Here is a 53,950-nt window from a genome sequence, read left to right as displayed (position 1 = left end):
CCTCAGCCAGCCTTCTTGCACTTCCCTGCCACCTGTATGGCATTCTGTTCTAGCTGTGCATGTTCTCTTTGTTCTAGGAAGTAGAAGTTTACAGAAGATGGGACTTAGCTGAAGGAGGGTATTCCATCTGTGCAGCTACAGAGGAATCAACAACCAAGCAAATGTGAGGCTTTGGTGATGTGACTGCCTTGAAGTCACTCACATACCAGTACGCAACCCTTCATTTATGTTCCTGTAAGTATGTCCAATAAACTCACTGGGTCACCAAATCAAACTCTGGTAGAATCATTCTTTGGTCTGACATTGGTGATCTAAGGTGAGAGGCACAGATGTTTCTCAGTGTGCTGTGGTGGTCTGAATGAGAGTGGCTTCACAGGCTCACATATCTGAGCATTTATCCTCAGTTGGTGGCACTGTTTGAGATGGATAGAAGGTGTGGCCTTATTGGAGGAAGTGTTCCACTTGGGGTGGGCTTTGAGGCTTCAAAAGACTCGTGTCATTCACAGTTAGCTCTTTCTGTCTCCTGCTTGTGGATCATGATGTGAGGTTTCAGTTGTTTCTGCTACCATACCTTTTCTCTGCCATCATGGCCATAAGCTTATGGCTTAGTTTGGGTTTCGTTGCTGTGTAGAGACACAATGACCAAGGTAACTCTTAAAAAGAGAACATCTAATTGGGGCTGGCTTACAGTTCTAGAAGTTCAATCCATTATCATCATGGTGAGAAAAACAGCATCATGCAGGCAGACATGGTACTGGGAGAGCCAAGAGTTCTACATCTTCATCCAAAGGCAGCAGCAGGAGACTGGCTTCTGCAGGCAGCCAGGAAGAAGTTCTCTTTTCCACACTGAGTAGAGCTTGAGCACTAGGAGTCCTCAAAGCCCTTCTACACAGTGACACACTTCCTCCAACACGGCCACACCGATTCCAACAAGGCCACACTTCCCACACCATGGAAAGTACCACTTCCCATGGGTCAAGCATAATAGTCAAACCACCAGAGCTCAATTAAACACTTTTTTAAAAATTGTCATGGTCCTGGTATTTTGTCATAGCAATAGCAAAGTAACTAAGATGGTAGCCTTTTGATAGGCAGAACTATATTCTCAATGTTCTACAATTTCCCAAGCCAGTCTTGAAATGATTTGCACAACATAATAGTCTTCATGCTCTGGATCATGTAGAATCAATTTGAACAAGATATTGCCACAGTGTTTTCTCTCAAATTGGTCTCTAGCCAGACCTGATGACATTTGCCTGTACTTCCAGCACTCAGAGGGCTGAGGGAGGGAGATTGAAAGTTTTGGGCTAGCCTGAGTAACATAACAAGATATTCTTCTCAAAAGAACAAATGAACCAAATGAGCAAAAAGGTCTATAATCATCAAATTTTTTCCTAAGGGAGTGTAAACTTCCATGTGTTTTAAATAAAGACCAAATAATGGTTGGGTAGACTGAACAAACAAGGGTTTGATAGAGGTACCAGTCGAGATCACGCCACCACAAGGCAGTGTATTAAAAATACCCTTTATTTAAAAATAATCTGGACAACACTTGGTACAACACTTATGTTGTACAGCATCATGAAAATGTCTTTTACATTAATATTAAATATTTATATTGTGCTTGTGAAGTACAATGAAATGGTTTCTATTTATTCATGGCCTTAAGCCTAAGAACTTTCTATCTAAATTTAAATTTAAATTTACTGTAGCTACAGTAGGCTTAAGTAATACTATGAGCAAAATAAAATAGTTAAATAAAAACTATAAAATGAAGTCATGTGAAAACACCAGAGGACAGTGGTAGGACATTCCCACTATGCATCATGTGGCTTTCTTAAATATTTAGCCATCATTGTATCATTCACTAACACTATGGTGTTCCCAGAGTCAGTCTGGAAAGTGTTAAAACTCGTCATGGACAATCAAGTGTTGACTGTGTTCACTGTCACTGCCAATGGACAAGCTTATTGGCATATCCAATAAGGCAAGATCAGAAGGTTTTCCTTCTCTATCCCCCCAATATATTTTTCTTTAAAAATCATATGTAGTATGCACACTATGCAATGTGGGTCTTCAACCACACCCTTACAGCCAGTGATTTCACAGCTCGATCTCTCTCTCTCTCTCTGTGTGTGTGTGTGTGTGTGTGTGTGTGTGTGTGCACTCGTGAGCAAGCCAGAAGATATCCTCAAATGTCACTCATTCTCAGGAGCTTTCCACATTGCTGGTTTTTAGACAGAGTCTCTGGGGTGAAGCTCTGTAATTCACCTAGGCTGACTGGCCAGTAAGCTCTAGCTCTCCACCCGTCTCCACCTTGCCAGTGTTGGGATTGTAAGCACATGCCACCACACCTAGCTTTTTCCATGGCTTCTGAGGGCAGAACTTGGGTCCTCATGCCTATAAGTCAAATGCTGAACCAATGGAACCATCTTAGGCTCCTATTTTATGAATGTATTTGCTCACCTGAGTTATAGATTCGCATCTCCACTGCTCTGGAGGATATCTCTATCTGAACATTCTAAGTCCTTTGAAGTTATTCGAACCCAACTCAACTCTCAACTCTTTAGCTAAATCAACAGTGTTCTTCCACTGCCACTTCTCTGGCTCAGAACTTGGAAGTCACTTCCACTCAGTACTTTTCATCACTTTCACATCAGGGGACAGTTAGCTCTGCCAATTCTGTGACCCCTGCCATTGCCTCAGTAAATGCTTGCACCATGTCCCAGCTGACACTTGCAATCCTGCTGTCCTACATCCCCTGTCATTGGTCACCTTCCACACCAATCTATATTAAAATGGGGCATGTCTTATCTCAATGGGAGTTCTCTATTTGCTTATGTCTGTTTATGTGAGCTGGACTGGCTTGTTTTCCTGACATCTCTGCTTCCCTCGATGAATGTACTGAAGGTAAGTGCTCTATCTCATTTATTTCTGTGTCTCAATGAGTTTCTAACTGTTTACTGTATGCAATTGTTGACAAGGCTGTAGAGAGTGGCTAAGACCATAGGCATTGGAATTGAACAGATGTGTGTTGAGCTTCTGTCTCCTTTTCTATTTTATTGCCAAATGATGCTAGACTGTCTGCATTAGGGTTTCTTTAAGAGTGTATTAGGATTATACAAGAACTTTATTGAATGGGCCCAGGTCTGTCCTTCAGTGTAATTAAACTGGAATATGTACAGTATAGCTGGGGTCCTAGAAAGGTGTCAAACACAGGACATGAATTACTGTAATTTCACAGGTGGTCCTAATCTACAGTCATGCTGAGAACTACTCAGGTGTCGAATTCAGAGGGGTTAGGATGCATGATGTAAGAGTGAATTCAAGGGCTGCACAGATGGTTCAGTAGGTACAGTGCTTGCCATGGAAGAGTAAATGAATCAACCCTATGAAACCTGGGGATGGTAGCATGGACCTGTGATCCCAGTGCTGAGGCGGCAGAAACAGGAGGGTCCCTGAGGCTTGCTGGTCAGCCAGGAGAGCCAAGTTCACGAGCTTCGGGGTGAGTGAGAGACCTTGTCTCAAAAACTATGGTAGGGTGGGAATGAGAAAGACACCAAGTATCACTTCTTGGCACACACATGCACATACATACATGCACTAAACGTGTGCCTGTGTACACATGGGTGCCTCCCACCCCCCATGCACACCACAGTACCTGACACACAATACAGGGCCAATCATGATGCTAATATATAGCCTTCAGTTGTAGCTTTTTCCATCTTTGATTATTATCTTCCTCCCCTCTTCCCTCCACTCATCCTCGAGACTCAGCCTTTCTGCCAACTCTGGGAACATACTGAGTTTCCAGCTATTGTATCTTCAGAGTTATTCTTCAGCCTGCTCTCGGCAGATCCTTCACAGTTTTCAACTCTGACTTGAAATCACATTTAGTCTCCAAGTATCTCTGTTCATTCAAGGTACAGCTTGTTAACACTTGTGGTTTGAATATGCAGTATCTCCCCTAGGCTCATGTGTTTGGACACTGTTTCCAGCTCCTGGTGGTATTTAGGTAGTGGAGCCCTGCTGCAGAAAGTTGGTCACTGGGCTGAGCCTGGAGGCTTTGTAGTTAAGTCACATTTCCTGTCCATTCTCCAATACGATCAGCAGACTCATGCGCCTGTCCCCTTAGACTTTCCCACCATGACAGACTGCAGTCTTTCTTATGACATGATCTAAAATAAACTGCTCAAGTCATTTCTTGTCAGGTATTTAATCACAGCGATGAGAGAAATAACTAACATTGCTATTACATATAAATTTAACCATTTATTGTGGTTCTCTCACTAGACTGTAAGCAGCAAAAAAGAATTTGTCCATTTACTTTTTTCTTAAGGCCCAGTGCTTGATGTCTAGTAGCTGCTCAGGTTACAGTTGTAGAAGGGATGAATGAACTAAGAAATGATTCATCCTATAATCTTAAAGAGGCAAAATTTCTTTTTAGGCCCCTTAAGTTATGTATCTGTGTTAGTCTGTTTTGTTATGCTTGCGATAATAAACTATCTGGGACTGGGTCCTTTTTATGGAGATTTTTACTTAGCTCACAGTTTTGGAAGGTCAAAGTCTAAGACACTTGGCCAGGCTGGTTGAACCTGGGGAGGGCCTTTTACCTATGAGGCAACATGGTAGATAATATAGAGGAGACACGTGTAAGAGGGCAGGAACTTGCCGAGAGGCAAGAGGCTTGCTCTTCTTATAACAACCTGCTCTCTGATAATGAATTCACTCATACCAGTCTTTAATCACCCCATTCATGAGAGTGGAGCCCAGATTGCATAATTGCTGTTTATTAGGCCCTGCCTATATCTTAAAGGTTCTACTACAGTGGTTGATCTCCCCATACTAGGGCAGATTTCCATAAGCCTGGCATTAGAGAAGCTATGGCCAAACAAAAGCAGTATTTCACATTAAAACCTCCAGCTTTGGTGATACAGACACATGACCCCTGTGACCCCAGCACTTAGGAGGCAGAGGCTGAAGGATCTCTACAGGTTCAAGGCCAGCCTGGTCTGCATAGTGAGTTTCAGGTCAGCCCCTGCTACACAGTGAGATCTTGACTCAAATATGACCACAAACAAACAAACAAAAACTACCATAAAAAAAATAAGATAGTTTTTAGAATTTGGGGTTCCAGTTATTGAATAGAAAAACCTGCCATGTTCTTTGGTTTTACTGTCTGGATGCTTTTAATTTGGGTAAGATTTCCAAGTGCCAGGTTCTCAGAACCTTAACTGAAGTATCCGCCCACATCCAATAATTACCATTAAGTCTGAAGGTGTCTGCTAGCTGCTCAGGTTGAAGTTGTAGAAGAGATAAATGAAATTGTAAATGATTCATCTTATAATCTCAAAGAAGCAAAAGTTCTTTCTGCTTTTCTTGCTTTACAGAAGTAAATGAAGTAAATGAAGCTCTTAGGGAAGTGAAGGCATCCCAATGACTTCTGTGGATGTTTGCTTATATTAAGCAGCAGTGTTTATTCTTTCTAATTTGCCCAATGGTCTCTCTCACGGAAAGAACAATCAAGAAGTATTATTGGGGCAGGGCAACAGCAGAACTATCGAATCACTGATATTTCTAGTGGTTAAAAGGACTTTAAAAATTAGCAGGTTCACTATTTTACTTCATATCTATAAAAAGAAAAACTGAATTTCTAGTGGTTAAAAGGACTTTAAAAATTAGCAGGTTCACTATTTTACTTCGTATCTATAAAAAGAAAAACCTAGAAAAAAAAAAGGATCAATTGGGCCTGACTTCACATATGGAGTCAGTGCTGAGACACAACTGAGCTTTCAAAAAGTCTTCACCAGCAGTCCAATGGCACAGAACCAACTTCAAAGTAAGCCAAAATAAATATGATCTCACCGCCCTCTTAAGTCATACCCTGACATAAGTTTGCTTTGAATTTTCATGTTGCTGTGAAAAACAAATGCTTGGCAAAAGGACTTGAGGGAGGATGGGTTTATTTTGGCTCCCATTAAGGAAGGACACAGGCCATCACCATGGGTAAGGTACGGAGGCGAGCGTGAGGTCACACTGACTGAATAGGCAGGAAAGAAACAGAAAACTGAGAGGAGTGTTGATGCTCAGTGAGCTTTCTCTTTTTTATTCAACTCATGACCCTAATGGGGCTGTTCACATCCACGTGCTTCTTCCTTCCTTCTTTCCCAAAATGTTTCTAGAAACATCCCTCAGACATACAACCAGAGGTATTTCCATAGCGATTCTCAATCCTGCCAAGTTGACAATTAACCATCCCATGTGTATTTTTATTTCTCCTTATAAAACTCTTCATCTGTGCAGCAGAATTAGCCTAGGCTTTCAATTACTATGCATAAAAACCTGCAGGAATTAAATTTAAGATTAGCTAGACAAAAACCATTAGAAATACATGAAAAGCCATATTAGTTCATGCTGAGTCTTCTGGTCCAAGTTTAGTTTCTCTTACTTTTAAGAAATAAATGTGTTGATAAAATGATCAGAAACTGTTAAAGATGCATCTATCTGATTGTTTGTTAGTTCAAAGTAAATGAAAACAAAGGCATTTAACCAAATGACATTCTCTTGCTAAATTATAGCAATTACTTTAGGCCCATAGTTCCTACAAAACTCTCCTTAAGACCAATGCAATCAGACCACAACCATAATATATTTTTGATTAAGCTCCCTCAAAAGATATATTGAACAGCCCAGAGGAGGTAATCAAGCCACTTATTAGCCTTTAAAAACACTCTGTAGAGGAATGTAATGGTGGGCAGGGAAAATGATCAAAATATATTGTATATGTATGAAATTTTTCTTTAAAAAAAAAGAGTCCTTAAGGACTTCATGCAATGCATTTTCATATTTACTCCCCACTTCCCTGACACATCTCCCGGATTCACCCTCCACTTCCCCACTCGAACTTCAAGACCTTAAAATTTTCAAGGAATAAAGAAAACAAAACTTCTCTGTACCATTTTCTATCCAAAACAACAGCTCATCTGCACCATCTCCAAAGTGCACAATATCCACTCTCTAATTATGGGTTCCAGTTCTAAAAGGAAGGTCTTAGCTGGGCGTGGTGGCGCACACTTCTGATCCTAGTACCAAGGAAGCAGAGACAAGTAGCTCTCGGTGAGTTCTGCCTGGTCTACCTGGGTAGCGTCAGACCGGCTAAGGCTACACAGTGTGACCCTGTCTCAAGAAGGAAGCGCTTTAAGTCAAAGCAGATTTTGACAGTTAAGAGGTGATAAGGTTTTGTGTTGCTTGGTCTTTGACGCAAGTCTCTCGAGAGTCCGGCTGATGCAAAGTGCTGCCTTTAATCCGTATTCAGAAAGGATACTGAGGCACACTCCAAGGCGGGAAGAAGTTGCAGGCGACAACCGTGGAGCCTGTCACCGGGCTGGCAACTGCGGCCCACGCAGAGGGTGGAGTCTCGGGCTGCGCGCGCGTGCGTGCGTGCACGCACGAGTCCCTCACTCCGCCCACAGAGTCCAGGCGCCCGTCAGAACCTCTGACTCCCGAGGGCACCAACAACAGCTGATTTCGCAGCTCCCAGACAGGGTCCCCGCCTCCTTCCAGCCCGGAGCGCCCCGCACACCGGAAGTCCTTTTGCCCCGTCTCCGCAGAGCGGAGGCAGTGTGCGCAGAGGCAACCGGAAGCTCCTCTGCCCTTACCGTCTGCGTGAAGCGGCCGGGCCGCGCAGGCGCAGTGCGGCTCAGGCGGAGCTGTGGGAGGGGAGTAGGTCGGGGGCCGGTCCCTGAAGATGGCGGAGGCGGGGGTGAACTGGGGGTCTCCGGGCAGAGCTCAGGTGAGCTTATTTGGCCGGGAACGGCTCGAGGACGGCGGTGGCTTTTGGGAAGAGGAGCTGTTTATGTTTTAACGTTGCAGGCTGGCAACACTCCTAGCTGGTGTTAGGGGATCCAGGACCCGCAGGTGGGGCCTGCTGGGGCGAGGGGTCCCCGGCTTACCTGGAGAGAGGTCAGCGAGATCTAGGGAAAAAACAGCGGGCTCATGGAGGGACAGGCTTTGGGGGGTGCCGAGGTTCCTGGACAGTGGAGGACTGTCAGAGTGGAAGAAGGCTGGAGGACGGCGGAAAGGGCGACCCTGGAGGTCTGTTTGGGGACAGAGATGGGCCAGCTGTCTAGTGTACACCTGCCCGGACTCGGTGCCTTGTAGTCTGGGAGGAAGACTCAGGCTTGTATGGGAGATGGATGGAAATTAGGTACATAACCGTAGGAAGTTTAGAATCTACCGAAATAAGAGGACTCCTGAGTTGAAGAATAGGGGTTGTGAATCGGAAGTGAATACCTTTTAGGTATGTATCAGTGCGTGCTGCCAAGCAGTTGTTGCCAGGGCCTAGAAGTCGGTTGGTGATAGTAAATGGGGCTTTAGCGTCATTCTGTGGGGATGAGCCGGCTGGTAAAGGGAAACAGTGCTTTGCTGAGGATGGGGCTTGGGACACGAAAGGAGTTAAAACTTAAGTGAAAAGTTGTTTGCGGGTGGTGTTAACTATGTCGTTGGGTGAAATAGATACCCTGAAGTGTTTACTGTTTTGTAGGATTGGTGAGGAAATTCTTGGAGAAAGAGCAAATTGAGTTGACTGTTGGGACACTGATGTTGGCTGGTTTCAGTAACCACAGCAATGAAAGACAGTCTCCAGTTCTGGGTTAAAACAAAACAAAACAAAACAAACAAGGCTTCGATGCGGAGCTTCCTGAACTCTGCCCCCCCCCCCTTCCCCGCCCTAGCTTTGGGGTTTGGCCCAGATAGTGAACCACTGAACGAAAATGAATAAAGGGGTGTCCCCTGTTAATTAATGACCTGCGGGGGGGAAAACAATGACTGATGTTTTCTTCCTCCATCCTTTTTTCTGGATTTGTAACCGCTGATATTACTTGGTTTCGTAGTATTCAGCTCGCATCTCTTATGAAATGACCAATCTATGAGTCGTTTTGTATTCGGGGAAATTTGATGCTTTTAAAACTGATAATTGTGTTTTAGATAGAGATACTGAAAAGGAAAAAATAAAGGACAGTTCAGTAAAAACAGTGTTTTTATTGTTTGTGGAAAATTATCACCAAGCAGTAGATAACATTTTTTAAGGACTAAGCTTTCTGTGCTTTCTGTTTAAAGCAGTGCGCTGTGTGACTGTTGCTTGTTTAATCGTTTCTGTGTTTGGGTTTTAATGTGGGGAGAGAAGAGCGTCGGTGTCCTGAGGAAATGCACTTTTTCTTCCTAGAGCTTCTAAGCACCTTTTGAGAGTCATATCTGTGTGATTTTATTTAAGGAGGGTTAAAGCATGTCATGGAGTTGTGGTTTTGTCGTGCTGATGCGCATTCTGTTTTGTAATGAACACAGCATGTGTTAAAAAGGGGGGGGGTTGGTAGTAATTTAACATTTTTATTTGTTAATGTATCTAACCCAGTCTCAGAAGAGAGATTCATCTGAGAATGCAAACTTACCAATGTGACACTAGTCACTGAAAAATAAATAATCCTGTTTGCTTGCAACTAAATGGTTAAGTTACTCGATTTACCAGGTGTGGTGGTGCACGATGGATATCCTAGTGCTTGGGAAGTAGAGGCAGGAGAATCTTATCATAAGTTCACCATCATTCTTGACTATATATTGAGTTTGAGGTCAACGACCTAGACAAAAAAACAAACAAAAAACAAAAGAAGCCTAAATTCCAGCTAGTTCTTAAGTTACTATATTTCACTTCTATACATTTCTCAAATGCTTACCTGAAAGCATTATCTTGATGGTGAACATAAACATAAACATTGATTTACTTGTGCTCTAGAATTACTTAGGCCTCTCTTCTATCTAAAGGTAACGATATGAATCCATTATCATTATTAAGTCACATGGGGTAGTATTTTTTCAGCTTTGATAATTTGTCACTGATCTAGTAGCTAAACTATGCAAACTGTTTTTCTGTGTTCATTCATGCACTTTATGGAAACTGTAGATCAGGGCTCAAGGTAGAATACTTACTGCATGTCCTCTTGTCAAGTGTTCTCTTAAATTGTAGAAAGCATTGTTTTGGAATTAGTAGTTCATGAGGACATTAAAAATAGTTTCCTGCAGGGCGGTGGTGGTGCACACCTTTAATTCCAACTCTTGGGAGGCAGAGACAGGCGGATTTCTGAATTCGAGGCCAGCCTGGTCTACAAAGTGAGTTCCAGGACAGCCAGGGATATACAGAGAAACCCTGTCTCAGAAAAAACAAAAACAAAAACAAAAAGAAAAAAGTTTCCTATGTGATACCTATGATGTTTGTGTGGTGTTTGTGCAGAGAGGTGGAAGGAACTCTGTTTATGGAGACAAAGTGGTTGGCCCAGACATGGCTGCCTGTTAGGTTGATTGGCCACCTTGGAAAGTTAAGCCAGGTTTGGAGGCTCAAGTCTAATCCCCACACTCTGGAGAACAAGGAAGGAGAATCAAGAGATTTGAGGCCAGCCCTGACTACATAAGTGAAATCCTGTTTCAAACAGAAAAAGAAAAGGACATATTAGCCTATCTGATTTCATACAATGGAATTAAAAACACTTGCCTATTTATTACCATTGACTCATTAGGAGCCATTGAGGTATTATGCTTAAAATATATATACTTTTTATGATCTAAGTTTTTCAATAAGATTAAAAATTTTGGAGAACCTAATTTCATTTTTATATAAGAATAATACTTAAAATATAGGTATATTTGTTTCAAAAAACTGTTAATAGCCAAAGAATCTTTAAAATAAATTATGCTGTATTTGTTCCCAGAGCCTCTAGCATACCCCACACTCCTAGCTAATGCTGAGATTATAAGTGTGCTTTTAAATTTTTATTTAAAAATTTTTAATTTGCTATGACTGGTCATCAGTGGTGGTGCAGGGAAGAGGGGGGGGGGGGGCTTTCATGAGACAGCACACATGTGGAAACAAGAGGACAACTTTGAGAAGTTAAATCTTTCCACTTTGGGATTCTGGGATTTGGCTCAGGCTGTCAGGCTTGTATCACAAGCTCCTTTACCCTCTGAGCCATCTCCCCAGCCCATAAAACATAGTTTTCTCTGAAAAGAAACTTCACTGTTGTCTAGGAGGTAATGAATACTTCCCTGGAACTGCCTATGTGTTTGACCAACCAGATTATTGTACGTGTTTACACGTTAAGAGGACCCAGAAATCACTTCTCCCAGCCCAGATCTAGTTTTCTGTTTTGTTTTGAGTCAGTGTCTCATGTATCCTTGGCTAGCTTTGAACTTACTGTGTAGCTAAAGACAGCCTTGAATTCCAGATCTTCCTGTCTCCACCTCCTACGTGCTGGGATTATATCTCTGTTCCACTGTAGTAGTTCTTTCTTGATCTTGTTAATTCATCTGCAGACTGTGTGTGTGACACTATAAAAGTGACTGCGAGAACTGTTAGGTTGATTGGGCCGGCCTGCATCCGTCCATCCCTCCGTCCATCCCTCTCTCCCTTTCTCCCTCTCTCCCTGTCTTCCTTCTTCTGCCCCCCTTCCCTCCTTCTCTTTCTCCCTCCTTTTTCTCCCTCCCTCCCTCCTTCCCTCCCTCCCTCCCTCCCTCCCTCCTTCCCGCCCTCCCTCCCTCCCTCCCTTCCTCCTCTTCTTCCTCCTCTTCCTCCTCCTCCTCTACATTTTCCTCCTCCTCCTCCAAATTCTCCTCCTCCTCCTCCTCGTTTTTGTTTTCTGACAGGGTCTCAGTAGCCCAGGCTGGTTTGAAATTCACTGTGTAGCCCAATCTGACCTCGAGTTTGGGGTGCGTCCATTCAGCAGGGTTGGGTCGCCACACCTCATCTGATATGATGGCTCACTGTTGACTTTGGATACTGGAGAGTTTTGAGTACGTGTGTGAACTCTGAAAAAAACCGCACACATACACATTTTTGTTTTTCCTTTGCATGAAGCTCAAATACAGCCCGGAATAGATGGTCTCCTGGCTCCCTTCCAGTCCTAAAATTTTAGGACATTGATGTGAAATTTTGTAGCCTTTATTTTTGTCCCTGGTAATTATATATCATTGTGCTATGATATAACCACACTTAGTCTTTTGGTTCTGCTTCAAATAAACATGAAACAAATGCTGTGTTATTTTTAAAGTAAACTTGTGGGGGTGAAGTGGGAAACAGAAGAAGGGCTGCCAGGAAAGGTCGAATAAACAGCAGTGGGAGAAAACACAAATAAACAGCCCAAAATGTCTGCAGTAGACCAGCAGAGTGAGAAGAGAAGTCTCCAGCAGTCAGCAGCTCCATTGGAGGACAGAACTCCCCCCAGGGCATTTGGAAATTATGTGGCTACAATTTGGGGCATCACAAGTGGGGGAGGTCTGCATTTAGTGGGCAGGAGCCAGAGATGCTAAATAATGCCATGCTCAGAACAGTTTCCACCAGCAAGGGATCCTCTGACCTGAATGCCAAGGCTTCTCTGACAGGTTCTGACCAGTTATCTCAGGAGGTAGGTAAGACCAGCTAATTAAAGTTATTTATCCTTCTAAAAATACTATTGAACTAAAGGTATATGTTGCTGTTAATTCTGCTTTGGAAAAATTCACATCCAGAGCAAGTGGTTTCTTGACTCTTACTCATGCTCTGTGGAGGGGTAGGGTGGCTGTGCCTATATAGAGTAAAGGAAGCAGGTTTGCTGTTGGTCTCATGCAGTATGTAAGGGAGCCATGTGAGGTATTTTGTTTGTTTGCTTGTTGCTATTTTATACTTTAAAGCATTTTTTCACACTGATGTAGTATATTTATATTTTTATTCCACAGGGCTGGGAAATGGGTCAGTGAGTAAAAATCAAACCCTGGGTTTGGTTCTTAGCACTACACAAACCTGATTTGGTAGCACATATAATCTCAGCTCTAGGAGTAAGGAGTACATTTAGAATGGGTGGTGGAGGTGGGAGGATCTGAAGTTTAAGACCAACCTTGACCAGCTTGTGAAACCCTGTCTTAAAAAAGAAAAACCTGTTGTTTAAGTGTTCATTAAGTGGCATTGAAAATTATGGGTTTTCATATTTCATAATAGCTATTTCTTTAAAAGTTTCTTACTACATCTATTTATTCTGTGTATCTGTGTGTCTATGTGTGTACGTGCACTTGTAGGCATGCACATGCCACACTATGTGTGTAGAGCCCACAGGACAATGTGCAGGAGCTGAGTCTTTGCATCTACTGTATGGGTCCTGGGAATCTAACTCAAGTCATCAGCCTTGGTGGCAAGCCCCTTTATCTACTGAGCTGTCTTGATGGGCCCATATGGCTATGGACCATATGTAAGCACTGTTCTGAAAATAGACATTGAGTTTTGTTGTAAAATTTTCATTTAAGGTAGTTTGAAAAGTACACACTTAAAAGGCATGATTAAATGACTAAGTTCCAGATTTGCCTTTCTAAGGACTGCTGAGCCAGAGAGTTTGATCCTAGAAGAATGAACCTGGCTTAAGCTATGTGGAGCAACTACTCCTGTGGGCTAAGCAGGAAGCTTGCTTCATGGAGAGATACAATAGAGATCTAATGGTGAATAAGACGGACATAAAAAGTTTATATCCTATAAAGCAGCTCTACAGAGAATTACAAGCTAGCTATTAGAGGTTCTGTCTGTGTGAGATGGCTCAGCGGGTAAAGCTAAGTGTGACAACCCGAGTTTGAGCCCCCAGGACCCACAATGGTGGAAGGTGAGAACTGACTTCCATTAATTGTCCTCTGACCACCACACGTGCATTGCGGCAAGCTGGCCCACTCGCATATACATATAAAATGAACTTCATTCAGGTAAAATGTTTGAGGATTCACAAGCCATGTCCCTTAGTTACTGACTTACAGAGATGCCCAGGATATTGTGAAGCAGTTGTGTAGATGTAGTGTAGTTGAGTAAGACAAAACTAAATGACAGAAGAGACGCCTACTTGATATTTTCATATTTCAAACCTGTTAGTATGCATTGGGAACAAGGACCTGGCATTTTGAGAAACTTACCATCATGATGAGAGCAAGGGATTTGATTCAAGCCATGCCTCTTGCTAGGTGCATAGACGTGACCTTTGCTTGTTTCACTTGTAATACACTTAGCTCTCAGGGTCATTGCTGTTATTATCAGTGTCATTATTTCAGTTTTTGAGACAGTATCATTATACAGCCCAGGCTGGTCTTGAATTCAGTACCTTCCTGCTTAGACCTTCAAAGTGCTGGGATTACAGATATGCACTACCACACCATCCTGTTAGTGATATTTTGAGGGTTAAATGAGTTGCCCATGTCAAGTGCTTGGATTATTACATGCAAAGGCTTGTCACTTATCTTTAACACACACCAAGGATTGCTGCACTAGCTGGTTAATTTGTATTACTGCAAGGAAATACTGAAAGCAGGCTAACTTTGTAAAGAAAACAAGTTTACTTTATTTAGCACTCTGGAGAGTCAAGGGTGTCAGTAGTTAGCATCATCTGTGCTCTGCTGAGGACCTTAGTGGATGGCATGAGTGTGCTTGAGAGGGTCAGATTGCATTACCAGATAGGGAACAAAAGGGTCTGGGATCCCACAGTCTCTTCCCTCCCAGGACATTGCCCCCAACTAGCCTAAGAAATTCTGTTGGTGTGTGTGCCTGTCTCCTCCCTTTTGAAAGATGTTTTATAGCCCAGGTTGGCCTCCAGCTTTCTGTGTAATTGAGGGTGACCGTTAAAAAAAAAGGGAAAAAATAAAAGAAAATATACTGAATGTCTTTTATGGTGACTCAAAATTACTCTAGCAAATGTCTCATACATATTGACTCTGTTCAACCAATATTAAGGATGTACCCCAAGAACTAGTTAATTTTTAGCTGATTCAAATCTGGAAGTTAACTTTTCCCCTTTTTCAGATATGAACGTTATAGGATTGCTATCTCAAAAAAACCCATAAACCCATAATTTTAAAAATACTTGTTAAGGTCATCCTATGACACATAATCTCAAGAGTAGGGATTTTCTCTAGGTATGGAAATTCTATTGTTTAATACAATGTGTCCAACGGAATGGACCCCATTTCATATGGTTATAACTTGAACTCAATCAACTCAGCAGGTTGTAGTTATTATATTTATGTACTGATAACAAGTACACATGTATGTGACAATAATAATTGAGTAAAATAGGCCATGAGTTTGAGAGGGACAAATGGGAAGGAGACCTTGAAGGAGATGTAATGGAGTCAGACATATTAAGGGTTAAAAATCAATGTTGGTTCAATTCAGAGTTACTAATGATGCCCTACGTTTAAAACTGATAAACGGGAGTGGGTGGGTTGGGGAGCAGGGTGGGGGAGTATAGGGGACTTTGGGGATAGCATTTGAAATGTAAATGAAGAAAATATCTAATAAAAATGCCTTAAAAATTAAATTCTTGATCATTGTTATAAGCATGTACCCCCACATAACCCCACCTTCGCCTCTGGGTTAGATCCTACCTCTTCCCAATCTCATCTCCCAACAAGAGTGAGCCCTAAACTGACAACACAGCAGTCTCTTGGGGAGATCCTAGCTGGAGCCCAGCAGTCGGCTTAGTTAGAGGAGTGAATGAACCCCCAGGCTGCCCCTTAAAGGTGGTCACTGGGTTGTGCTGCATTCTCTTGGTGCTTTTCTTCTGCTTCCCCTACTGGCACAGCAGCATAGTGCATGCCAGAGGTAGACAGTGGGATCTGCCTTAGTCCTCCAATGTGGTTTTGTGACAGAGCTAGACCAGCCAGAGAGCCTGAAGGATCCTCCTGTCTCTCCCTCTTCATCCCTGGCATCCCAGATGCTTGTCAGCACACCTGGATTTTTTATATAAGGGCTTAGATCAGATCCAGGTCCACGGACCTGTGCTGTAAGCACTTTATCACTGAGCTTTCATCGCAGACCCTATTGTTGACAACCCTCTCTTTTTTAAAGATTTGTGTGTGTTTTATATTTATGATTGTTTTGCCTCCATATTTGTATGTGTATCACATGCATGCCTGGTGTCCACAGAGCCCAGAAGATGGCATCACTCCCCTAGAACTGGAGCTAGAGGCGTGTGTGAGCTGTCATGTGGGGGCTGGGAACCTAGGTCCTCTGCATGACCTCTTACTGCTGAGCCACCTCTCTAGCTCTAGATGAGGTCTCTTAAGTCACTTGTTGTATCCTAGTAGATACACATGCAACATTTTTTTTACAACATGCATATAAAGACTCCTTTAAAGGATTTTCTTAATTAAGTAAATAATTTAAATAAATTAGTGAACACATTTATTGTTTCATTCTGTTTCCGCTTAACTAGTACTGAAGTGTGAAAACGTGTGCAGTCCTGTATCAGACCCAGGCTGATTCTTTATTTTTATCTCTTGTAGGATTTCTGGTAGGTCCCACGTTCAGACAAGATGTACCATTGAAACATTGGTCTGCTTCACTTCACAGTTCACCTTTTCCACTGGGAAGCCACATTTTGTTTTACGGCTTAGGCCTACTGAACTTATGAAACCATGGCGGAAGGAGAGACGGAGTCACCTCGGCCTAAAAAGTGTGGCCCATACATTTCCTCTGTCACCAGCCAGAGTGTGAACGTGGTGATCCGCGGGGTGGTACTCTTCTTCATTGGAGTGTTCCTGGCATTAGTGTTGAACTTGCTTCAGATTCAGAGAAACGTGACACTTTTCCCACCAGATGTGATCACGAGCATCTTTTCATCTGCCTGGTGGGTACCACCATGCTGCGGCACAGCCTCAGGTATGCGCAAGGCAGTTCTGTGTCGCTTACACGTGAATGAGGTATTGCTTAAGTAACAATGTGTGTGTGTGTGTGTGTGTGTGTGTGCACGCACGCGCATGCGTACACACATGCGTGGCTGCACATGTGGGTGGTGTGCATGAACGTATGTATGTCTGCACGTTGAGGCCAGAGGTCAATGTTGGTTGTCTTCCTCAATTATTCTCTAAATTGTTTTTTGAGACAATCTCTCACTAAACCTGGGTAGACTGACTGGGTAGACTAGCTGGCTATTGAGCTCCAGGGACTGCCTGTCTTCACCTCCCTAGCACTGGGGTTACAGGCGTGTGTCACCGTAGTGACTCTATAATAGATGCTAAGGATCTGGCTTGAGGTCTTCATGCTTTTGTGGGAAGCACTTTACCCCCTCACTGAGGATATAAAATTAAATAGAGTGCAGTGGACCTCTGTGAGTGAAGTTTGATGTTCTTGGCCTGTGCATGCAGTCACATAGTGTGTCCTGCTCCCCCACGGTGGCATTTCTGTCATACCCAGGCACTAACCTCATTCCTTTGTATCCCAGCTTCAGGCTGCAGTGGCTCTGCTTTCTGTCCTCCAGGCTTATCTCTGCTTGCTCTGTTGTCCTTGGAGTCAACCAGTAGGTACTCTCGGTGCCTGATTCCTGAACCTTTTCAACTGAGCCATAAAGCCAATTCTCTTAGGGGTGAAGCATTTAACATCTCTAAGTTATTTTGATAATATTCACTGCTGTTTAACATTTTTATATAAGCAAACACAAACTTAATAAGTAGAATAATTTTATTCAAGTTGAGAATTTGATGTTGTATTTTTAGATTTTTGTGTATGCTTTTATCCTTGCTGCCTGGTTTTTAAATGTAGCAGAAGAATAGTAAATACTGGAAGACATCAATGAGGTAGACTGTCTTAGCTTAAAATCCTAGTAGTCTTCCTAGAATGACTTTGACCATTCTCAGGAATGGTTAAGTGAAACATGTCCTGATGTTCAAATGACGGTGAGCTTCTATAATGGACAGCTCTTTAGTTGTATCTAATGCCAAGGTCAGTGGGTCAACCGTGCTTTATATAACAAGTAATAGAAGGTAGTCATAGCCATGTGGGAGAAGATGATTGTAATTCTGACTGTGTATGCTTAGTGTACATGAATGCTTTATGACACACATGGGTACTTTTGTCCTACATCCTAGAGCTAGAGGTTGCAGGCATGTCTGTCCAAAGCTGAGGTTGACTTGTAGGATATCTTCAAGTAATTTTGTGAAACCTGCTGAACAATGATGTAACCCTGCTACATGAACAGATGGATATTCTTGCAGTCAGGAAGGGAAGTCATCACTGCCTGGTTTCCCCGGGTTATCATTCTCTAAGAAGTGGTCCAGATAGACAATAGAACTTGTAGCTTATTCTTTGCTCTATCTGCAAATTTACTTGTATTTTCCTTTACTTAAACTCAGAAGACGATACATTCCCAGTAGCTACTAGCTCTTTTTCCCTCTCCAAGATGTAGCTTAGTCTGCATCCCCCTGACTTAAGTTTCTTAGACCTATCAGCTATCCACACCAGGGTCTCCAGGTTCATCACTTTACTGTAAAGAAACAGGAGTCACCTGTCCCTAGGAAGCCAGTGGCTTCTTGAGGCATTGCTGGGGAAGTCTCACAAGTTTCTTTGGATTATTCTCCCTTTTTCTTCTCTTCCTCCTTTTTTCTTTTTCCAAGAGAATATTTTGGGGGGGATTTCTGTATTTTTTTTAATTAAAATATGTTTGGTTTTCCCATTCTCTATCCTTGCCTTACTCTCTCAGTTTCATGACCCCTATTTTTTTTTTTAGATTATTTCTCTCTCTCTCTCTCTCTCCCTCTCTCCCTCCCTCCCTCCCTCCCTCTACTCTCTAAATATAGAAACACAACCTGTTTTGTCCACATGTATTTGTATATGTATATATTTCAAGTAAACACAAGATTTGTATTAACTGTTTGAGAATTTCATATGAAATTAACTGTATGAGAATTTTGTTGTTTGTTTGTTTGTTTGTTTGTTTTGAGATAGGATCCCACTGTGTAACTCTGGCCTGGAACACATACTATAGACCAGGTTGGCCAAAACTCTTCAAAGATCCACCTTCCTTCACTTCCTGAGTGCTGAGAGTAAAGACCTGTGCTCCCATAGCCATCACATCTAGTACATTTTGTTTATATTCACTTCTTACTCCTGCCTTATCCCCTCCCACATCCCAGCTTCATATTCTTACTCTTGACCCCTCTTTTGTAATCTCACAGAGTCCAAGTACAATTTGTGCTTCCTATATACCAATCCATTGGATAGTGGCTGACCTGCTTGGGGCCACATGCTTAAAGAAAACTGATTCTCTCTCTCTCAGCTGTCAGTAACTCTTCAACTAGGGAAACTGTTTCCTGCTCTGTGCTGGACCATTGACAGGCTTCTTCATATGCAGGCGGCGGCAGCTGTTGTGAGTTCACTAGTATAACAGCCCTGTAATGCCCAAAAGATAGTCTCATCAGGATCCTCCCTGACCATTGGTGCTCATAGTCTTTCTATCCTGACTTCTTTGATAGTTCCTAAGCCTTGGCGTGAGGGACTGTGACATAGATGCCCCATTTGTGGCTGAGCAGTCTACAGACACTCTCTCTTTTTTGTGTTAACTGCCATCTACTGCACAAAGAAACCTCTCCAATGAGAAGTGACAGCTCTACTAGTCTATGGCTATAGTGATGAAGGTTTACAGGGTAGCTTGATAAGATGTCCACTTAGCAAAATAATAGTAGTAGGTTCAGCCCTGGGGCTTGTGAACTCACCAGCTCTGTGTTCTGGAGAGTCCCCAAGGAGCCTTTATCAATTATATCCTCCTATTGTCTTGTTATAATTAAGAAATAAAATAATGCATGCCATGAGGCCTCCAACTCACTCTGTAGGTGAGACTAGCCTTGAACTTCTGATTGTCCTGCTTTCATTTCCTGGGTACTGGGACTAGAGGTTTAACATTACCAGCTCTAAAGAATAAATACTTCAAAAGACAATTTCTGTATTGTGGGTAAAAGAAGTAGAGAAGTTACCTCAAAAATCACACAGATAGGTAAGCCTGAGAAGGTCATTTAAAGGATCCTGCTAGTTAAACAGTTCTCACCTCTTTCTTGGAGAGGTCTCTGTCCTTCCTTGTTCCCACCGTCCAAGGTGAGCCTACAGAGTTTACACTGGTCTATTGGTGTCTTGGCCCCAATTCCCTGGGCTTAGAGATTTTTCCTACCTTGATTTTGACTGACACCACTTGTCTGTGTTCTGTTGAACTCTCTGGGATATAAGAATGATTGTCTCTGACACAATGTGGTGGCGTGGTTTTCCTGATTCACTACCATGCTCAGGGTTAAAGCCTTCTTGTGACATTTTGTAATACTCTGACTCTTTCTGGACCCCAAGTTCCCCTTCATGTCGAGCCTTAGAGTGTCCTGGTAATGCTGCTGGTTTCTGGATGTACCTTAGTCCTTCAGTCCTTAGTCCTCCCTCTGCTGTGAGATTGTTTCCTCCCTTCTGCCTGCAGGGTCACTTGTATGGAAACTTTCTAGACAGCCCAACACCTTATTTCTCCTCATGTGCAGGAACAGAGTAAGAACCCCTCCATATCCAGTCAGGACTTAACAGCATTCAGTAGTGTCCGTCACTTTGCCATGGAAACACATCCTCTTGTTTATTAGTGTGTACATGTCTGTGCCCACGTGTGTCTGTGTGTTGGTGCACGCACACGTGCCAGAGGACAAGTTCAACTGCTACATCTCAGATGCCATCTACCTTGGTGCTGGTGGTGGTGGCATTATTTTGTCTTTGAGACAGTCTTTCACTGGCATGGAACTCACCAAGTAGGGTAGGCTGGGCTGGCCAGCAAACCCCAGGAAGCTGCTTCATAGTACAAAGGGGTTTCAAGTGTACACCACCGTGCCTGCTGCGTGTGTGCATGTGTGCGTGTGTGTGTGTGTGTGTGTGTGTGTGTGTGTGTGTGTGAATAGATTCTGAAGATCAGACTCAGATCCTTGGGCTTACACAGCAAGCACATTACAAACTCAGCCATCTCCCTAGCCCTCTTTAAATCCCCAGGAAATAATCAAGAGCCAGATACATTATAGGGCTTAAGTAGTTGCTGAATGAAATCATGACCTGCCTCTGTTGTAGTCTTCCATGGAAGTGTGTCTTGCTGAGTACTGTGTTTTTTTTTCAGCCCCCCTTGTTGCTAGATGCCTAATTTAACTGTTCCTTTCCTGCCTCACTGCACTGAGCACAGTATCCTGAGAGAGTGATGGCTTACTACCAGTGCTTCACAAACCCCCTTTGTCTTCAGTCTTGGCAGACTGTTACTGGGAATCACTTAAAGACATCAGAAGACATGTGATTTTACATCTGAGAACCATCTGATTAGGCAGGATTGTATTTGCATATGATTTTACACAGCATGATTTTAAGTCTCTTGTTTTTAAAAAAAAAAAGGTGCAGAGAGAGAAGAGGAAGCCCAGACATACTCCACTGAGCTCTCAGACAGTGGAGCCTCACTGTGCTGTGTATACTCCTATCAGACTCTGCCATGCCTTTATTTAAAGGAAAGAAAGAAAGACATGTAATGGGAAGTGACAAGCTTTCCCAAATCCTTCCTCAGTGAGCAGCTGAGCACCGTGCATACTCAACAGATTGGGGTTTTTATTGGCAAATCCCAGGGTTGGCAGCATGGCCATTTAAATTCCTTCTTTGTGTTTTCACTTTCCCTTCTCAGTTGTCTCTCACTTGCGTAGTCAGTCTTACTGATTTACACCTTTGCACATACATGCCAGCATCTCTGCGTGATAATTCTTTACCAGTGGCATCAGCTGCTGAGGAAGACTGACTTGCAATACCTGTTCTGGTTGCATTTTCACTCAAGCACAGGCAAACAGGAGCAGGATGACATGGGGTTGAGGATAAATTAATTGATACATAGGTAGATAATAGATGATAATAGGTAGGTAGTAGATGGGAGGATGGTAGATGACAGGTAGGTAGGTGCATCAATATCACTATTCATCTATGTATGTGTATGTGTTTATTATACAGAGAATTGGGGAATGACAAATGAGCTGTTTTGTGACAGCCCTTGAGGAAAAAATATCATTTAGACATGTTTCAATTATTAGGCACGCTTGTCATTTTAATCATGTAGAACTTTGAAATTCTGTCATTTAAACCAATGGGATTTTTCATTAGTGTGTTTTAAACAGGACCATAATGTAGGTTTTCTTTGTGTGTGTACATGTGCCTATTGGTGGTATGCAGAGGCCTAAGGATGCCCTGGGTTGTCCCTCCTCAGATACACCCCACCTTAGATTTTCTTGTTTCGGTTTGCACTCCGTTCTTCGGGCTTGCAAGGCAAGTATTTCACAAACTGAGCCATCACCTAGGCCCTGAAATTTGCAATTTTTAGCAGCCATTGGATCTCTACATTGCTGTGATTTGTCACTGGTCTCAGGATGGTCTGTGAGCCATCAATACTCACCAAAGCTGAGGTAAAAAGAACGCAGTGCTCCAATCTCATTTCTAGGTGAAAGGAGCCAGGTTGTCTCTTCTGCATGCTGTTCCATTGCTCTGTGTGCCTGTGCTTTCTAATACTAATTACTTTCCAGTTTTCCTTTTCCTTTTACCTTTTTAATTTTACATTTTAAATTTTTAAAAGGATGTGTGCTTTTGTGGAGAGATGGTGCAACAGTTAAGAGTGTTTAATGCTCTTTTAGAGGACCTGACCTGAGTTTGTTTCCCTGCATCCATACTGGGTGGCTTCCCCCCTTCTCCTGTACTTCTGGAGATCCTATGCTTCTAGCCTCTGTGGGCACCCAAATGCACATGCACATACTAGCAGGCACACGTGCATATGTAGACACAAATTTAACAAATAATCGTTACCAAATCAAAAAATGTTCTTGTGGCTTGGGAGATAGGTCAGTCAGTGCAGTGCTTGCCTTGTTAGCATTTGGTTTGACCCCTCAGAACTCACATTCAAAACAAAGGAAAGGGAAGAAAAGCGGGAAGGGCTGGGAGAAAGAAAACCGCTAGATAGGGTGGTGCCTGCATGTAATTCAGTGCAGACGAGGTGGCTGCAGCTGGGGCTCTGGGGCTTACTGGGCTGCCAACCCAGCCTACTTGGTGAGTTCCAGGTCAGTGAGAGATCCTGTTTCAGACAACAAGGTAGGTGGTGGCTGAGCAATGACACCCTGGCTTTTTCTTTGGTTTCTACATGGCTTCGTGAACACATTCAGAAACATGCACAAAATATACACATAAATTTCTTGTCTTTGTTATTAACTAAGTTATGGATAGACTGAGAATGGTTTAGATCTTAGTCATGGATATCTTGCTAGTCAAGAATGTTGTTTCTCAAACCAAGAGCTGTCCACTGAGATGACATTTTCTTACCTTTTAACAGCAAATTTACATGTTATCTGTAAATTTGTTTTTAAGACAGTGGTCTGACTATGTGTTAAGTAGACTAAGATGACCTTGAACTCCGTGATCTTCTTGCTTTTTCCTCCAGTGCTAGGGATAAAGGTGTGCACTGCCATGCCTAGCAAATTTGTAATTCTCACCATATCCTTTCTCCTTTCTGTGTGTACAAAGAGCCGTACCTGAGAGGTCTGTGAGAAGATGAGGTGGACAGCAGAGTCAGGAGATTGCTGGGCACAGACAGGAAGCCAGGCAGGGCTGATCTGCATCACATGATGGTCAGGACCTTGGGAGCCTAGTGCAGAGGGGACAAGGTTGAGTGAGCTCACAAGTCTACCCTCTGGCTTCTCTTTAGATCCTATGTGTTTATAGCATATTTAAGTACTGTGTTGTTTGAGGAGAACATACTGTGGACTGCGTTGGGGCTTTCGGGTCTCTAAGGTACTGTTAGGAACTACGTGAGTTAGTGTCTCTGGCTCCTTATGAGTCACTCCTCAGTGTGTGTTGCCTGTAGAGTGCTGCAGCTTCTTCACAGCTTTCTGCAGTGTGCTGCCACTCTCGGTTCCCTTGGAAGGTAAGTTTAAAGATGCAGTGGTGGCCAGTCATCTGGGTAAGTCTCCCTGTTGGAAGAATCTAGAAAGCAGTGGCTGTGGTGATTGTGTAACTTACTGGCTGCCAGTGCAGTGCCGCCGATGACTTACTTTTTTTATTCTTTCCACAGCTGTGATTGGGCTGTTGTACCCCTGCATTGACAGGCATCTAGGAGAACCTCATAAATTTAAGAGAGAGTGGTCCAGTGTCATGCGCTGCGTGGCGGTGTTCGTGGGTATAAATCATGCCAGTGCTGTATCCTTTCTGAAACATGCGGTAACAAGGCAGCCTACAACCTCTCTGCCATCAACTCTGATGGTCTCACTCAGTCTAAATGTTGGCCCAGTTGCTGAGATACCAGGGCAGCAATTGTGAGCTTAGAGTAGGGGTAGATATGCTGGTTTTCAGTCCTGTGGTAACACTCTGCTCCTTAGGCCATTAAATTCCTTACATGTAATTTTGTTAACTCAAAAATTGAATTTTCAAAGCCCCTTCTCCTCATTTCTTTCCTTTCTTCATTTAGGGTTTGCAGGTAAAGACCCTGGTAGTTTTAGGTACTCTTTTAAAAGTCTGTTTTGAAAGAAGTTATATTGTCATTTATTGGTTATAGTCAGCACCAAGAAGCACCCCCCCATACACATACACACACACACCTGTTTATAATATAGGCTCTTACTGTGCTAGCTAACTCCAACTGGTCTTGACTTTAGACCCTTCTGCTCCAGTACTCTGAGTGTGTTTTGTTTGTGGTTGGTTGTTTCTTTGGGTTTTTGTTTTAACACTTCTGGTTTTTAATTTTCATTTTGAAACATGTGATCAACTTGCTAAACATCTGTCAATGCAGTCTGGATTCTTACACTTTATATTGAGCCTCTCACCTGACCTCTGATCTGCCTTTGTTTCTTTTTAATAATTTTTATTGAGTTTGTTCTTTATTGAGTTTCATACACTTTGTATACAGCACACTCTGATCACTATGGCTATCTTTTCTCCTCTCTACAAGTCCTTTTCCCACATCCTTGACTTTTTCACGCTGTTTGTTTGTTTATGTGTTTGGAGATCCACTGAGTTCCGGGATCGCCTGTATGGCAGTACGCTTGAGAGTAGTCACTGGAGCTTGGTAGGCTCCTCAGTGCAGACACCTCTGGAAAGGACGATTGTCTCTTTCTCACAGTCTGCCAGTACCCAGAGTGGAGGCCAGACTCCACCTGAGCCTCTTTCCATCCGTGATTGACTATCACTAGGTCCCCTGTAGGCAGACAACCTTTGAGATTCTTTCTGCATTCGCTGTGTCATGTCCAGAAGACAGTATTTACTGCCCTTGTCATTGTCAGGCTCTTTACATCCTTTCCATGTCCTCTTCCTCAATGACCTTTGAACCTTAGAGGGAGTAGTGTAGATGTCTGTGTAGGAATGAGCATTCAGTCATCCCTGGTTCCGGGCACTTTGAGAGCCATCTGTTCTGTATTTACCCCCCAATTCATTTCATTGCAAAAAGAGGCTTCTGTGATTAAGGATGGGGACAGCAGATTAGTGTTTACCTATAGGTATAAATGCAAATATTTAGAAGACAGCACGGCACTGTGACAGTTAGCTAAACTAATGTCAACTCTAGGACCTAAGTCCTCCATAGCCTTGGGTTTTTTACTGTGTTTACAGTGCCAAATATGAATTCTCTCTTGAACTGAGTTTGGAATCTAAGCAGACAATAGTTAGTACCCTTATTACAGCGATACCACGAGTGCAGCTGTGCACAAATCTTGCCTGGCAGGTTGGTATTGTACATTGTAGGGCTCACAGCTTGGTAGGACCCTTTTCTCCCCCAGCATCTGGTGTAACACCTTCAGCTTTATGACAGCCAGCAAAGAGATGCTTCCAACTGAGTTGTACTTTGATTTTTATTTACCTTGCCACCAAGCAAAATATATGTTCTCTTCAGCAATAAAGTCTTATTACCAATTAGTTCTAGTAGGTAACCGAAAGGAATAGCAAGAGGAGCACAGCTCAGAAGGAAGTATCTTACACTGGGGTACTTATGCTGGAAAGCATCTAGCACTGGGATTTTCATTTAGCAGCCCTTGGTTCTTGGGACCAGCATTATCCAGAAATGCAGGTATCTCCCTGCTAATTTAGTCTCTCTCTAACTTTAGTTTTTAAATCGTCTTATAAAGTACTAAGCTTCTGTGTGACTGTTCCCTACAGTTTTCCTTCCTTGCCTCCCAGCTCTTCTGTGGGTACTCGGATCATAAACCGAGTCCTCCTACTTGCTGCATGCAATCCCATTCCCCACTGGGCTGTCTCCACAGTCTCACTGTTTGTCTTTTTAGGTGGAGGAGTTTAAATAGCCCTTTCTAGAATTTTAAATGCGGGTTTGGCTTTATTCATTTTTATCCCTTATTTCTAAGAGAACTACTTAAACATTGTAATCTTAGCTGCCACATCCATCCTTTAAGGAAAACCTAAACTGTTTACAAAATGTATAGTAAACATTTTTCATATTTGCCTGATATAACTCTCTCCTGAGAGGCTCTGCCAGTGCCTCACAAATTCAGAGGTGGATGCTCACAGCCATCCATTGTACTGAGCCCCCAATGTACACTGTAGGGTCCCCAATGAAGGAGCTAGAGAAAGGATGCAAGGAGCTGAAGGGGTTTGCAGTCCTATAGGAAGAACAACAATATGAATTAGCCAGTACCCCCAGAGCTCCCAGGGACTAAACCACTAACCAAAGAGCACACATATGGTGGGACTCATGGTTCCAAGCTGCATATGCAGCAGAAGATGGCCTAGTCAGACATCAATGGGAAGAGAGGTCCTTTGTTCTATGAAGGCTCTGTGCCCCAGTGTGAGGGAATGCCAGGGCCAGGAAACAGGAATGGGTGGGTTGGTGAGCAGGGGGAGCGGGGAGGGGATAGAAGGAGGGTGTTTTTTGGAGGGGAAACCAGGAAAGGGGATAACATTTGAAATGTAAATAAAGAAAATATCCAATTAAAAAAAGGGAAAAATTAATAATAAAGATTATCAGCAGGGCAGTGGTGGCTCACGTCTTTAATCCCAGCACTTGGGAGGCAGAGGCAGGGGAATTTCCAAGTTCGAGGCCAGCTTGGTCTACAAAGTGAGTTCCAGGACAGCTAGGGATACACAAAAAAACCCTGTCTCAATAAATAAATAAATAAATAAATAAATAAATAAATAAATAAAATTATCAAAGAAAAAAAAAGTTAGGTAGAGTTTGGAAAACTACAAGATACAGCCTCTGAAATTGATGTACTTGACTTATTTACCCTAGAAGCCTCCTTCCTGTGCTAAATTATTTAGTTAGCAGAGAAGGACCCTATTAGGATTGTATCCCATCATCCATTTATTTGAATGTCTCTTGCACAAAGGAATCAGTGCTCAGAACCCTGTGTTTCGGAGTATATATATAAGGATAGCCAAAAAAAGAGAGAAACTTGCTCAGATGAACTGTTAGTTTCTTGCTAAATCAGCCACTCACAAGAACTGATCTCTTTGCTTGCTTGCTTTTTGAGACAGTGTTTGTCTGTGTAGCCCTGGCTTTCCTAGAATTCACTATGCAGGCCAGGCTGGCCACAAATGCCAAAAGATCCACTTGCCTTTGCCTGAGAGTGCTAAGATCAAAGGTATGCACAACTATGCCCAGCTTTTAAAACTGATCTTAAGAGAGTAGCATACTGGGGGGGGGGGGGGGCGCTAGAGAGATGGCTCAGGGGTTAAGAGCACTGACTGTTCTTCTGGAGGTCCTGAGTTCAAATCCCAGCAACCACATGGTGGCTCACAACCATCTGTAATGAGATTAGATGCCCTCTTCTGGTGTGTTTGAAGTCAGCTACAGTGTACTCATATACATAAAATACATAAATAAAACCTTTAAAAAAATTAAAAGGAGAGAAACATACAGCAGTCCCCGATGCCAAGGATTCAGCTAGCGGGGGGTTGTATGCTTTAGTGAGAATGTGGTAATGGTGGTAGTGGTGGGGAAAGTGGAGTATCACTGGAATCAGGAAATGACTTCATGGGCAGAGACAGGAGAGATTGCTGAGGTTCTGGCAAGGCCAGCGAGTCTGCTCAGGTCAGCCAAGGTGGAGCCTCTGGGGTATAGAAAATGTCCTTTTAATGACACTCAGAATTAACTTTCTTAGTGTAATCCTCTAGCAAGAAGAAAAAAAATCAGAAAATTGAATTTGTAAGGCTTCATTCTGCTCAGAGATTTTTGAGCAAAAGGGGCTATACATTTGTGAATAGACTTAAGTGGGTGCCAGAAATAAAATATCTTCAGAGCAAAGTGCCCTGCTAGAAAGTCACAGGCACCAGAAGAGCTTGGCAGGGGGGAGATAATGTTCACTTCAAGGCTTTATCCTCAACAAATTAAAACTAGAGCAGTTGACATAATAGAAAGGGATGCTATGTCCTTGGTCCTCTTGTTCTGAACTGCATTATTATAAAATGTGTCTGTCAGTAAATCACATAGCCAATGTGCTACCCTGTTAAATAGCTGTCAGCTCTTCTATTTCCAAGTTCCTGTATGATTTTCAAGTAATTGTAAACCTTTTTGAGAAGTATTATTGGTTTTCTTTTCTTCCATCCTTCCTTCCTTTCTTAATTTTCTAATTTCTTTCTTCCTTTCTCTTCTCTTCTCTTTTCTTTTTTTCTTTTCTTTTCTTTTTTCTTTTCTTTTCTTTTCTTTTCTTTTCTTTTCTTTTCTTTTCTTTCCTTTCCTTTCCTTTCCTTTCCTTTTCTTTTCTTTCTTCCCTTCCTTCCTCCTTCCTTCCTTCCTTCCTTCCTTCCTTCCTTCCTTCCTTCCTTTCCCCCTTTCCCCCTTCCCCCCTTTTCCCCTTTCCTCCTTCCTTCCTTTCTTTCTTTTACCCCCAAAGGTTTGTTCTTTTCTTCAGATAGCAATACTATCTGAAGTGTACGTTCTAAAGAGTACTCTAGACTTTATAATGAGGAATGTGTATAGCCTATTTTTTTCCCATATTGGTTACAAGAAGGTAGGCTCTGTTAATTAATGCCCTCTGTGTTTGGCATTTAAACATAGTTTTATTTGTACCTAATGTTGTATGTTGTGTTAGAAGGTTGAGGACATTCCAGCAGGAACAGATTGTCTCGTTTTAGAGAAGTGAATTGTTGGTGTCACTGGCTTCCTTGTTTCTGATGGCTCCTTAGCACTGGTCTCAGAAAGTAGACTTCGACAACAACTTCCAGTTTTCCCTCACACTGGCTGCACTGTCAGTAGGACTGTGGTGGACTTTTGACAGATCTAGAAGTGGTTTTGGCCTTGGTGTTGGAATTGCTTTCTTAGCAACCGTTGTCACCCAACTGTTAGTCTACAATGGTGTTTATCAGTAAGTATTGTCCTTGTCACCTGGTTATTCTGTAAATCAGCAATAACTGCATTCAGAACCGAGGGTCGCAGTGGGTTTAGCAGGTTTAATATACAGACTCACTTACCTTCATTATGCTTGCCTTGAGTACCCTTGCCCTAGCTCTGTGGGTTATTAAAATATTTCTATTATTCTAGATACACATCTCCAGATTTTCTCTATGTCCGTTCTTGGTTGCCATGTATATTTTTTGCTGGAGGCATAACGATGGGAAACATTGGTCGTCAACTGGCAATGGTAAGCTGAGGCCATGCAGTGTGTGAGTTGCATGACAAAGTGGCCATCACTCAAGGGAAAGCATTGGCAAAAGTAGTGTTCTGTGACCTGTCCTTTGCACTTTAATTGAAATAAGTCATTAGGATGAATTTAATCTGAGGAATATTAATACTTGAGGAACAACTGGAGAGAAAAGGAAAAATAGGTTATGGGTAGGATGGTAGAATTTGTTGACCATATTTGATACTTGACTTTTGTTGTTTTGTTTTTATTGGTTTACACTTTTCTGTTCTACAAACAAAGGACTTTTTTTTTCTTGAGACTAGCTCTCAAGTAGCCCATCTGTCCTTGAACTCACTGCGTAGCCTAGGATGCCCTTGAGTTTTTGGTCTTCCTGCTTCTTCCTCAAGTGCTGAGATTGTAGGCCTTGCACCACTACACCGGGTTATGTGGTACTGGGGATTGAACCCTGGTTTTCTTCATACCCTCAGCCCCTAGGAAAAGAACAATGTTTAAAATGAAAAGGGCATAATATACATCATACATTTTGGTAGCTATTCTTTTAGAATATTGTTTTAATTATTATCCTTCATATTGTTACATACAGTGATTTGAAATAATGATTGAAATTCAGGTTTGTCCTAAGTTCATGGCTTGCCCTTGGCTGATCTTGGAGCACAAAAGAAACACACTGTGCTTATTATATATGCTATATTATATCATACCAGCTGTTGTTGCTTGCAGTGTGGAAATGGTTCTCTTTTTTGCTATCTTCCATTGTTGTCTTCACTTTCAGAATGCCATTATATAACTCTTGGTTCTTTGAGGAATAAAGTAAACACATACTGAAACATTCATTTTTAGAGCTTTTTAATTTGTTTGAAAGTTGCAATTCACAAGAGATTAATATGTTAACTTTTCGACCTTTTAATCTTTGCAGTATGAATGTAAAGTTATTGCTGAAAAATCTCATCAAGAATGAAGGGCAGACGTCTTAGCTGTTCTATGGAAGCCCTGGGAAAGCACCGTGGGTATGAGAAGTTCACCAACGGAGGACGCAGTTTTCCCTTGATTGTGTATGTGTATGGTGTGTGTGTGTGTGTGTGTGTGTATGTGTGTGTGTGACACACATGTTTTTGCAGTCTGTGATTGCTTCTGTAAATCAGTTACCAACCTTTCGGTATTTGATTTCAATAAATGTAAGATATCTGTGCACTACATGAAAGATATGTTTATGAGTACACGAAATTTCTAAGTTTTTTGAACATAGCATACATTATATCACAATGTCAATGTGCCAAACTTGTTGTTACTGACACAGAGAATAAGAATGCTTTGAACAATTTAGAAATTTACTGAAAGAGAAAAAGAAAGCTAAAAACAAAGCAAACAGAAAGCAAATGTGTAGCTGGCCGTTCCCTCTCACCGGCTGGTGTGCCTTTTCCCGTTTCTAATCAGCTGTGTTCATCACAGTACCCACATACGTGTTGTCTCTGTTGCTATCGTTTCAGAGTTTGAGTCTTATTATATGGTACTCATGAACTTCCATAGAATGGTTTTAAGTCTGCATTGTTATAGGGACCCAAAGAATACTTCCCGATTTCTTCAGAAGGATGTGTGATGGACAGAGGTGGTTATCAACATCACCCTGCTTTGAGTCTACATTTGGAAAAAAAATAAATGACTAAAATTAGGGGCTTTGTTTAGATGAATATGCTTGGGAATACTGTGTAGCCCTCTCTCTGCCACAGAAGCCAAAGTGATATTAATTGTCATTTGCTACTGAAGCTCACGGCTTCAGTACATGGATGAATAAGGAACACAGGCAGATCAAGGTGACAGGTCATACAGAACCTATTGGATTCTAGAAAGCAGGCCATGTGACTGAGCACCTATAGAGGGCCTGAGTGTGTGGCCTTCATCAGTGCAGTCGGAAGATGCTGGAACCTGCCTCCCTGTGTGCTGATGTCTATTACAAGGTCTGTCCTTGGAGAGTGTATGGAGGCACACTTCCCGCTAACAATGCCTGCCATGTATTTATAGGTTAGGTATATCAGCTGACTCTCCCTCGCTTTGCATTTCTGAAATTGTTAATTGTCTGGCACACAAGGGTAAATTCTTCTGACTACTGTGGTGTGGGTGTGCTTCTGTTTTAAGTGTGAGAGAAAATGTATTCATGTGTCTGTGTGTGCATGTGCCCATGCTTTCCTATAGTGTCAGGTAGACATTTTAATTTCTTTTAAAGCAGTGCTGTCAGACTGAAGTCTTGTACACTGGAGTGTAATGTGCTTTGTGTTCTCAGGCGGAGAGTGTGAACATCCCAAGAGTACTCCATACGCAATATGTATACACAAGCCTAATGGTAGTAGTGGTGACCACACTACTCTATTTATTATTCTGTCTTTCAGATGTTATTCATTTAGAACAAATAAGGTATATTTTTAGAATCAAATTTGTAAACACTATAAAATCTTTAATAAGTTATAAGGTCTATGATATGTTTACTTTGAAAATTGCTGTTGAAAGCAAGATGTATTAAATATGTAATTATCACCATGTGTTAGTCATTTTTATTCATGATAAATATTAGGACATTGTACTTGTCTTAGTTTGGGTTTTTCTGCTGTGAACAGACACCATGACCAAGGCAACTCGTATAAAGGACATTTAATTGGAACTGTCTTACAGGTTCAGAGGTTCAGTCCATTATCATCAAGGCATGGCACCGATCAGGAAGGCATAGTGCAAGACAAGCTTAGAGTTCTACATCTTCATTTGAAGGTTGCTAGGAGAAGACTAGCTTCCAGACAGCTAGGATGAGGGTCTCAAAGCCCATGGCCACAATGACACACTTCCTCCAACAAGTCCACACCTCCAAATAGTGCCACTCTGTAGGTCAAGCATATTCAAACCAACACAGTAGCATATGTTAATCTTACAAAATTAATATAGGTAGTTGGATGTGCTAAGAAATGATGAAAGAAACCTCAGCAAGTCCATTGGGATAGAATGATTATCAAATAAATATTATAATTTTAAACAAGAAAAGGTAATTCTAGCAAAAATAGTTTTTTAAACAAGAAAAGGTAATTCTAGCAAAAATAGTTTTTTAAACAAGAAAAGGTAATTCTAGCAAAAATAGTTTTTTATATTTTGAACCATAAATGTTTCTGCACTTAGGAATATAACAAAATGATGAACATTGTCAACCACGTGTTTTGTTCTCATTATTTGAACTTGTAGGAATTTGGACCTTTAAAATTGAGACTAAATTCTGAGAAACAATGAGATTCCCTAGTTAGAGTCCTCCTGATACTTCACAAAGTGGATTTTCTCCTACCTTTTCCTGGCTTCTGAGGGTCCAGCTCAGGTTGTCTGGCTGTGAGCTAGCTATCTCACCAGCCCTCTGCTCACTGTCTGCTTTAATCTGTTACTTCACACTGAGCCCTTCCACACCGAAATCAGGGGAGCTCTGAGTGATGTGGACATTTCATATATCTTGTCTTACTAAGTCAGATACAGGTCAATCAAACAAAATATTTCTGTGCTTGTTTGCCTCATTTTCCTGCAGTATATGTTTTGCATAGGGCAATGTGCTGATGCCTTGAGTAGTAGGTGCTGAGCCCCACGTGTCTGGAAAAGCCCTTACCAGGCTTTGGAATTCTGGGCCCACCTTTAACTCCTTTCTGCTTTGGTGCTTGTGTGTTTGGGAGTGTGCCAGTGTGTGCCACAGCAGATGTGTGAGTTCAGGAGACCACTTACAGGAATTGCTTATTTACTTCTACCATGTGGATCCCAGAGATCAGACTCAGGTGTCAGCCTTGCTGGCAAACAGATTTACCTCACTGAGTCATGTCACTGGCCTCTCTCTGGAGTTTTTCTTTTGGTTTTTTGAGACAAGGTTTCTCTGATTAGCCCGGGCTGTCCTGGAACTCACTTTGTAGACCAGGCTGGCCTCAAACTCAGAAATCCACCTGCCTCTGCCTCCAGAGTTCTGGGATTAAAGGTATGGGCCACCATGCCCAGCTTGGAGATTTTCAATATGTTGTCTGACCAGCACATCTTCAACAAAAGATGAGCCTGTTGTCAGTGTATCTCTTGTTTGTGGTTAGGCATGTCAACTCTGTATTTTAACATGATTTTACCCTCAAGGTTTTATCCCCCTCTGGTTTATTTAGTTTTAGATTCTTTAATTTTTTTTTTCCTTCTAACTTGGGATTCAGTGCAATTTCCTGACTGCCTTCTCTGCAGTCCTCTCTGGATTTAAGGACACGTTTGTTTCTTTTCCCAGAGCTAGGATTATAAGCACACACTACCATGTTGAAATGTTTGTTACGTAGCTACTGTGGATCCAACGTACTGCAAACACTTTACCAACTGAACCACCACCCATGATCTCTTGGTAGTGCTTGTCAACGTGCAGAAGGCTGAGGCAGGAAAATGACCAGTTTTAAGTGAGCCTGAGCTATACAGCAAGAACCTGCCTCAAATAAATAAGACAAAAAGAAAATATCTCATATACACTAATACCTTTGAGAAAACCTCATGGTCTGGGTCACTGTTGGGAATAAAGCTATGGGCAGGAGAACTTTTATAAAAAGGTGGAGATTCAGGCAAAACCTGTGAATAGACATAGTAATGGGCTAGAACAGTTGTCAGCTGATTTCAGGCCATCAGCGAGCATGCTAAAGAGAGAGAGGTCACAGCACTAAAGCTAGTGGGTGTGTTTGTGTCATGTGTGCAGGAGCTCAACAGCTGAGGACTTTAAACCAATCACAGGAAAGTATGTTAGTAGGTTAGTATAAGTTAATATTCATGGGTCAGCTGGGCACCAGCCTGTGTGAAAGACAAATGGAGGATCCTGAGAACAGACTGAGAGCTGTGATAGGATCCAGACACACTGGGGAAGAAGGCTGGTATGAGCACATGAGGGAATAAGGTGATGTCAAAGATTGCAATCTGAAGGTGATTGATAGCCGTGTGATAGTTCGTCTTCACTGTCAAGGCGATTTGATCTGGAATCACCTAGGAGGCACAGGTGTGTCGGTGAGGGTGCTTCCAGAGATATTTCGCTGGGAAACAAAAGTCCCACCTTGAATATGTGTGTGTCAGTGTACCATGACTAGGGCCAATGACTGAATATCAAGGAAGAAAACTAAAGCCAAGCATCAGTTTTCTTTTCTCTGTCTCCAGACGTGAATGCCAAGTGACCAGCTGCCCCACACTCCTGCACTACAATTAGAGCAGATCCTATCACCATGCCAATCGTGTCATGGTGGTCCACCCTCTAAGGCCAAGCCAGGATGAGTTGCTTCTTGTCAGGCATTTGGTTACAATGAGAAACATAACTAATACACCTCGTTTTATAAGACAGCCTGTGGGGTTGTAGGCAGGCAGGAACTCATGGAACAATTCCAGAACTTGATGAGGTCCAGGTGATGACTGAAGCAACTGTTTACCCAGTTCACTGGGTAGGTGGAGGGAGCATCAGTGGGCATGCACAAGGGTGAGGAGATGTTTATAGTGATAGAGATGTTGACTCCAGGCAGATGCAAAGACAGGTACTCATGTCTTTGTCAGTGAGTAAGGTGGTTACCCCTGTTTGCATGGGATTCCCATTGGGGCTCTTTACATCGTTGTTTATTTATTTACTTTATAAGGTATTTATCATGATCCTGGTTCCCTTTCTGTTGCTCTGCTGCACACTGACCTGAAGCTTAAGAGAGGAGAGGCTTTATTTGGCTTAAGCTTCCAAGTGACAGTCCATCAGTGAGAGAACTCCACAGGAGCTCAAGCAGGAACCATAGAGTTGAATGCTCCTTGCTTCCATGCTCATTCTTAGATAGCTTTCTTATACAACCCCAGACCACCTGCCTGCATATGGCACTGCTACCCACAGTGGGTTGGGCCCTCCTACATCATTAAGACCATACCCTCAGACATGTCCACAGATCAATCTGCTCTATACCATTCCTCAACCCAGACTTGCCTCTCAAGACTGTAGATTGTGCCAGGTTGATAAAGCCACAGGCACAGATAGAGGTATTCTGAAAAGAAAAAAAATCTACTTAAGTTATCTTTTAGTCCTGTTGAGAGACTTTTTTTTTTTAATTTTACGAAAACGTTTCCCAGTCTTTGCTCCTGAGATGCTTTATCCCCCCCCACTATCTCTCTCTCTCTCTCTATTCCCTTATAAAAGGCTTTTGCGAGAGTTGGGGATGTGACTCAGTTGCCTACCATGCACTAAGCCCCACAGATCCTTAGCACCACAGAAGTCAGACATGATGACATATGGCTCTGATTGTAGCACTGAGGTGGAAGAGGATCAGAAGTTCACGGTTGTCTTCAACAATGTCTCAGTGTTGATGTAGTATCGGCTACATGAGACTGTCTCAAAATTCAACAAAAATTCCTTTTTGACTTTGGGATGCCTCTTCGCTGTTCCTCCAGCTCCCAGAGCTCCTCAGCTTTATCCATCTGGTGTTTCCATTTCAATGATCAGTTTTAATTTCCAGGGTCTCTCTCTCTCTCTCTCTCTCTCTCTCTCTCTCTCTCTCAAAAGGTTCTAGCAATGTAATCCCACAACTCACTGTAGAACAGGCTGGTTTTAAAACTTACAGAGATCTACCTGCCTCTGCCTCCAAAGTCTGGGATTAAGTGTGTGCCACCCAACAAGAATCCTTTTATTATTTTTTTAAATTTTATTTAACTATTCATCGATTCTTTCTGAATTTTACATCATGTACCTCAATCCCACTCATCTTCCCATCCCTTCACATTCACCCTCTGTCCTTGCCTCCTCAAATCTACTTGAGTAATTTTTTAATCCTGTTGAGAGACTTTTTAATTCTAGGAAAAATAATCCCCCAGCAGGGAAAAACAGCTTGTGCAATTTGTAGTGTGTCACAGTGAGTCCCACAGGTTACCCCTTTCTCCACATGTCTTTACTTGCAAATGGTCAATGCAGTGAGCCATTGGTCTGGTTCAAGGCCTCTGGCTTCTCCTACCCTACTGTTATTGAATCCTCACCAGGACTCCTCTTGGATAGCCTGCTGTTGCCCTGTGTCTCGGAGACCCTGCAGCTTTGGTTCTGCAAGACTGGCACCTTCATGCACTCCAGTACTTCACAGATAGGGTAGATATTGGGGTGGATCAACTGGAAACCAAGATCTGGCTCTGCATGGTAGCTGAGCCAGTCAGCCTACCAGCTCTGCCTCGCCCTCATCACCAGGGCAAGATTTCCAACACTGTCCCAGCTCCCAGCTAGCTCCCCCAGCGCTTTAGCCAGCAAGGGGTGGGGCCAGCTCTCTTGCCTTCCATAGGCATGGAGGAGCAAAATGGGAGGAGGGCTTCTCTTCCTTCCCCAAACCACTGAATGGCAAACAAGTTCTGGGGCCAGATAGCCCACACTCATGCCCCCGGGGCTGGCTCACCCTTGCCCTTGCCACCAGGATCAGCTCTATTGTGCTACCCAGGTGATGTGCCAGGCCACTGCAGCCAGTGAGGGGCGAGGCCATGGCCGGTTCTCCCAAAAGAGTATTTTTAATGAAATATGATATACTTATCCTTAACTTCAGAAAATATAAATTCTAAAGTCTTTTAGGAGATAGGAAGCGGAGTTGTTTGTTGTTTTTGAGACAAGTCTTACTCTGTAGCCCAGGATAGCCTGGAATCTGTATAGTTCAGGCTGACTTTGAACTGAGGTCTATCTTCCAACCTCAGGCCCCTAAATGCTGACATTATAGGAGTGAACTACTATTCCTGTATTCTAAACTTTCAGTCTTCTAAAGAGGCATGCTGAGCATGTTCTGATGACCACCAGCCACCCACAGATGTAGAGTCCCTTGTCATGCCTACAGGGACCTGCCATGCATCAGAGCTGAATGCCAGCCCCTGCCTTTCAAATAGGCAAATGCTGATTCATTTTTGCCCACCTGTGGTTAGGAAAGAGGAGACGTATGGAAGGGTTGGCTAGCCTGGCTTCTTCCCCATGGTCAGGCAGGTTGGTTGCCGTCTTCAGTTTTGGACACCAGCTACTTGTGGACTTAGAAGGTCCTTGGTTCTTTTCCTAGTCTTCCCCAATGGGTATCTTGAGATACTCTTTCCCCGTGTACTTCTTTCTTCCTCTCAAGAAATACTTACAGGTTCTGCCCAGGAAGGGTACTTCTTTGCAGTAGAGATGCAAATTCTTTAAAAGGCTTTTCTTTGTTCTTGTTTCTATGGGTTTGCCTTCGCTCTACTGATTCAACTTGTGTGTGCATATGCATGTGCATATGTATCTATGTTGTATGATACTAGGAATCGAACCCTCAACTTCATTTCATATAAGGCAAATGCTAGACTACTAAACTACATCCCTGCCTGCTCTCCTCACTTCTCTTACATAGAGTAGTGCTGTCTCTAGTCATTTCCCTTTACATTTCAAAGCCTCCGTTTAAAATGATTATTGTCACTTTGTGTGTTATGTGTGGACCTCTAGGCCATGGTGTGCAGGTAAGAAGCACAGGACACCTGAGGAGTCACTTCTCTTCTTTTACGTTTATGTGGGTCCTGGGGATCAGATTCACATCACAAGGCAGTGAGTGTCCTGTCCAGTCAGCTGGCCCTCCATTTTTGTTTTGTTAAAACTGAGATATGTAGGTAAAGTCACTGATTTCTTACGGGGTCTCGAGAAAAATAGAAACAGATATTTCCCGATTCAAAACAGAAGTAACCCTTGGAGCTCCTTGCCCGAGAGTGCCTCAGTGTCTGCTCCTGTGTACCTTGCTTCCTTTTATCACTGATGAGATCTGGGAAACCTGCTGTCATCTTCCCATGATTTACAAGATAGGCTTTCTCCCGGCACGTCAACGACTCTGAAGACAACGTTGTTAGGTGTCAGCTTTGGCAGATAGGATAGATAATGACATGCCCTGGAAAGGCTAGGCTATTGATGAGCCTGCGTCAAAACTGATGGCCACATACAGGCCGATTTTTTCCCCCTTCACTCTTTCTGTTTCGTGTTTCTGTGGCGATTGTCATAAACAAGGGCAGCTCTGGCTCCAAAACAAACCTGTACCATAACAACGGTGTCCCTTTCTGCTTTCTCATGGCAGGATATAGAGTCTGTCCATTGTTCCGTGGCCTTCCTGAAGGTGGACTTTCAAAGTGATCAGCACTTGGGAATTGCTGTCATTGAAACCTAGTGTGTGTGCACACATGGAGTATTTATTACAGATGCCCATGGGGTGCACATGGGAGCCAGGGGATGACCTCAGGCACAGCTGCTCAGGTGCTGTCCACTCTGGTAGCTTTGTTTGTTTGTTTTTTATGTTTTTAGTCATGGTCTCCCATTGGCCTAGAACTTGCTACGCAGAATCAGCTGCCTGACCAGCTAGCCGCAGGATGCACAGAGCTAAATTTCAAGAATGCACCACCCAACCTGGCTTTTTATATGATTTCTAGGATCAGCTGGAAATCAAGCCCTTTTCTCCTGTCTTTCTGAAGAAGCAGGGGCTGGGGTGGGGGAGGGGATGTTGGGTGGTATATGTGGCAGTAGTGGGAATATAGAGTTGGGGTGGATATGATCAAGATAAACATTTCAAACATATATGAAATTGCCAAACTATAAATAAGATAGTAAAAATGCTTTTTTAATACCTCTGAAAACCGCACAGTTTTAATGCTACTGAGCTTCTGCGGGATTGTTTTATTCATAAGCTCACTTCTCTTGTAGAAAGACTTTTTGAGGAACCTTGGACAGACTGGCCACTGATCAATTCCTTGTGCTGAGCAGTGGGGGAGACAAAGGAAAAAAAGAGCCCGAGCGCTGAATCTGTTTAGAAGTTTCTACAGTGCATTCCCTGGGAGCATCTTCCACGGAACACAGCTCATCCTGCCCCCCACTGCCTCCAGTCCACCCCCTCCCCCAGTCATCACATGCCACTCACAGATCTGCTGGGGAATCCTCTGCCTGCTCAACCAAAGTATGACAGTGGTGGCTCTGCTTGGAATTGTTCTGCTTGTATAAAAGCTTTCAGTCTTACAGCGGGATGTGGCAGTAGAACACGGAGCCATCCCTGTGTTCTGTCACCTTAAGTCAGCTGGGTACATCTGCTGTACACAGTCTACCTTCGTGGCCTGCGAATCTGTAGACAGGCTCATTTAAAATGAGGACCAAAGGGGTTGAGAATAGTTGTTGGTAAAGTGCTTGCCTAATAAAAACCTGAGCTGGATCATGTGAATCCATGTACAAAAATCTAGGTGTGCTAAGGGTTGGGGGCTGGATAGATGGCTCAGCCATTAAGAGTGCTTACTGCTCTACTGGAGAACCAGAGTTAAGTTCCCAACACATACACCCAGTGGCTCACAACTTCCTATAGCTCTAGCTCCAGAATATCTGCTTTCCGTAGGTACCTACACACACACACACACACACACACACACACATACAGGCACCTATGGCCTGTGCTCATTCAGACACATAAAAAAAAAAAAAAAAAAAAAAAGCTGTCCAACAAGCCCTAGGGATCTGCATTTTCTGTCTTCCCGATGGTGTTACCAGCCCATTTTTTCACCTCTAAATCAAGGTGTTCTAGGTAAATGGGTAAATGAGACACCCTATCTTTAAAATCAAGTTCAAGAGCACCAGAGATAGGAGGACACCCAAGGTTGTCCTTTGTCCTCCTACACACACACACACAAACAAACCCACACACTCACAGAGAAAGAGGGAGAGGGGGAGGGAGAGAGACAGACAGAGAGAGAGACACAGAGGGAGATAGAGAGAGACACAGAGAGACACACACACAGAGACAGAGAGATGGAGAGAGAGACAGAGAGACACAGAGAGACACACACACACAAACACACACACTCACAGAGAAAGAGGGAGAGGGGGAGGGAGAGAGACAGACAGAGAGAGAGACAGAGACAGAGGGAGATAGAAGGAGACACAGAGAGAGACAGAGAGAGACAGAGAGAGACAGAGAGAGAGACACAGACACACACGGACACACAGAGACAGAGAGAGATGGAGAGAGAGAGAGAGAGGACTTTCCAGTGCCCCTAAACCTGATGTGTGTCAGGATCATGCATGTCTAAGAGAAAGCGCCCCCGTGTATGTTGAAGCAAATCTTTCCCAAGTATATGTAAAGTCTGTCCTAAAGCTAAGTCAGGTTGAATTGTTTTCCCCCAGTGTCGGGGGAGGGGGGGCGTGGAGGCAGGGGGAATAGTGAAAAATGTTTGATGAATGTTGATGAAGGTATTTGACTTTTCAAAGGGCAAGTTGTGTTCAAGACATAACTTGATCAGGATGCTCCAACAGTGTCTGGTATGAGAAGGAACAGTGCTTCAGGGGCTGTGGAGATGGCGCAGTTGGTAAGGCGCTTGCCGTGCAAACACAAGGACCTAGATTTAATATCTGGAATCTACATAAGAAGCTAGATGTGCTGATGTGAGTTTGGAATCCCAGTGCTGGAGAGGTGGAAATGGGCCAGCCCCTCAGGCACACTACCCATTCAACCTAGTGTATTGGACAGTTCAGGCCAAGGAGAGACCCTTTCTCAGAAGCTCTGACTAACAGTATTTGGCTGCCCACTGGTGAACATTGCCAAGTGTCTCCCAGGCTCCTGGGCTTGAATTCTTGGTTCCCAGGTAGCAATGCTGTTTGGGAAGGGCACAGAAACTTGAGCCTAGCCAGAGAGAGTGGATTACTGGAGATGGGCCTTCAGGCCAGCCCCACTTCATGTCTGCTCCCTGCTTCCTGGCTGTGGATGCAGTGTGACCTCACCCTCCTGCAGCCATGTTTTCTCCGACACTGTGGGCTAGGCCCTCAAACTGTGAGCCCAAACAAACTCCTCCTCCACCAGCTACAACAACGGTGGAGTAACCAACACAGCTGCAACAACAGCGGAGTAACCAACACAGCCGTATCCTTCCATTGTGTAACCGGGTTTCTTTGACACATTAGCAAAAGTGTTCCCAGAGGCCCTGTGGCTTCCTCTTCCCTTGAGCTCCTTGGCTTGGTCTTCAACCCTCTTTCCATGGCAGTGTCTCCACTGAAATTTCCCCAGACCCAGTCAGTCCACATGGGAATCTTACAGAATAGCAAAGAGAATTTGAACACATTTTGATTTCTGACTTTTCCAAAAGGTCTGGTCGGAGAGAAACTTGTATGAATTATAGTCTTGGGTGGCAGAGTTTTGTATATGACCAGGATGACAAAAGTTTCAGCCCTGTGGGAGTCACTTGGATAACATATAAACAATGGAAGGCAGAGTGTTCTTGAGACCTAATGAACTGCCCTCTAGGAGAGGGGATGTTTTAACTTGGAGGAAACAGCTGCACTGATCACTTTGTGAAGGACCTATTAGTCCATCATAAATCATGTTTCAACCCTCTGAATATCATTAATAGGGAACTTTGGGGATGGAATCCCTTTGTGAGTTCGTGGGCACGTATCAGATAACAGATCCTGGGAGGTGGGCTAGCCAGGCCTAGTGAGCACAGCAGACAGAGGAAGTGTAGGAGACTGATTGTAAGACAGAGCAACTGGCTGGCTACTCTTGGCCTTTTAAATGGCTCTTGTGGGACTCACCAGTTAAGAGCCCTTGCTGCTGAGGCAGAGGATCTGAGTCCAGTTCCCAGCACCTCCATTCTGTGGCTCCAACTGCCTGTAACTGCTGCTCCAGGAGATCTGACACCCTTCTTCTATCAAGGGCGCCAGAACTCATGCACACGCATAGACATGATTGAAAAGAAAGCTTTTAAAATGCTATTTTTAAATCTATAGGCATCACATGTGTCTGCATTGGTATGGCACACAGTTGCCCACGGGGGTAACTTTCAGGAAGCATAGAGGCTGGGACTGCCTCGGCTTTTCGCTTCAGCATTGGCAGGCTTGCACTGGTAAACTGCCTTCTGAGATTGTTCAGGTATGATCCAGAGACATGGTGGAGAAACTTCCTTCCAGGGAAGGAAGTCACTAGACACCTCTTGAACTCTGGGTAAATTCCTTACAGACTGGGGCAAGAGTTTCAACTGATTTGCATGATAATGATGCACTATCACTTTGTGTGTGTGTGTGTGTGTGTGTGTATCCTTGCCATAACATGCCTCTGGAGTTGTGGCAGTTGCCTCTCTCCTTCTATCATATGAATCCCAAGGACTGACCTCAGTCTTGATGGCAGGTACTCCTCCACCATCCTGCCAGCACCCTTAAATTTAGTCTAAGCAAGGGGAAGCCTAGTGCAGAAACCTGAGGTGTTAACTGACTGACTACATAGAGTAAGTCTTGCATTGGGTTCCTTGAGGGGGAGCAGGTACCTAAGCAGGAAGTCAGGAACCGGTCTATTTGTCAGCATCCTGATTCACTGATCACTTAATAGTGAGGGCCACTGGCTTGGGCAACTCAGGTTAGAGTTACTGTCTATGGAGGGATGCCCAGATGGGGTGCCACAGATAGGAGGGAGACCTCAGAAGGAGGAAAGAAATAAGATTTAGGAGATGGGTTCTCTCCACTGATTTTCCCCTAGGGGTGATGGCAGTTCCTCCACTTTAGTGTCACCTGTCCTGGAGAGTGCTTTTCAGAAGGAAGAGTTACATTTTAATTAGCCACCAGGTGCCTGGCTTCTGACACTTCAGCTCTTTTCCAGGGACCCCATCGTCTCGGATTATTCTTTCCTGTGTTCTCCACGTGCCTTTCATGTGGATCAGAAGGCAGCCACCGAGCCTCCCGGAAATCCTATTACCCAGACATCGGGATATTAATTGTCGAGTTCTCCCCAACAGTTACACAAGTGCTGAAAAAGTGTTTCTCCTTCAATAGTGTCTTGTCAAAACGCCAGGCGCAGTTAGTTTTTGACATTCTCTGTTGCCTTAAATAATAGTCTTCCTTCTGTCACAGCCAATGTTGACTTGAAGCTGTTTGGAGGACATTTCTCAACTCCAGCTATAACAGTGAGAGCCGGGGCTTGACAGATCTTTTTCTTACTTGCCCAAGGCAACTGAGTACAAGGGTCACGATATCCACTTTTCTAAACCTGAGTACATGTCAGATGGTGGCAGGCCACGTAAAACTGTAGATCCAGCTGTGCACACAACTGGACAGAAACACAGACACGGACACACACACCCACACACCCATGTTAAGATTCTGGAAATTCTGCCATCCTAGAAGTGACAACATTGAGACGCTATCCCATTTGCAGAAGCCTCAAACCTGGCTCTTCTGCCTTGGTTAGAGTTCTGTCAGTTAGAATGTCCTACTTAATTACATAAAACCAATATGCATTTTTATTGTTTCTGTATTTGCAGCAGAGCAAAGCCCTGTGCACCAGCCATCTAGCTGCGTGTTCCTGCCTGCCATCTGTCAGGGAGCGCCTACCTCTTCATGCCCAGTGCTTTCCTGAGCAACTCGGTCTGGGAGGAATTAGTTTTGTTTCTTCTCTTTCCCACTTCGTGTGAAGGCATTTTCTGGATTTTTTTTTCCCTTTAACACCTTACAGATGAGTAGGTAGAGACTCTCTTCTAAAGGGACTGCTGCCTCAGAAATGTTCAACATTTATGATGTTGGGAGGGAGGGATGGCAAGACCCCCCCCCAAAAAAAAATGAGCAGAGAAAATGGGGATGGTAGGAAAATCCTATGGAATTGTATCGGAGCTGGCATTATTTATGTACAAAGAGTCCTTGAAATGCACAGTTGGTATCAAAATAAATACTGACAGAATGGGTAATTGCACAAGCCTGGTTTGTGCTCATGGAATAGAAGTATGCCAACCGCTAGGGTTTCCAGTAATCAGGAAGCTTGGCTTTGATCTCTGGGCTATATATCACTCTCCACCTTACTCCCTTAAGACAACAGAGTCTCTCACTGAACCTGGAGCTAGACTGGTATCCAGCAAGCCTCAGGGAAGTGTTTGACCTGAAACACAGTTCCCAAAAGCCATGCCTGACAATTCAATTGCAGGGCCCGGGGAGATGGCTCGGTCAGTAAAACACTTGCCAGGTCAGCATGAGGACCTGAGTTCAACCCCCAGACAGAACCTACGTAAAACAACGAACGATGTGGCTGTGTGCACTTGCGGTCCCAGTGCTGGGGAAACAGACACAGGAGGATTCCTAGAATAGTTTGGGCTATTAAAAGATTACACACACACACACACACACACACACACAGTGAAAGAAAGGGAGAGTGAGAAACACACAAGCCTGTGAGTGTGCATGTACCCATGCCAAAAATGTATGTATATGCATATATATATGTGTGTGTGTGTGTGTGTATACACAAAATAATGACAATTTCAATTTAATTTTTAAAATTTGGGGAAGTGATTTTTGAGGTTTTTCCAAATCTGAACAAATTCATGTTCTGCCAGCACTTCTCCATATTTTCCACCCTTTTATAGGTGGAAAACTGATCTATCTATCTATCTATCTATCTATCTATCTATCTTCTATTTATTTATTTATTTGTGTGTGCATGTGTGTTGTGCCTGTGTGTCTCTGTGTGTGTGTGCACATGTGCGGTGCCTGTGTGTGTCGGTGTATGTGTGCCCATGTCTGTGTGCTCCCATAAAAACCAGAGAAGGCTGGTGAGTATCCTGATTTATCACTCTCCACCTTACTCCCTTAAGACAACAGAGTCGGAGCAGCTGGGGCGCAGGGTCTGCTGACACTCGCCAACTGCCCACAACACCCGCCACAGGATCTTAAGACTTCTGGTGAGGGGAGCACAGCTTCTGCTCCAACCCAATCGCGCGGGACCTGAGACTGCATTAGTTAGGGAAGCAGAAACCGGCCTGAGTAGGACCACAGGCCTCATCCGGCTGGATCAGCGCCGGGGTAGCGGGAGCGCAGGGTTGCCTGACACCCGCCAGCTACCCACGACCCCCGCCGCAGGATTTTGGGACTGCTGGTGAGTGGAACAGAGCTTCTGCTCCAATCCAATTGCGCGGGACCTGAGACTGCATTAGTTAGGGAAGCAGAAACCGGCCTGAGTAGGGCCACAGGCCTCACCCGGCCGGATCAGCGCCAGGGTAGCAGGAGCGCAGGGTTGCCTGACACCCGCCAGCTACCCACGACCCCCGCCGCAGGATTTTGGGACTGCTGGTGAGTGGAACAGAGCTTCTGCTCCAATCCAATTGCGCGGGACCTGAGACTGCATTAGTTAGGGAAGCAGAAACCGGCCTGAGTAGGGCCACAGGCTTCACCCGGCCGGATCAGCGCCAGGGTAGCGGGAGCGCAGGGTTGCCTGACACCCGCCAGCTACCCACGACCCCCGCCGCAGGATTTTGGGACTGCTGGTGAGTGGAACACAGCTTCTGCTCCAGTCCAATCACGCGGGACCTGAGACTGCTCTGGTTGGGGAGAGAGAAATCCGGCCCACACAGGGCCACAAGCCTCTTCCGGTCAGAAAAGCACCTGAGCAGCTGGGGCGCAGGGTCTGCTGACACTCGCCAACTGCCCACAACACCCGCCACAGGATCTTAAGACTTCTGGTGAGGGGAGCACAGCTTCTGCTCCAATCCAATTGCGCGGGACCTGAGACTGCATTAGTTAGGGAAGCAGAAACCAGCCTGAGTAGGGCCACAGGCCTCACCCGGCCGGATCAGCGCCAGGGTAGCGGGAGCGCAGGGTTGCCTGACACCCGCCAGCTACCCACGACCCCCGCCGCAGGATTTTGGGACTGCGGGTGAGTGGAACACAGCTTCTGCTCCAGTCCAATCACGCGGGACCTGAGACTGCTCTGGTTGGGGAGAGAGAAATCCGGCCCACACAGGGCCACAACCCTCTTCCGGTCAGAAAAGCACCTGAGCAGCTGGGGCGCAGGGTCTGCTGACACTCGCCAACTGCCCACAACACCCGCCACAGGATCTTAAGACTTCTGGTGAGGGGAGCACAGCTTCTGCTCCAATCCAATCGCGCGGGACCTGAGACTGCATTAGTTAGGGAAGCAGAAACCGGCCTGAGTAGGGCCACAGGCCTCACCCGGCCGGATCAGCGCCAGGGTAGCGGGAGCGCAGGGTTGCCTGACACCCGCCAGCTACCCACGACCCCCGCCGCAGGATTTTGGGACTGCTGGTGAGTGGAACACAGCTTCTGCTCCAGTCCAATCACGCGGGACCTGAGACTGCTCTGGTTGGGGAGAGAGAAATCCGGCCCACACAGGGCCACAACCCTCTTCCGGTCAGAAAAGCACCTGAGCAGCTGGGGCGCAGGGTCTGCTGACACTCGCCAACTGCCCACAACACCCGCCACAGGATCTTAAGACTTCTGGTGAGGGGAGCACAGCTTCTGCTCCAACCCAATCGCGCGGGACCTGAGACTGCATTAGTTAGGGAAGCAGAAACCGGCCTGAGTAGGACCACAGGCCTCATCCGGCTGGATCAGCGCCGGGGTAGCGGGAGCGCAGGGTTGCCTGACACCCGCCAGCTACCCACGACCCCCGCCGCAGGATTTTGGGACTGCTGGTGAGTGGAACAGAGCTTCTGCTCCAATCCAATTGCGCGGGACCTGAGACTGCATTAGTTAGGGAAGCAGAAACCGGCCTGAGTAGGGCCACAGGCCTCACCCGGCCGGATCAGCGCCAGGGTAGCGGGAGCGCAGGGTTGCCTGACACCCGCCAGCTACCCACGACCCCCGCCGCAGGATTTTGGGACTGCTGGTGAGTGGAACACAGCTTCTGCTCCAGTCCAATCACGCGGGACCTGAGACTGCTCTGGTTGGGGAGAGAGAAATCCGGCCCACACAGGGCCACAAGCCTCTTCCGGTCAGAAAAGCACCTGAGCAGCTGGGGCGCAGGGTCTGCTGACACTCGCCAACTGCCCACAACACCCGCCACAGGATCTTAAGACTTCTGGTGAGGGGAGCACAGCTTCTGCTCCAATCCAATTGCGCGGGACCTGAGACTGCATTAGTTAGGGAAGCAGAAACCAGCCTGAGTAGGGCCACAGGCCTCACCCGGCCGGATCAGCGCCAGGGTAGCGGGAGCGCAGGGTTGCCTGACACCCGCCAGCTACCCACGACCCCCGCCGCAGGATTTTGGGACTGCTGGTGAGTGGAACACAGCTTCTGCTCCAATCTTTAAATAGTGACAACGATAACAACTAACCCCAGAGATTACCAGATGGCGAAAGGTAAACGTAATAATCTTACTAACAGAAACCAAGACCACTCACCATCATCAGAACCCAGCACCCCCACTTCACCCAGTCCAGGGCACCCCAACACACCGGAAAAGCTAGACACGGATTTAAAAGCATATCTCCTGATGATGATAGAGGACTTCAAGAAGGACGTTAATAACACACTTAAAGAAATGCAGGAGAACACTGCTAAAAAGGAAGAAGACAATAAAGAGGAAGCACAAAAATCCCTTAAAGAATTGCAGGAGAACACTGCTAAAGAGTTACAAATCCTTAAAGAAAAACATGATAACATAATCAAACAGGTAGAAGTCCTTACAGAAAAACAGGAAAACACATCCAAACAGATGATGGAAATGAACAAAACCATACTAGACCTAAAAAGGGAAGTAGACACAATAAAGAAAACCCAAAATGAGGCAACACTGGAGATAGAAACCCTAGGAAAGAAATCTGGAACCATAGATGCAAGCATCAGCAACAGAATACAAGAGATGGAAGAGAGAATCTCAGGTGCAGAAGATTCCATAGAGAACATCGGCACAACAATCAAGGAAAATGGAAAATGCAAAAAGATCCTAACTCAAAACATCCAAGAAATACAGGACATAATGAGAAGACCAAACCTACGGATAATAGGAGTGGATGAGAATGAAGATTTTCAACTCAAAGGACCAGCAAACATCTTCAACAAAATTATAGAAGAAAACTTCCCAAATCTAAAGAAAGAGATGCCCATGAACATACAAGAAGCCTACAGAACTCCAAATAGACTGGATCAGAAAAGAAATACCTCCCGACACATAATAATCAGAGCAACAAATGCTCTAAATAAAGATAGAATACTAAAAGCAGTAAGAGAAAAAGGCCAAGTAACATATAAAGGCAAGCCTATCAGAATTACACCAGATTTTTCACCAGAGACTATGAAAGCCAGAAGATCCTGGACAGATGTTATACAGACACTAAAAGAACACAAATTCCAGCCCAGGCTACTATACCCAGCCAAACTCTCAATTAACATAGATGGAGAAACCAAAGTATTCCACGACAAAACCAAATTCACACATTATCTCTCCACGAATCCAGCCCTTCAAAGGATAATAACAGAAAAAAACCAATACAAGGACAGGAACCACGCCCTAGAAACAACAAGAAGGTAATCCCTCAACAAACCTAAAAGAAGACAGCCACAAGAACAAAATGCCAACTTTAACATCAAAAATAACAGGAAACACCAATTTCTTTTCCTTAATATCTCTTAATATCAATGGACTCAACTCCCCGATAAAAAGACATAGACTAACAAACTGGCTACACAAACAAGACCCAACATTTTGCTGCTTACAGGAAACTCATCTCAGAGAAAAGGATAGACACTACCTCAGAATGAAAGGCTGGAAAACAATTCTCCAAGCAAATGGCATGAAGAAACAAGCTGGAGTAGCCATTCTAATATCTGATAAGATTGACTTCCAACCCAAAGTCATTAAAAAAGACAGGGAGGGACACTTCATACTCATCAAAGGTAAAATCCTCCAAGAGGAACTATCAATCCTGAATATCTATGCTCCAAATACAAAGGCAGCCACATTCATTAAAGAAACTTTAGTAAATCTCAAAGCACACATTGCACCTCATACAATAATAGTGGGAGACTTCAACACACCACTTTCACCAATGGACAGATCATGGAAACAGAAACTAAACAGGGACACAGTGAAACTAAGAGAAATTATGAATCAAATGGATCTGGCAGATATCTACAGAACATTCTATCCTAAAACAAAAGGATATACCTTCTTCTCAGCACCTCATGGTACCTTCTCCAAAATTGACCACATAATTGGTCACAAAACAGGCCTCAACAGATATAAAAATATTGAAATTGTCCCATGCATCCTATCAGATCACCATGGACTAAGGCTGATCTTCAATAACAAAATAAATAATAGAAAGCCAACCTTCACGTGGAAACTGAACAACACTCTTCTCAATGATACCTTGGTCAAGGAAGGAATAAAGAAAGAAATTAAGGACTTTTTAGAGTTCAATGAAAATGAAGCCACAACATACCCAAACTTATGGGACGCAATGAAAGCATTTTTAAGAGGAAAACTCATAGCTCTGAGTGCCTCCAAAAGGAAACTAGAGAGAGCACACATTAGCAGCTTGACAACACACCTAAAAGCACTAGAACAAAAGGAAGCAAATTCACCCAAGAGGAGTAGACGGCAGGAAATAATCAAACTCAGGGGTGAAATCAACCAAGTGGAAACAAGAAAAACTATTCAAAGAATCAACCAATCAAGGAGCTGGTTCTTTGAGAAAATCAACAAGATAGATAAACCCTTAGCCAGACTCACTAGAGGGCACAGGGAAAGCATCCTAATTAACAAAATCAGAAATGAAAAAGGAGACATAACAACAGATCCTGAAGACATCCAAAACACCATCAGATCCTTCTACCAAAGGCTATACTCAACAAAACTGGAGAACCTGGATGAAATGGACAAGTTCCTAGACAGATACCAGGTACCAAAGTTGAATCAAGATCAGGTTAATGATCTAAACAGCCCTATATCCCCCAAAGAAATAGAAGCAGTCATTAATAGTCTCCCAACTAAAAAAAGCCCAGGACCAGATGGGTTTAGTGCAGAGTTCTATCAGACCTTCAAAGAAGATCTAATCCCAGTTCTTCACAAACTATTCCACAAAATAGAAACAGAAGGTACTCTACCCAACTCATTCTATGAAGCCACAATTACTCTGATACCTAAACCACAAAAAGACCCAACAAAGATAGAAAACTTCAGACCAATATCCCTTATGAATATTGATGCAAAAATCCTCAATAAAGTTCTTGCTAACCGAATCCAAGAACACATCAAAACAATCATCCATCCTGACCAAGTAGGTTTCATCCCAGGGATGCAGGGATGGTTCAATATACGGAAATCCATCAACGTAATCCAGTATATAAACAAACTCAAAGATAAAAACCACATGGTCATCTCCTTAGATGCGGAAAAAGCATTTGACAAGATCCAACACCCATTCATGATAAAAGTCTTGGAAAGATCAGGAATTCAAGGCCCATACCTAAACATGATAAAAGCAATCTACAGCAAACCAGTAGCCAACATCAAAGTAAATGGTGAGAAGCTTGAAGCAATCCCTCTAAAATCAGGGACTAGACAAGGCTGTCCACTTTCTCCATACCTATTCAACATTGTACTTGAAGTCCTAGCCAGAGCAATTCGACAACAAAAGGTGATCAAAGGGATACAAATTGGAAAAGAGGAAGTCAAAATATCACTGTTTGCAGATGATATGATAGTATATATAAGTGACCCTAAAAATTCCACCAGAGAACTCCTAAGCCTGATAAACAGCTTCGGTGAAGTAGCTGGATATAAAATTAACTCAAACAAATCAATGGCCTTTCTCTACACAAAGAATAAACAGGCTGAGAAAGAAATTAGGGAAACAACACCCTTCTCAATAGTCACAAATAATATAAAATATCTTGGCGTGACTCTAACTAAGGAAGTGAAAGATCTGTATAATAAAAACTTCAAGTCTCTGAAGAAAGAAATTATAGAAGATCTCAGAAGATGGAAAGATCTCCCATGCTCATGGATTGGCAGGATCAACATTGTAAAAATGGCTATCTTGCCAAAAGCAATCTACAGATTCAATGCAATCCCCATCAAAATTCCAAATCAATTCTTCAACGAATTAGAAAGTGCAATCTGCAAATTCATCTGGAATAACAAAAAACCTAGGATAGCAAAAACTCTTCTCAAGGATAAAAGAACCTCTGGTGGAATCACCATGCCGGACCTAAAGCTCTACTACAGAGCAATTGTGATAAAAACTGCATGGTACTGGTATAGTGACAGACAAATAGACCAATGGAATAGAATTGAAGACCCAGAAATGAACCCACACACCTATGGTCACTTGATCTTCGACAAGGGAGCTAAAAACATCCAGTGGAAGAAAGACAGCATTTTCAACAAATGGTGCTGGCACAACTGGTTGTTAACATGTAGAAGAATGCGAATCGATCCATTCCTATCTCCTTGTACTAAGGTCAAGTCTAAGTGGATCAAGGAACTTCACATAAAACCAGAGACACTGAAACTTATAGAGGAGAAAGTGGGGAAAAGCCTTGAAGATATGGGCACAGGGGAAAAATTCCTGAATAGAACAGTAATGGCTTGTGCTGTAAGATCGAGAATTGACAAGTGGGACCTCATGAAACTACAAAGCTTCTGCAAGGCTAAAGACACCATCAATAAGACAAAAAAACCACCAACAGATTGGGAAAGGATCTTCACCTATCCTAAATCAGATAAGGGACTAATATCCAATATATATAAAGAACTCAAGAAGGTGGACTCCAGAAAGTCAAATAACCCCATTAAAAAATGGGGCTCAGAACTGAACAAAGAATTCTCACCTGAGGAATACCGAATGGCAGAGAAGCACCTGAAAAAATGTTCAACATCCTTAATCATCAGGGAAATGCAAATCAAAACAACCCTGAGATTCCACCTCACACCAGTCAGAATGGCTAAGATCAAAAATTCAGGTGACAGCAGATGCTGGCGAGGATGTGGAGAAAGAGGAACACTCCTCCATTGTTGGTGGGATTGCAAGCTTGTACAACCACTCTGGAAATCAGTCTGGCGGTTCCTCAGAAAATTGGACATAGTACTACCGGAGGATCCAGCAATACCTCTCCTGGGCATATATCCAGAAGATGTCCCAACCGGTAAAAAGGACACATGCTCCACTATGTTCATAGCAGCCCTATTTATAATAGCCAGAAGCTGGAAAGAACCCAGATGTCCCTCAACAGAGGAATGGATACAGAAAATGTGGTACATTTACACAATGGAGTACTACTCAGCTATTAAAAAGAATGAATTTATGAAATTCCTAGCCAAATGGATGGACCTGGAGGGCATCATCTTGAGTGAAGTAACACAATCACAAAAGAACTCACACAATATGTATTCATTGATAAGTGGATATTAGCCCAAAACTTAGGATACCCAAGATATAAGATACAATTTGATAAACGCATGAAACTCAAGAAGAATGAAGACCAAAGTGTGGACACTGTGCACCTTCTTAGAATTGGGAACAAAACACCCAGGGAAGGAGCTACAGAGACAAAGTTCGTAGCTGTGATGAAAGGATGGACCATTTAGAGACTGCTGTATCCAGGGATCCGTCCCATAATCAGCTTCTAAACGCTGACACCATTGCATACACTAGCAAGATCTTGCTGAAAGGACCCTAATATAGCTGTCTCTTGTGAGACGATGCCGGGGCCTAGCAAACACAGGAGTGGATGTTCACAGTCAGCTATTGGATGTATCACAGGGCTCCCAATGGAGAAGCTAGAGAAAGTACCCAAGGAGCTAAAGGGATCTGCAACCCTATTGTTGGAACAACATGATGTACTAACCGGAACCCTGGAGCTCTTGTCTCTAGCTGCATATGTATTGAAAGATGGCCTAGTCGGCCATCAATGGAAAGAGAGGCCCATTGGACTTGCAAACTTTATATGCCCCAATATAGGGGAATGCCAGGGCCAAAAGAATGGGAATGGGTGGGTAGGGAAGTGGGGGGCGCTATGGGGGACTTTTGGGATAGTATTGGAAATGTAATTGAGGAAATTATGTAATAAAAATATTAAAAAAAAAAAAAAAAAAAAAAAAAAAAAAAAAAAAAAAAAAAGACAACAGAGTCTCTCACTGAACCTGGAGCTAGACTGGTATCCAGCAAGCCTCAGTGGCCCTCAACAGCATTGGGTTCGCAGGCATACATGGTCATTCTCCGGTTTTTACATGGCTCCTGAGAATCCAAATTCAGGTCCTCTTGCTTGTGCAGCACATGCTGGAGCAGAGGGAGAAGGCATACACACAACAGTTTTAGGTGGCAACAGTTTGTCTTCTTCTGAGATGAATAGGTTTCTTTAAAATGAAGATGCAATTGTGCCATAATACTTGCCCGACACAAGGAGCAGAGTGGTAGAGCCAAGAGGGTACCTCCCTTCTAGGAAAGTCCTTACTAGTCACTTTACAAATGGAAAAGCTCGAGCACGCGTGGGTGCGGTGCTTGTCTCTTGTCACAACCATAATCCAACAATTAAATTGCATGACTTGGGCACTGACATTTCCATTCACACTGGGGAGGTGGTTCAGTGGATAGAGCCTAGCATTCAGGAAGCCCTGGGATCCATCTCAGCACTGAATGTACTGGGTGTGGTGCTGTATGACTGCAATTCTAGCATTCCAGGGGTGCAAGCAGGAGGTTCAAGACCAGCCCAGGCTTGCATGGCAGTTTACAGGTCAACCTGGGATATCTGAAACTCTGTGCTGCCAAGCCCGATGACCTGAGTTCTATC

The 53,950-nt window shown here is 43.7% G+C and overlaps 1 protein-coding gene across 3 annotated transcripts; it reads left to right on the top strand.

Annotated features, from left to right (window-relative positions):
• The first annotated feature begins 2,826 nt into the window (after positions 1 to 2,826).
• Insig2 (insulin induced gene 2) lies at positions 2,827 to 31,953 on the top strand. Of its 3 annotated transcripts, XM_021150000.3 has the most exons (6): positions 7,702 to 7,792; positions 16,330 to 16,705; positions 23,910 to 24,034; positions 28,976 to 29,142; positions 29,319 to 29,418; positions 30,338 to 31,953. In XM_021150000.3, exons 2-6 carry the CDS (start codon positions 16,462 to 16,464, stop codon positions 30,377 to 30,379), a joined length of 678 nt encoding a protein of 225 aa, XP_021005659.1. In that variant the 5' UTR covers positions 7,702 to 7,792; positions 16,330 to 16,461; the 3' UTR covers positions 30,380 to 31,953. The 3 variants fall into 3 exon arrangements, with proteins under 3 accessions (XP_085696729.1, XP_021005593.1, XP_021005659.1); XM_085840603.1 differs by lacking the exons at positions 7,702 to 7,792; positions 16,330 to 16,705 and adding an exon at positions 2,827 to 2,910; XM_021149934.3 differs by lacking the exon at positions 16,330 to 16,705 and having other exon boundaries at positions 7,401 to 7,792.
• Positions 31,954 to 53,950: the final 21,997 nt, after the last annotated feature.

This window comes from Mus caroli, unplaced genomic scaffold (assembly GCF_978045245.1).
Source record: "Mus caroli unplaced genomic scaffold, Mus_caroli_1 scaffold_1, whole genome shotgun sequence".
Taxonomy (NCBI): Eukaryota; Metazoa; Chordata; class Mammalia; order Rodentia; family Muridae; genus Mus; species Mus caroli.
Note: the sequence above shows the minus strand (reverse complement) of the source record. Positions and strands in the feature narration are given on the sequence as shown.

What these genes read in the sequence shown, in the direction of transcription:
- Insig2 (XM_021150000.3), top strand. Translation starts at nt 16,462, where the DNA reads ATGGCGGAAGGAGAGACGGAGTCACCTCGGCCTAAAAAGTGTGGCCCA. An exon ending in ATGCTGCGGCACAGCCTCAG is followed by an intron (nt 16,706 to 23,909) that starts GTATGCGCAAGG and finishes TTCTTTCCACAG; the next exon opens with CTGTGATTGGGCTGTTGTAC. An exon ending in TTGGTCGTCAACTGGCAATG is followed by an intron (nt 29,419 to 30,337) that starts GTAAGCTGAGGC and finishes TAATCTTTGCAG; the next exon opens with TATGAATGTAAAGTTATTGC.